This window comes from Mesoplodon densirostris, chromosome 4 (genome assembly GCF_025265405.1).
Source record: "Mesoplodon densirostris isolate mMesDen1 chromosome 4, mMesDen1 primary haplotype, whole genome shotgun sequence".
Taxonomy (NCBI): Eukaryota; Metazoa; Chordata; class Mammalia; order Artiodactyla; family Ziphiidae; genus Mesoplodon; species Mesoplodon densirostris.
In genome coordinates, this window is record NC_082664.1 from 132963475 (window position 1) to 133035563 (window position 72089).

General features: G+C 42.5%; 1 pseudogene; it reads right to left on the reverse strand.

The window, feature by feature from the left end:
- Positions 1-2235: 2235 nt before the first annotated feature.
- LOC132488172 (dual specificity protein phosphatase 5-like) lies at positions 2236-55526 on the reverse strand (annotated as a pseudogene).
- Positions 55527-72089: the final 16563 nt, after the last annotated feature.

Sequence of the window (72089 nt, forward strand, 5' to 3'; positions counted from 1 at the left end):
GATCACCTTTGTCCTAATAGATATGAACTCATCTATGACTAGGAAAAATCTTAAAGTCCAGAGTTGGTCAGGTAATACAGGATCTCTCAGTCATTCACTTATTCACTTGTTGACTTATTAATGTATTCAGTAGGCAAGCCTACTATATGCTGGTGACTGAACTAATCACCGAGGATTGGAAGAAGAACAAGGCAACGCTGACCATGCAGAATAATAAGGGCTGTGATGGAGGCACAGGTGAGATGCTTGGGGGTGGGGTCCAGAGTAAACTATTCTCACCTAGGATAAAGCATCTGGAAAGGTTTGGGGAGAGGCAATCCTTACAGCAGGAATTTTTTTTTTTTTTGGTATTTTTTTTCCTGACATACAGGAGGAATACAGAATCACTGTAAAAAGTTAAAAAATACAGAAAAGTATAAAGGAGAAAATCTGAATCACCTGGAACTCCAACTAGAACAAACCACCGTTAACATTTTGGCAGGACGACTTGTTTGAGACTGAGCTCTTGTTTCCTTGGCAGTAAGCTCATCAGGAAAGAATGAGAGGCAGGTTTCCCTTCCCATCTTGAAGAGGGAGGGCTGAGTTTCAGGCAGTAAAAGTCAGGCTTCCCTTGCCTCATGGAAGAGTTAAGTGGATTTTGAGTTTTCCAAGTCCAGTTCAAGAATATGTAGGCCTGGATTGTCTAAAGGGAAGGGTTCTGGAGTAAAGGAAGAAGCAAGTAGCCTAACCCTGGCTCAGCTGGGTTCAGAGGCTGAGCATGGCGGTGCCCAGGGCCTGGGGACAGTACCCAGCCTCCACGCAGTGCCTGGAGTGTCCTGACCTGGGAAGCCCGGGTGTTTGCAGGGAATTAAAACCTCGTCCGCCGCAGTGCTGGCTCCCGCAGGGAACGTCTTAGTGCTGGTATGGTGAATGGGGAATGAGGCTCTGCCCAGTGTTAAAATCTATTTCCAGTCTTGCTCTGACTCTATACCATTTCCTCCCCAGTCACCGGGACAGCACACATCCCACGACCAACTGCTAGAAGGGAACCTCTGTATGTTTACCTTCTGACTTTTCTCTTTGTCACATTTTATGATTTACAGTATCTATTCCAGATAAATCCTAAGTATTCCAGACAGTTCAGAGCTCCATAATTTAGACCTAACTTTGTGCTTTGAAGACCCTCAGTTAGTAGGGAAAACAGGTTCCTATTAGAGTCTTAAAGCAAGAGAAGGAAGATGAAGGATGCACTCCAGATAGCATATTCCAAGTTGCTAGGAAAACCAAGAAACCATAGAAAAGTATTTCAGAGCATAGATGAAACAAAGGAAGAGGTGGAATCAAAACTTTTCAGCTCTTCAGTGGGATAACTGCCAGTTCTGTTTTAATATGAGGTTTCAGCATCGTTCACATGTAGCTTCTAATACGAACAGATCCAGAGTAAGAGAATGCATGTCAGCCTTATTCCTAGCCTCTGTATCCTTTGTTTCTCCCCTTGGTTGAAGCCTCCAAATCTCCACATAGAAATTCAGGCCTGTCCTGTGCCTGGTTTCAGGCCTTTGCTGGCCAGAGCATGGAGTATTTAACCAGCTTTTTCTCCCGCTTGGCATGGCCCTGCTCAGTCCCGGGAAGCCCAGCTGTCCCAGGAACAGGCTACTTGCTTCTTCCTCTCACCCCAGAGCCCTCCCCTTGGAGAGAATCTGCCTCCAGTGGGCTCAAGGGGTTCCAATCAGCTTATATATTCATGTCCCTACAAACCCTGCAGGTTACTCTCCTGACTAGAAGGTGATCAGCTTATGCCCTGAAGCAACATAGACAGATACTGAGACAGCCAAAGTTAAAAAAATAAGGTGGAAATCGTGCTTCCTTCAAAATCAGTTGGCTTTGTAATTGCCTTTTCTCCTGGTCTAGCAACTGCCTTCTCCCACGTGGATGCCGATATTTATTGCCTTATGCTTGAAATGAAAAGGCAAATTTTGACATCCAAGGACTGGTTAGTCCTGAGAGGGCAGGGGATCTGGAAGAACAGTAGTTAGTCAGCACAGGCTGTGCTCTTGAAGCGGCTTGGCTTTCCTTTCCTCTGAGAACCTATCTTCAAGGTCAGTCTGAAGTTTGCAAGCCTGGTGGCCACTCTACCCCACTGGGGCAGCCTGACAGAGGGAGCAATTCAGTACCGCACAGCCATAAAATGTCCACGAGTTTAAAAAACAAAACCACAGTTGTTCTTGGGGCTGGGCTGGTTCCCCCATCCCAGTTTTAGCAGGATGTGTATGTGGCCATGGAACTCCTGGTGAGCTCTGAGGCTGTCCAGCGGGTGGTAGGGAACGTGCAGTAGGAACCCTGCACGTCAGGGCTCAGTGTCTGCAAATGGGCTTTACATGAAGAGCGGGATGCACCCTCCGGGCAGAAGGGATCCCGGGGCAGGGGGTGCGAGGCAGGATCTCAGGAAGCCAAAGCTAGTCAAGATCACTCTCCTCCTCCTCTGGATGTGATCAATGGCCTCCTTCAGGCGGAACTGCTTGTCTCCATGACATGAGCTATGCAGATGGCAGGCGAACGGGAGAGCCCAGCTTCACAGTGGACCAGGACCTTGCCTTCCTTTTCCCGGACCCAGTCAATGAAGCCTATTGCTCCTTGGAAGCAGGAGCGAATGTCAGCCGCGTGGCTGTCTCTCACAGGGATCCATTTGTAGTGCAGGTGGGCGGTGCAGGCCTGCGAGGTCCACCGCCAGACACTCAGCAGGGCCGTGATCACGTGCAGGGTGGTGGGGAACCGGCACTTGGATGCTTGGTGGGCACTTCCAAGGTGGAGGAACAGAGGGATTGCACCTGCGCCGCCGTGGTCCTAAGGCGGCCGGTAGCTGATGTTGAGCACTGGTTTCCCACACTGGCTGATGAGTGCGCTCTCGTTTCACTATCCTCTGGTGAAATGGGTTTTACAGCCACGCTGCACTCGGGAATATTCCGAGTGGAAAGCCTCCTACCCTCGCCTGTAAGAAGCACACCTGCCGGCGGGCAGGCAGGCAGCGGGGCGGGCAGGCAGGCAGGCAGGGGAGCAGGCAGGCAGGGGAGCAGCGAGGCTGGCGGGACGCGCACCGCGGTCCCCTCGGCACCCCCGCCGCGCGCGCGCCCTCTGCCGGGCAGCACGAGCGCGCCGCCGAGGGGAGATAGGCGTGGAGCGAGCCGCGCACGCTCGAGGGGGCCAAGGCGTGGGGTGGGGGCGGGCGTGCGCGTGGTCCCGCCCCCGCCCACGCCGCAAGCAGGTATCCAGGCCCGCTGCCCGCAGGCGAGGCTCCGGGCTACTCGCGGGTGGCGGCGCGGGCCGGCAGCTCCGCTCGCGTTTCCCGTCTCGGACGCTCGGCGTTCCGCCAGCCACTCGCTGCCTCGTGGAGTCGGGCCGAGGAGTTTTGAACGGGGTCTGAGGATAACTCAATGTGCAGCGTTACTGGAAACTAAATATAAAGACGTTTAACTGGAAGAGCCAGGTAAGATGGGTCATTTGACCCTTGAACCACGCTGGGGTTAGGGGCACTGACCTCCTGTGGAGTCGAAAATCCTCTCATGCTCAGTCTCTGCCTCAAAAACAAAGGAATTGGTAAACGACTCACCCAAGGGCTGGAAGCTCAAACAGTTTGGTTAGAATCAGGATTCAAGCCCTAGTTCTTTTGAGTCCGCATAATGTGATCTCTAATTGAACGCAGGCTTTTCCCACACTTAATTAACGTAAAGATTTGTATAATGAAAATACAGATGCTGTATTTGTTGGAAGAAAACTCCGTGTAAGTGGACCCGCACAGTTCAAACTGCATTTCAAAGCCATGTTACTCAAGGCTCACCTGTATTTTAGGATGGAACTCTGGCTTAGATATCAGAAGTTTTTGAGGGCTCCCTCTCAGAGGTGAGTTAAATCATCAATCAGTCATTTTCTATCCCCACCCTCAATAAGAATACAGGTTTGGAGTGTTTAGATCCGGGTCTGCTGCTGTAAGTCAGATGACTGCAATTAAGTGATAATAGTAAAAACTATAGGGAATATCAGTCTGCCTAGATTCAGGGGAGTTTTGCTCCCACAAGATCAGAAAACATGGAAAAGGCCCGGAAGCCCGCAGTCTGGGGTGTCTATTTTCTATGGATGTGTTAAACTAGTGTGGTGAGTCTTAGGTCTAGGCAGTGCTTCTCACATTTGTTCCTGTGGCCAAGTCCCTGTGAGTCACTTCTGGGGACATCACAAAATAATGACCCATTTTCCATGTATTAGATAAACCAGGAGTAGCTTTACGGATGGAAAATTTTATAATCACATACGTAGCATTTTCATGCCTCACAAATGTGTATGTAAAATATTTCTAGGAAATGACATGTACAGTGGTGGTCCTTCTGGCCCTATTCTCTCCTCCTGTCCTGCAGGCTGCCCTTGCTGAGGCCAGGGAAGAGAAGGAGGCCTTTTACAATGAAACTCCCCTGTGAGCTTCATAACATATAAGGAGGTTTGCTAGTGGGTGTGAACCCTTTGCTGGGCGTATCTTTTTTTTTTTTTTTTTGGCTGCGTTGGGTCTTGGTTGCTGTGTGAGGGCTTTCTCTAGTTGCGGCGAGTGGGGGCTACTCTTTGTTGCGGTGCGCGGGCTTCTCGTTGCAGTGGCTTCTCTTGTTGCGGAGCTCGGGCTCTAGGTGCGCAGGCTTCAGTAGTTGTGGCTCGTGGGCTCTAGAGCGCAGGCTCAGTAGTTGTGGCGCGCGGGCTTAGTTGCTCTGCGGCACGTGGGATCTTCCCGGACCAGGACTCGAACCCATGTCCTCTGCATTGACAGGCGGATTCGTAACCACTGTGCCACCAGGCAAGTGCCTAGAGTTTGATTGTCTTTTAACTGTCTTCTCCATTCTCACGACTTGACCATGGAGCAGAGCTGAATCTCAAAGGACAGGCATGGAGGGGTTTCAGCATGAAGGAGCAAAAGGAAAGGCAGAGCAAAAGAAGGCACTAGGGGCAGGGTGGAGAGAAGGGAGAGGGAGCGCCTTTTTCAGGCTTCGCCCACAGGGCCAGGGACTAAAGACCCATTTGTATGGGCTGAGCCCTGGAGTCAGACTGAGCAGATTAGAGAAGAAATCTCCAAATCTCTCCCACCAGAAAGGCTTTCTGTGAGTTAGATTGTATCGCTTGAACCTGGAGTAGATACCTGTTTGAATGTTTTTTGGGAACTGATATTGATGCTTGATGGGTTAAGAGTAAGACTTTGTCATTCTCTCCTCCACAATGAAGGACTCAGTGTAGAGATTGTATACATTCTGAGTTTTTCTGTTGAAATCTATTTACTACCAGGACATTTGTTTAGTCAATCAATCTACACTGGCTAGCTCGTTAAAGCAACAGTCTCTTGAGCTTACTCTATGTTAAGCACTGTGTTATGTGTTTGACATAGATTATGATGTTTAATTCCTCCACTGTGCCTGGAAGTGGGTATCATGAGCCCATTTGACAGATGAGAGAGCTGAGGCTCGGCAAGGTTGACTTTCCCAAAATCACGTGGCCAGTAAGAAGCGGAACCCAAATCTCTTACTCTCTTTCTCAATACATCAGGCAAATGCTAACAGCCATAAAAGGAGAAATCGACAGTAACACATTCATAGTAGGGGACTTTAACACCCCACTTTCACCAATGGACAGATCATCCAAAATGAAAATAAATAAGGAAACACAAGCTTTAAATGCTACATTAAACAGGATGGACTTAATTGATATTTACTCTCTTTCTCCAGTGTGGTTAGTAACTAGCTCATCCACTGCTTCTGCAGCAGAATTTTAATAAAAACGGAAGAAAAATCTATTCTTTGATTTTTGTGTGTGTGTGTGTGTGAATTGGGAAAAGACTATCAACATTTTTAAAGTAAACTTTTCATTTTAGAATATTTTGAGATTTGCAGAATTACTGTGAAGACAGTAAGTGTACCTGTATTCCCACACCCAGCGTTCCCTTTTTAAAACATCTTATGATAGTATATGTTTGTTACGATGAATAAACCAACTTTGATACATTATTATTAACTAAAGTCCAGGGTTATTCAGATTTCCTCAGTTTTCCCCTTATGTCCTTTTTCTGTTCCATGATCCTGTCTAGGATATCGTGTTATATGTAGTAGTCATGTCTCCTCAGGCTCTTAGCTGTGGTAGTTCCTCAGACTTTCCTTGCTTTTGGTGACTTTGACAGTTTTGAGGATTGCTGGTGAGCTATTTTGTAGAATGTTCCTCAGTTGGAATTTGTCTGATGTTCTCATCATTAGATTGGGGTAGTATATTTTTGGAGGAAGACTACAGAAGTAAAATGCCATTTTCATCATCTTATATCAAAGGTCATCCTATCAGCGTGACATCACTTAAATGCTAATGTTGATCACCTGCCTCAGGTAGTGTTTGTCAGGTTCTTGCCCTGTCAAGTTACTCCTTCCCCCATTTCCATGCTTTCCTCTGTGGAAGGAAGTGACTTAAGAAGTGGGAAGTTACCAGCTCCTTGAGGCTAGAGTATCTGTATAAGTTATTTGGAATTCTGCACAGTGGATTTGTCTCTTTTCCCTGTTTCTTTTTTTTTTTTTTGGCGTTACGCGGGCCTCTCACTGTTGTGGCCTCTCCCGTTGCGGAGCACAGGCTCCGGACGCGCAGGCTCAGCGGCCATGGCTCACAGGTCCAGCCGCTCCGCGGCATGTGGGGTCCTCCCGGACCGGGGCACAAACCCGCGTCCCCTGCATCGGCAGGCGGACTCTCAACCACTGCACCACCAGGGAAGCCCCTCTATTTCTTTATTTAATCATTACTTTATATCAGTATGGCCTCATGGATATTTATTTCATGCTTTGGGTTATAATCCAATGCTACTTAATTTTCTTGCTCTAATTCTTCCAGCTTTGGCCACTGGGAGCTCTTTCAGCTGGCTCCTGTGTCCCTATGACACATCAACTTTTTTTTTTTTTTTTTTTGAGCACTCCCTTATTTTCTGGAGCTACAAGATGCTCCAAACTCACCTTGTATATTTCCTGCTCCAGTCCTCGAATCTGCCACTTCTCTAAGCAGCCCTGGTTCCTTTCATTGGAGAATGGTATTAGGAACCGAGATCTGGGCATTAGGTGTGCTCATTCCTATGGGGATGGCATTGCTTCTAGGTCCTCTCAGCTGAAAGAGCAAGGAAATATTTGTGTATATACTAATCTGTGTATATACACATATCTATAAATTTTTCTATATGTAACCATCTATATCTATATTAAGCTAAACATGAGTTCATACTGATATCTCCAACTCCAATCTACTACTGCATGGCTCGTTCTAGCCTTCTCCCCTCCTTTATCTGTAAATTCCCACTCCAACAGTGAGGAACTGCTTCCTGCCATCTGCCATCCATTTACTTAATTGTTCAGTTCCGGTATATGTGTACAGCAATATCAGAATTGTTAACCCATATCCCCAAGGAAAACAACTTTATCAGCTAGAGTACAGTGCTGCGTGCAGTTACTTTCTTCTTTGGTGTTTCAGATCCTCCTCATTTCCAGAGTTACTTAGGCTAGCACTATTCTCCCCCCCCGCCAGCCCCCTTTAATAAGGTTGTTTCACACATTTGTAATACAGTTGGGTTGTTTGTCATATTTTTTATTCCATTCTGGGATCTCCGAAATAACTTTTTTCTAGTTTGCATGTACTTTACAGTATCACACAGAATCACCACCCCCAAAACCCTCTGCACTTCACCTACTCAACCTCACCCCCTGCAAGTACTGGCAACCAGTGATCTGTTTACCACCTTTATAATTTTGCCTTTCCAGAATGTCATATAATTGGAACCATACAGTAGGCAGCTTTCCCAGACTGACTTCTTTCATTTAGCAATAAGCATGTAAGATGCATCCATATTTTTTAGTGACTTGATAGCTTGTTTCTTTTTATCAAATGGGCAATGCTTCATTGTCTGGAGGTAGCACAGTTTGTTTATCCATCCACCTATTACAGGACATGTTGGTTGCTTTCAGGTTTTGGCAGTTAGGAATACAGCTGTGCAGACTTTTGTGGGGACATTTGGGTAAATACTTAGTAATACAATTACTGAGGCAGGTGGTAAGACTATTTAATTTTTATTTTTTTTCCGGTACATGGGCCTCTCAGTGTTGTGGCCTCTCCCGTTGCGGAGCACAGGCTCCGGACGCGCAGGCTCAGCGGCCATGGCTCACGGGCCCAGCCGCTCTGCGGCATGGGCATGTGGGATCTTCCTGGACCAGGGCACGAACCTGTGTCCCCTGCATCGGCAGGCGGACTCCCAACCACTGTGCCACCAGGGAAGCCCAATTTTTATTTTTTTTTAACATCTTTATTGGAGTATAATTGCTTTACAATGGTGTTAGTTTCTGCTTTATAACAAAGTGAATCAGCTCTACATATACATATATCCCCATATCTCCTCCCTCTTGCATCTCCCTCCCACCCTCCCCATCCCACCCCTCTAGGTGGTCACAAAGCACCCAGCTGATCTCCCTGTGCAATGCTGCTGCTTCCATTCTGATAGTCTTGTAGTGGTATCTCCTTGTTGTTTTCACTTGCAAATCCCTAATGACACGTGGTTTTGAGCACCTTTTCATCTGCTTCTTTGCCATCTGTATCTTCTTTTGTGAGGTGTCTGCTCAGATCTTTTGACCCCTTTTAGTTCTTTTTAAAAAATTGTTGACTTTAAGAGTTCTTTCATATTTTGGATATAGGCCCTTTACCAGGTATGTGTTCTGCAAATATTTTCTTCCAATCTGTGGCTTACCTTTTCATTTTCTTAACAGTATCTTTCGCAGAGCAGAAGTTTTAATTTTAATGAAGTCCAACCTATTTTTTTCTTTCATAGATTGAGCTGTTAGTATTGTATGTAAAAACTCATTGCCAAACCCAAGGTCATGTAGATTTTCTCCTATGTTTTCTTTTTAAAATATTTATTTATTTGGCTGTGCTGGGTCTTAGTTGCGGCATGGGGGATCTTTATTTATTTATTTATTTAAAGTCTTAATTGAATTTGTTACAGTGTTGCTTCTGCTTTATATTTTGTATTTTTGGCCAGGAGGGATGTGGGATCTTACTCCCCAACCAGGGATCAAACCCACACCCCCTGCATTAGAAGGCGAAGTCTTAACCACTGGACTGCCAGGGAAGTCCCACACGGGATCCTTAATTGCTGCATGCATGCATGATCTAATTCCCTGAGCAGGGATTGAACCCGGGCCCCCTGCACCACCAGGGAAGCCCCCTCCTATATTTTCTTTAAGAAGTTTTTATAGTTTTTCATTTTATATTGAGGCCTACAATCCATTCTGAGTTCACTTTTGTGTGAGGTGTAAGGTCTGTGTCTGGGTTCATCTCTTTAAATTTAGACATTCAGCACCATTTGTTAAAAAACCAACATTAATTTTTTTGTTTGTATATCTTTATTGAACTATAGTTGATTTACAATATTAGTTTCACATACACAGCATAGTGATTCAGTATTTTTACAGATTATGCTCCGTTTAAAGTTATTACAAAATAATGGATATATTTCATTGTATGATATATCCTTGTACTGTACGATATATCCTTGTTTCTTATTTAGTTTATAAATAGTTTATAAATATGTAACAGTTTGTATCTCTTTATCCCCTACCCCTATCCTGCCCCTTCCCCTTCTCTCTCCCCACTGGTAACTACTAGTTTGTTCTCTAAATCTGTGAGTCTGTTTATGTTTTGTTATATATATTCATTTGTTTCATTTTTTAGATTCCACATATAAGTGATAACATAGAGTATGTCTTTCTCTGTCTGACTTATTTCACTAAGCATAAGACCCTCTAGGTCTATCCACACTATTGCAAATGGCAGAATTTCATTGTTTTTATGGCTGAATAATATTCCATTGTATATATATGCCACATCTTCTTTCTCCATTCATCTCTTGGTGGACACTTGTGTTGCTTCCATATCTTGGTTATTGAATGCTGCTATGAGCATGGGGTACATGTATCTTTTTGAGTTAGTGTTTTCACTTTTTTCAAATGTATAGCCAGGAGTGGATTTGCTGGAGAATATGGTAGTTCTGTTTTTAGGTTTTTGAGTAACCTCTATACTGTTTTCTGTAGTGGCTACGCCAATTTACATTCCCACCAGCAGTGTTCAAGGGTTCCCTTTTCTCCACATCCTCTCCAACATTTATTATTTGTAGACATTTTGATGTTAGCCATTCTGACAGGTGTGAGGTGAGACCTCATTGTGGTTTTGATTTTCATTTCTCTAATAATTAGTGATGTTGAGCATCTTTTCACGTGCCTGTTAGCCATCTGTATGTCTTCTTTGAAAAAAGTCTATTCAGGTTTTCTGCCCATTTTAAAATTGGATTTTTTTGGTTACTGAGTTGTATGCGCTGTTTATACTGGGTTGGCCAAAAGGTTCATTCGGGTTTTTCCGTATTGGGTTGGCCAAAAAGTTGGTTCGGGATTTTCCGTAAGATCTTACTGAAAAACCCAAATGAACTTTTTGGCCAACTCAGTATTTTGGATATTCACCCATTATGGGTCATATGATTTGCTAATATCTTCTCCCAGTGAGTAGGTTGTTTTTTCATTTCGTTGATGGTTTCCTTTGCTGTGCAAAAGCTGAGTGAAGTAACTTTTGTATTACTGACATCTTTTAATTCAGCAGATAAACTTTAATCTCATAATAAGTACTTCCTTTTCAGACAGAAAAGATCATTCTAAATGGGTTTACCTTGTTTGGCATCTATTAAATGTTGATTTAACATTCTTAATTGCAATTATGCATTGGTTTGCTTGGTATCTTTTTAAAGTTCTTTGATTAAGGGTCAGCACAGCGTGGTCTTTCACATACCAAGGCCATTGAGTCCTATTAGAAGGGTAAATTGTATAGTGAAGTGTTTCACTGTGTGCAAATCTCAGCTGTGTTTTAGTTAAGTAAAAGCACATTGGCTTTGATCACCACTCAATCAATTACTTATAAGGTAAAAGGGATGGCTAAACAATGGGTGCATACTTAGAATTCCAAATGTAGCTCTGGGAGTAAAAGGGAAGAAGAAAATTGTTTCTTGATAATCACAAATAATAATGTTGCCTTTAAAATATTCTAAAATGGTTTCGTCATAGAGATGTTAATGGTTCACTAAGTCCTGGCCACGCAAAGTGTGGTCTTCAGACCAGAGCACCAGAATCATCTGGGAGCTTGTTAGGAATGCAGAATCAGGTCTTGCCCCAAACCTATTGAATCAGAATCTGCAGTTGAGCAAGATCCCCAAGATGATTTGTATGCACATTAAAACTTTTTATTGGCAAATCGTTTCTGTCTGGTTTGTGGAACTAGAGTGCTGTGGAAGTGAGCTTTGCGAGTTCTGGCCCAGTCACTGAGGTCTTATAACCTCCATGTATTATTTTCCTTTTGCCCATCATTCCTGCCAAATCAGATGTTATCTGCCGCCTACTAAAGAGAACTACAAAGACTTTGTTATTTCAGCAGCACAGGAGACGGAGTGCTGCGTGTGTATGTGTCAAAGATAATAAAGTCCCTTCAGAAGGGAATTTGTGGAGCAAGGCACTGTAGTTGGAGAGCCTTTATTTTGGCCTTGAAGATAGAAAATTGTTAAGACGGGAGGGAGTCTTTAACATACTTTTTTTTTTTTTTTTGCGGTATGCGGGCCTCTCACTGTTGTGGCCTCTCCCGTTGAGGAGCACAGGCTCCGGATGCGCAGGCTCAGCGGCCATGGCTCACGGGCCCAGTCGCTCCGCGGCATGTGGGATCCTCCCGGACCGGGGCACGAACCCGTGTCCCCTGCATCGGCAGGCGGACTCTCAACCACTGCGCCACCAGGGAAGCCCTTTAACATACTTTTAAAACAGAACTCACCTTTAAGAAAAAATATAGAATCATGTGGTACGTGTACACACACACACACACACACACACACACACACACACACACACACACACACACACACACACACACACACACACACACACACACTACACACCCTCCCTCCCTTTGTCCCAAGGCCTAGCATTCCCTCAGAGCATCAACACCTGTTTTCAGGCCTTTCTGTCCTCCATCATCACATTCCTCAGGGAAGGGGGAGCAGATTTTCACAACTGTGATGCCTGTTACAACATTAAATGTGACATTGTATGGAGTTAGCTACATATCCCATTTATTCTTAGACTGTGTGGAGAATCCTTTTTTTTTTTTTTTTTGCTTACCATGAATTAAAAATAAAGAAGAATGCCATCTTGTGGGCATCTCTTGTTACTACCACAACTGCATCAGATCTTGGTGGAAGTCCATCAACCCCAGAGAACCGTTCTGCTATGTACACATCTATATGTAATGTATCATCAGCTGGGGGCAACTGATCAAGGACCTCTCTTCAGTTCTTTTACTTACAATGAATCATTCTATGGGCTTTTGTTTTCATAAATGACTAATAACCTATAAAGTGAATCATGGAGGAGTACTAACGTTGGCATTTATGACAAAAAATGATGCATTATCAGTTCCCTTACATACTCTAATTCCATTTTGTATAAGAAGTTTGACGGATAAGCCCCACAGTACATGAGCCCACATGGAATAGGAATTCTGGAAACTTCTGGGGAGGATGTTTGTATTCAAGGTTGTATTGAGTTTGGTCGTGGTTTTCAATGGCTGCTAGTCTTGTTTTAAAGAATTTGGTTGTCATTTGCTTCTCATTGTGAGGAGAGAATGAGGACAGACCACTCAGTAGCAGGAGAGAAGTTTCAGTAGCAGCTCAGGAATCACTGAGCTAGAAGACTGTGGGCCACAGGCCTCCACAGGGAATTGGATGCCAGGATGCTCTTTGGCAAGACGGGGCCAAGGAGGATGGGTCATGCTAGTTAGTATAGCTGGGAGACTCCCTTCTAATCCTGGGTTTGCTGCTTTTTACCAGGAGACCTTGGGCAAATCCCTACACCTCATTGGGCTTTGTTTTTTTTAAATCTGTAAAGTGACAAATTTGCAAGTTATGATCTCCAGGCTCCTCTCAAGACCTAAAATTTGATGTATGAAAGAGAGGGTCTCATTTCTCAATCCTTAACACAGGTTTCCTGGTCAAAGGCAAGATTTATCATAAAGATCCTTATTTTCAGTGAGACTTCTAGGTAGAACATTCTGAAGCCATAGAAATGGTTTATATTTTACATAGTTAACAAATTATGGAAATACTTGAATGTCATCACCCCCTTCACTATTTTTTCTCTCATTTTGAATTCCTGCAGCTCCACTGGAGTGGGTATCACAAAACAGCTACACTTACTTCCACTCAAGGAATGAGGCAGCTGAGCCCCTGGTCCACTGGGGATATGTATTTTCCTTGTAGATGGGTGCAGTCAACATCACAGCATTTGAAGACATCTCAGGCCGTGTTGGGTGACATTATCCACCCGGCCTGTAGCTGCTATGTCCACCTCATACTGTCAGTATCTGCCAGGGGTGCTGATGCTAGGGAAAGAAACCATCCCTTCCATGGTCAGCTGAAGGACATTTGGGGATGGGTGCCATTTCATGTAGAAGAGATTCTCTGTTCCCAAATCACTAGGAACATTGTTTAATTGGTGCATGTGTGTGTTGAGAGATCTTGTACATTTAAGAATTCTCATACTTTCCTGTTCACGCGAGTGAATGCGTTGTAAGTTGTTTTTGGAGAAGAGGAGAAGATCCAAAACCCAACAGAATATTAGAAAGTTCACCCCCAACTTGCAGCTTTTTTTTTTTTTTTTTTTTTTTTGCGGTACGCGGGCCTCTCCCTGTTCTGGCCTCTCCCGTTGCGGAGCACAGGCTCCGGACGCGCAGGCACAGCGGCCGAGGCTCACGGGCCCAGCCGCTCCGCGGCATGTGGGATCTTCCCGGACCGGGGCACGAACCCGTGTCCCCTGCATCGGCAGGCGGACTCTCAACCACTGCGCCACCAGGGAAGCCCTTGCAGCTTATTTTTGTCAGAATTATGCTACTGTGGATTGTTGAACTTGTTCTTTAGAAAAATGCGGAACAGAAATTGTGTTGATGACGTTTGGCCACAAGAGGGCGGTCTAACAAAACACCGCAGCTCAAAAATCGACATCTGCTTCCTCCAACATTTACCTGCTACAATTTCTGCCTGGTCTTATGACATAAAGCTCAGTGTCACAAATATTGTTTCAAACTTCATGAAAAGAGATTATTTATTTTTAAAGAATGTTGGGAACCTGGGAAGTGAATCCTAAGCACAAGTTCAACTGCTTATAGCTGGAGGTGCTTTATAATTCCTCCATCAATTTCCAAAAAAAAGGCGGAGTTTAAAAACCTTTGCTTTCTTTAACAGACCAAACAATACAAACTTAAAACACTTTAGGGACATTTTCATTTCCAAAGTAGAGCTTTTATGGATTATCTTCCTAAGAATTCTAACTCTAGATATATGATGAAAAAACAAAGCAAAACAAACAACTCATTCTCTAAGCTAAATACAACTGTTAGAGAAAAATGCTGTGTTATCTCTTCCAGCATACAGATACTTGAAAAAGAAAGTGGGGGAAAGGCTATGTGATAATCTCTGAAGTAAATTAAAGCACCCGGACTGTGTTTCCCTAGAAGGATTATTATTCAGATAATACTTGAGGGGGTAATTGCCAAAAATGAATATCCTTTAAACAATCTTTACCGATAGTAAAATAATTAGAAAAATTTATGTGCATCTCTGCTATTATTAATGTGGCTTTGCTTAAAGGAGATTCAGTTGGTTATGCATGGATATTACAAGAATCTCCCTCCCCTGCTTCTCAGATGACATGTTTATACTCAGGCAGCACTTCTAAATGTTTAATAGAGACGAAGAGATTCCATTTAATTAGGCAGAATGACTTGTTTATGTGCAGGTTATATATTTACGAGTTCTAATGAAGAACGGAAAATATCTATTGAACAGCCTTTGAAGTTTCACTGGTTTAAGTATAATTGTAAACCCAGCTCAGTGGAAATAGCATCTCAGTCAATCAAATGGTTGGAGAGTCAAGCATACAGAGTTAAATCTGGGTAAAATAACTGCACAAATCGAGTGTCGATCAGTGTTCAAAGGATTTTTTTCCTCTCCCAAATCAAAGCTCTTCCATCTTACACTTGACTGAATATTGAAACTGGGTTATAGGAAAAAATGGTGAAGAAGTAACAAGATTTTTTTTCTTTCTTAAAAAATACCCCTACGATTTATATAAAACCTTTTGCCTTTTTCAATTTTTACTTCCTGTATTCTGTGCGGCCTATTTTACTTGCGAACTAGGTAAGATAAACATGTTACTGTCAAAAGCATTTTTTTCACATTCATAAATCCTTTCCGAAAATGAGAAGTTAATTTTTTCTTAATCTCTGACCTAAGGTAAAAATCCCAAATATTTGCGTGCCTCAGATGTGCCGCAAAAAGGCCACCTAAATTAATGAGGTTTCTTGAATTGGTGTATAGAAATGAATTACAAAGCTTAAGAAGTCGAAGAGATTTCTTATGATGTTTAAAGCAGTATTAATGATCGCATGGAATGAGATATCAAGCTTTGTGTTATTACTATAGGATTAGCTTTTAGTTCCTGAAAGCTGTTCTATTTATGGGTATATAGGATGGAATTAAACTTTGAAAAGGTTAATTTTTTTTTTAAAAAGTGTTCTGTAGAAGGTTTATTTCCTATCACCTTTTATTAAGTTCCTCTTTGAATTGTAGTTGCAATCTGCATTTGGAGTGGGTCCAGGAAGCTTGCATAATAATCTAATCCCTGGCAGAGCCTCTCTTAGGGGAGGGAGTCGGGTAAATGAAATGCTCCTTACAGGTTCCTGACAATATATTCATCTTGATATGATTGCAGCTGAAGGCTTGTAGCAAGGCGACTCCTAGGACTTGCGTTTGCTCTCTTTAGGGTATGTTATAATTTCAGTGTGGAAAACAAAACCCCAGCGTACAAAAGAAAGAAAAACATCCCTAATCGAAAAATAGTACCTGAAATATATATATATATATACATATATATACACACACACACACTGAGCATTTACTCCATCCCAAGTACTTTACTAAGATTTTTTAAAAAAATATTGGAGTATATTTGATTTACAATGTTATGTTAGTTTCGGGTGTACAACAAAGTGATTTAGTTATACATATACATATATTTATTCTTTTCTGGATTCTTGAAAAATATTTGTTGAGAGCAAGACATTTGTCTTGTTGCAGGGAGAATGGAGAGTAGAGAATAAAAGACTAAAGAAGATGGGAAAAGAAACCATTGCCCTTTGCTTTTAGCTCACGACCATAGTGAAGGCTCTCAAACATTTTAGCAGTTAATGGCACGTCCGTTTTCTTTCTTCTGTGTACTTGTCTAATTTATTTTCATAAGAAAACTCTGCTCTTCTTGTCTGGAGCCAGCATTATGTAGCTGAAATCTTGGATGCTGTGGGTTTAAGATCAAACAGGGCCTAATCAGGTGGAATTTGTTTTCTTATTGATCTTTTTATTGCTTGGGTCCCGCTGACAAGCTGCGAAACGATGGGGAGGAATTAGGGCTGCAGCTCTTCAGAGAAATGTGTCCTGGCTGGAGCCCCACCTGAACACGGGCGAGCAAAAGATGGCAGGCAGCTCCCGAGGAGGGGCTTAGGGCCTGCAGAGTGGAAGTGGGTTATGCCGGCAGCATAAACGTTAAAAGCGGAAGATGCTAGCTGATGTATTTGTGTTTATTGGCTATTCGGTTCTGGTAGGTTGGCTGATGCCCTTTAGAGTTGACCATCCTACCTAATTCAGGCCTAACTTAAGCAACAAAAGTCTCCCGATTTGGTGGGAGACACTGGGAAGGACAGGCTACCATCCCCATAAGAGAAAAGCAAAGGACGTGGGTACTTTTTAAGAAAAGTTCACTTAGGAGCCAGATACTTAGGAGTTGTTTAAAGGAAGCTAAAGGAAATGAAAGTGAGAAAAAGAATTTCGTGAACATGTTAAACTCCCTGCCAGTAAATGCGAAGAGGCAGGGGGAGAGTGCACTGTGACTAAAAAGAAATCGTTCTGGTTCACTCTTTCCAAAAACAGAGAATTGAAGGAGACAGCGGCTCATGGTCTTATTCGATAACTTGATTGAACTGGGGAGCATGACAGTCTGACTTCTCCGAGGGTGGAGAATACACGTTTCATGTCCCTGCAGAACAAGAACGACAGCATTTTCCTATTATTGGCAAAGAAGAAAATATGTCTGTAGATCCGACATCGTTGTAGACGACTGCTCCCGCCAGCACGGGCGCTGAGGATCACATTCTGCCTCCGCCCACCTTTTAGTGTCGCAGAAAAGCAAGAGGGAAAACAGAACAGAAGGGAGTAGCCATTACAAGTGAAATCTTATGGAGACTCTGGACTCCCTTTGCCCAGAGCTGACTTCTGAGGCTCTTTGGCAAGGTATTTACAGATGCAATCTCTCTCTCAGTCTCCTCCCTCATTCCACTCTTTGTTCCTTTGATGGGCGAATGAGCCATAGGTTCTTGTTAAATCTATTCCTTTTGGGAAGAGAAAATGATGTACATCCTTATGACTGGGAACTCCCAGGAGAGAGGTAGTTGGAGGAGAGTGTCCCCTTTTAGGGATGCTTTTTCCTTGGGCTGCGGCTGTCACCAGCTGCTGCAATGTCACCCCCTCTATTGCCCTCATTCCGAGTGTGGTTCTGTGGGGTGAAGGGAAGAAGATATTCAAAATAGTCCTAAGATGCACCTAGTGATGTTTGCGCATGGAGACCTCCCCTCACTATTGGAGATGGGAAGGAACTTAGCGGCCAGATACTCCACACTTTTCCTTTCACAGATGGGTAAACTGAAGCCCTTTGAAGCTTAGTGAATTGTTTAAGACAATGCAAGGAGTGAGTGGTAGAATAATTTCAGGCCTATTTCAGGTAGAATAATTTCAGGGCACTTTTGAGGAGGAAGCTGCTGGGGAGATGGGGATATCTTTTAGGGACCTGGAGGGGCCTTGAGATAAGAGAGTGTGCTCTTCGCTCCTCAAAGAGTAGTTCATGGACCAGCAGCATGGCATCACCTGGAGCTTGTTAGACCTCAGTCTCTACCCCAGACCTACTGACTTGGAATCTGCCTTGCAACAAGATCCCCAGGTGACTTCTATGCATAGCAGAGTTCCAGAAGCACTGAGGCCCCAAACCCAAACTTGGATGACCGGCAGCTTATGGCTGCCTAATTTCAGCAAATGTCATAACTATTGATACCTCTGAAAAAGATGCTCTTGTAAGCAACATTTTTAGCTAAGGTGGGTACATTAAAACTTAAAAATATGAAATGCAGAGAGTAAGAAGAGTGATGCTATCAAATGAGGGTGAAGACATGGGGAAATGGTGGCTTTTAATGGTACAACTTTTCTGGAGGGCAATTTGGTAATAGGTATCAACGTCTTAAAAATATGCTTACCTTTTTAAAATTTTTTATTTTTTATTGAAGTAGAGTTGATTTACAATGTTGTGTTAATTTCTGCTGTACAGCAGAGTGACGCAGTTATACATATATACATTCTTTTTCGTATTCTTTTCCACTATGGTTTTATCACAATATTGAATATAGTTCCCTGTGCTATACAGTAGGATCTTATTGTCCATCCATTCTATATATAATAGTCTGCATCTGCTAAGCCCAAACTCCCACTCCATTCCTCCCCCAGTCCCCTTCCCCCTTGGCAACCACAAGTCTGTTCTCTATGTCCGTGAGTCTGTTTTTGCTTCGTAGATAGGTTCATTTGTGTCATATTAAAAAATATGCTTCCCCTTTGGTCCAAGAATTAAACTCCCTAGGAAGTTATTCTGGAGAAATAATTTGGCTAGTTTGAAAGGACGTGTGAACAAGAATGTTATAATGTTTATTATAGCCCCCCCAAAAAAAAATTGGAAGTGGTCTATCCTCTACTATCAAACAGTAGAGCATAGTAAAAAAAAAAATTACGGAACCTATCGTGGAATTCTGTATAATCACTTAAAATGATAAGTTAGAGGAGCATTTCTACCCCAGAAATATGTTAATAGATGTTTGTCGAAAAGTGAAAAACCCAGGTTACCATACTCTGTATAAAATGATTTCATATCTTGTTCAGATACATATTTTACAACCCAGAACGCCATCCATCTAAATGTTAACAGTAGTTATTCCAGACAGTAAGATTATAGTTTATATTCTTCTTTTTGCTTATCTTTATTTCATGGTTCTTTTACAGTTGATGTGTATTAACTAGCTAACCAAAGGTGGTAATATAGCCATTTTGGAAGAGCATTTAAAAAAATTCACATCTTAAATATTTTACTTCCCAGGCCAAATTCCTAACAGGAAAAACATTTTGACATCTTTGTGTGACTTTTTCCACTATACTGACATTATATTAAAATTATCTATTAAACATCTTCCTCCTCCAAGACTGTGAAGGCCTTGATGACAAGGACTGAGTCTCTGGCATTTGTATATCTAGGGCCTAGCACGGAGTGTGGCGCATGGCATGTGGTAATAAGTGTTTTTTTTTGTTGTTGTTGTTGTTGTTGTTGTATGCGGGCCTCTCACTGTTGTGGCCTCCCCCGTTGCGGAGCGCAGGCTCCGGACGCGCAGGCTCAGCGGCCATGGCTCACGGGCCCAGCCGCTCCGCGGCATATGGGATCCTCCCAGACCGGGGCACGAACCCGTATCCCCTGCATCGGCAGGCGGACTCTCAACCACTTGCGCCACCAGGGAGGCCCGGTAATAAGTGTTTTAAATGGATGGATGAAAGGGTGTTGAATGACAGTCTAAAGACTTTTCCTTCTTGGGTGTCTTACGGGACTGAAGTACTTAGCATGCAGGAATTGATTGCGGTGCATATGGATAATGTGCGAGATGAGGTAACTGTGGAGGGCTAAGTTCTGTTTGACCTATTGGTTTAGCTGCCATCTCTACTTTGGTAATAAACTGCCCTGTGAGGTGTGGACCAGGGCTGAACGTGTCAGGAGGTCAGGCCATAGAGGTCTCTAAAGACTCAGAGGAAGTGTGCTTCCTGGGACCTACCCGCCATCTCCCATGGGGTGACAGCTCCCCTGGTGGCCGTAGAGGGATCCTAGGTGAGGACTGGTAGGTTCAAGTGCGAGTCCATGGGCAGTGGAAAGTGCACCTGTGGGTCCCAGTTTGTATTTTATTTTAGTTGTGACTTTGGATCTTGTCTCATTAGGAGACAGAGTTTGGAGAGGCTTGAATGGTTGCTGATGAGAACTCAGTTGGTTTCAGCATTATGCTAAGAAGTGTTTGCATACATTCCCCCGCCTAATCCCACTGCTTCCTTATGATGTGGGTACCCATTTTATAGAGCAGAAGACTGAAACTGAGAAAGGTTAAGCTACTTGCTCCAAATTAAAACATGAAGAGGTGGAGCTGGAATCCAGACAGGAGGGCCTGGACCCAGAGCCCAGGCCCTCCTGCCAAGCTATAAAGAAGTTAGGGGGATGCTCTCAGGGTTCCCCCCGACCTCTAGCACATTTCCCTGTGTCTGGTCCAGTGGAGAAGTCCCTGGGCCTTCCTGAATTTCCCCAGTTCTCCTTGTGAAAGAGATCCTATTTAAGAATGGGCCTCTATGTTCCGTGGTCACGTATTTTTTTCTTGCTCTTGGCTCTAAGTGAAGTCACCAGAAAATGCATTTTATAGTTAAAGAAGTTAATGGAATAAAAATTATTTTAAATCAAGTAATTTATATTATTTAGAAATAGTCATAAGGTTCAAGAAAGTGGTTTGCATACTTAAAGGTGAACCTTAACTTTAACTATGAATTAATTTTAATTGATAAAGTTCTGAGAAAATTCATGGAAGATTCACTGACTGTATCTGAACATAGGCTTGTTTCTTGGGATATCCCAGTTCCTGTATTTGGAAATGTTAACAGTATTAAAAAAAATAAGTTCTGATCTACACAGTTGGGGCAATGTTACTGATGTTGAATGGTATAGTCATGAAATATGAATATTTGTTTACAAATCTTTTTGGCTGGTTTACATTTGGAATTTGCATAGTAATACAAAAGGATTTGGAAACATCTGGGGAAGGGTCATGATTTGGTCTAAATTATATATCCAAGAGGTTTCAAAATCATAAAATGATAAAACTACTCTGGGCTTTTCTTAGTTCCCATCCCCCATGGGTTATATCTTAATTGTACAGTTTTTGACTTATATTTTACTTGTGTGATTATTTTTTTGGTGTTTGTCTCTGCTGCTAGCCTGAGAGCTTCATGAGAGCCACATCTGTTTTGCTTTTCATTGCATATACTTAGCACATAGTAGCACATCATGTAACAGTTACAGCAGCAGCAACAATGAATAAGAAGGAGAACTAATACTTGTTGAGCCCTTGCTGTGTGTCAGGTGTTGTTCTAAGTGCTTGGTACTAACTCATGTAATGGAACTTCGGACAAACAGTGGTTAAGTGATTTTTATATAAACGAAAAGTAAATTTTGAGTTTAGTGTTGGGGAGGTTTTGGAGACTTTATTACAGTGAGAACTGGAAGATATTGGACTCAGAGTGATTCAGAGGGACTTCCCTGGTGGCGCAGTGGTTGAGAATCCTCCTGCCAATGGCAGGGGACACGGGTTTGAGCCCTGGTCCAGGAAGATCCCACATGCCGCGCGGAACAACTAAGCCTGTGCGCCACAACTACTGAGCCTGAGCTCTAGAGCCTGCGAGCCACAACTACTGAAGCCTGTGCGCCTAGAGCCCGTGCTCCGCAACAAGAGAAGCCACCACAATGAGAAGCCCGCACACCGCAACAAAGAATAGCCCCCTCTTGCCACAACTTGAGAAAGCCTGCACGCAGCAGTGAAGACCCAACACAGCCAAAAAAAAAAAAAAAAAAAAAAAAAAAAAAAAATTGATTCAGAAAAGTGTAGATTTTCTTTCTTATATCTGACAAATATTTAATTTTTCATGTTTTCACATTCTTTTTTATTTGTTGGCTTCCAGAGCAGATTTTTAAGAAACAAGAGTAAAGGCTAGACACTAATTAAAGAAATAGGATGGCAGTACCATTGACATTTAATTTTAATGGCTACGTCTTTGACTGGCAGCTCTGAACTCCGATGGTGGGAGAAGATTGTCTTTCTAGAAAGTTTCGGGCTGATGTCTTTGTTGCTGCTGCAGTAACCTCCACTTAATTTATTGTCTTTAGGGCAAAAATTGATGAGAAGATAACCTTTGTAAGGTTTTTATGTTTTGTTGGCTATAAAAGATAAAATATGGAGTAAAAGGAAGTAAAATAGTATTTTGTTAGGTTGGAGGATGGATTTATGCTTTAACTAACTGATAGAATAATCAGAGGGTCATGAAGATCAGAGTCTCTGCCTCCTATCTCTTCTCTTTTTATGTGTGCATTCAACAAGCTTCTCTTTGTGGCTGTCGGGCCCATAGGAGCTCACCCAAACACCAGGCCCCTTTGTCCCAGGGCATTAACTCAGCTGTTTAGATCAAGAGTATCACGGAGGCTTCTGTTGCAGACATTAAGCAATTGGGATAAGTCTAAATGAATCAGGTACTTGACATGTGCAGATGGGATGTTTGTTCACTAGGGACTCCGGGCTGCATTGTGTCTTGAATGAACAGACAAAAACAAAGTGTGTGAGTTAAATTGAATTTTGTGGGAAACACACAGAGAGATCTGGATCTTCAGGAATTGCTGGTGATTGTTTGTGGTGTGTGGGAGGAAGATGCTGGGAAGGCCTGACCCCCGACCAATTCCCCCAACACACCCTCCCCAGCCAAAAAAAAAAAAAGATTGGAAAGATAATAAACATATTTCCAAGTGATAAAGTGATTAAACTTGATCATCTAGGCCAGTGGTTCTGAAACTTTAGCCCATGCATCAGAATCAGCTGCAGGACTTATTAAAACCCAGATTGCTGGGCCCACACCCAGAGCTTGATTCAGTAAGTCTAGGGTGGGGCCTGAGAATTTGCATCTCTAATAAGGTCCCAGGTGATGCTGATACTGCTGGGCTGGGAACCACGCTTTAAGAACCACTGCTTCAAGCACTTAGCTGTCCATGGCGTGGCCAGATGGATGTGCCTCAGGGCACATAAGTGTCCAGGAAGACAACTCTCCTCAGAAGGGTATGGCTGGGTGAGTCTACAGGGGTGTGTGTGTTTCATGTACAAGCGAGCCAGGACCTGTCCTGAGGATAAGTAACCACTTTAATCTTTAGAGCTTTCAATCTGTCGTTGGGCTAAGGAATAAAACAGCCATGAATATCTTTCCTTGAGTGTCCTGTTTTTTATGTAGGATTTGCTTCCCAAGTAATATACTTGCTTGGAGCCCCCTGAGGGTGCTGGTCTGTTTTATTGCCGTGTCCTGGATGCTAAGCATGGTGTCGGGTACCAGGCCTGCCACGTGATTTGCAGGACTTAGTGCAAAATGAAAATGCAGGGCTCCTTGTTCAAAAATGAAGAAATTGGGACTTCCCTGGTGGTCCAGTGGTTAAGACTCTGTGTTCCCAGTGCAGGGGGCCCGGGTTTGATGCCAGGTCAGGGAACTAAGTCCCACATGCCACAGCTAGAAGATCCTGCATGCCGCAGTGAAGACCCGGCACAGCCAAATAAAAATAAAATAAATATTTTTTTTAACAAATTTAATCAGTTATACATATACATATGTTTCCATATCCCCTCCCTTTTGCGTCTCCCTCCCACCCTCCCTATCCCACCCCTCCAGGCGGTCACAAAGCACCGAGCTGATCTCCCTGTGCTATGCGGCTGCTTCCCACTAGCTATCTACCTTACGTTTGGTAGTGTATATATGTCCATGCCGCTCTTTCACTTTGTCACAGCTTACCCTTCCCCCTCCCCATATCCTCAAGTCCATTCTCTAGTATGTCTGTGTCTTTATTCCTGTCTTACCCCTATGTTCTTCATGACATTTTTTTTTCTTAAATTCCATATATATGTGTTAGCATACAGTATTTGTCTTTCTCTTTCTGATTTACTTCACTCTGTATGACAGACTCTAGGTCTATCCACGTCTCTGCAGATTGCACAATTTCGTTCCTTTTTATGGCTAATGCTCCATTGTATAGATGTACCACATCTTCTTTATCCATTCTTCTGTTGTTGGACATTTAGGTTGCTTCCAGCAGTGGATATTTTTTTTTTAGAAGGAATCTTTTAATTTTATTTATTTTTTATTTCTTTGGCCACCACGTGGCATATGGGATCTTAGTTCCTCGACCAGGGATTGAACCCGCGCTCCCTGCATTGGAAGCACGGCATCTTAACCACTGGACCGCCAGGGAAGTCCCCAGCAGTGGATATTTTAAAGTAGGCTTTTTTGCGGGGGGTGTGGAGTGGATAATGCTGTGGGTTTTTTTTTTTTTTTTTTTGTAAAGAAGATAGAATTTATTAAAGGGAAGGGTTGCTGCCAGAACGGCGGGCTGACTTTCTGATAGGGAGAGTTGACCCCGAGCATGGATTACTGGTCTGTTTTTATAGCCAGGGAACGAAGGAACTTGCGAGTCATCTGCTCATTGGGTGGGTAGGGTATGCATACTTCCAGTGTGCAGAGTTGGGGAAGAACAGGATGAATACCCTTCCTTATATGGGACGGGAAGGGAGCAGGGCAGGCTGCTTGGGAGGGTTCAAAGATGTAATGGCTGCTGCGTGACGGAGTGATGAGTCCGGTAACTCTCTGTTCTGGCGACGTTGGCCCTTTGTGTTTATGTTGTTCTTTGTCCTTGGAGCACCACATTTTCCCTCTCTTTAAATAAGCAAAGAAAACAACAATCCTCCTTTACCATTGCACAGGTCCCACCTTGGTTAGCTCTTAGTAAGTCTAAAGCTCTCCTATTCTGTAAAACCTCTCCTGCTAGAGAATTTGTTTGTTCTTGTGGAGTGTTAATTGGAGCTGCTAGGTTGGCAGGCTGTTGTGTGAGTTCAAGAGAGAGCTGTTGGCAGTGAAAACAGAGTTTAAAAGTCTGGCTAAGCCTGTTCCTATCCCAGTGATAATCCTTTGGCCTTATTGGATACCCTGCTCATGTCTGTCTATCTACCTAACTCCCTCTCAGGCGTTCAGGAACCTTTTCGTAAGGAGAAGGGACGACGATCTTTCTCTGGCTGCTTGCTGCTGGGTGGGGGCATTGTAGGGCCCTCGGTTCCCGGTGCCTGCTCTCTGTCAGGATATACCTGGGTGGGGAGGCGGGCTCCATGGACCATGATGGCGGCTTGTTTAAGTGTTGTCCAGGTGTTGACTGGCCGCTACTCTTGTTGCATTACCATTTGGAGGTTTATTTGCTGTATTCTAGAAGAGACAGACTTAACAAGGAGGTTAAAAATACATGGCCCGAAGATCAGAAGTAGGAAGGCTGCTCTAGGACCTAGAAAAGGGGTTAGGCAAGAGAACCAGGACCAGATATTAGTCTTGAAATCCCACCAGTTGAATCCCCCTGAGGCTCCCTTCATATAAAACCTGTTAGCTCTTTCAATAATATTCCAAAGGTTAGTTTGAATTTTCTTTTCTTTTCTTTCTTTCTTTATTTTTTTTGCGTTACGCGGGGCTCTCACTGTTGTGGCCTCTCCCGTTGTGGAGCACAGGCTCCGGACGCACAGGCTCAGCGGCCATGGCTCACGGGCCCAGCCGCTCTGCGGCATCTTCCTGGACCGGGACACGAACCCGTGTCCCCTGCATCGGCAGGCAGACTCTCAACCACTGCGCCACCAGGGAAGCCCCATGAATTTTAATGCCATGTTTAAAAAAAAAAAAATTAAACCTTGTAGGTGGCCATGTGTTCTGACATCGTGAGGAAATGAACGTGTGTGTGTCTGTAAGCAAGTGCGTAAAGCAGTCATGAACTTCATCCTTAGACTCTCCCTTCCTCCCTGCCCAGTCCCTCAACCTTCCTGCGTTTTGGATGAATTGAATCCATGGTTTTATGAGGTTCAGGAGAAATCATTTTGCTTAGATGCACTCCCTACAGCTTCTCATCCTCATGGTTTCTATTGGTTCCCAGTACTGAGAATAAATGCAAATGTTTATTTTCCAAGAACTTGGTATGTTTTTCTACACCCAAAACTATTTTTGGGCAGCTAAAATGTTAAGATAAATGTCAAGGAATGACATGAGATAGACACGTCTAATTCCTGCTGCTTTGTCCTCATGGTAATGGGGGATGGAGGCTCTGTGTCTTTGAGCCTTAGGTGTCATTTCAGCACCTGCTTGCTTGTCCCTTCAGATCTTCCTGTCCCCATGCAACAGCCGGTGCTGCAGCCCTCCTTCCTCTCCACTCATCCTCCCGCCAGAAAACAACCTGCAGGTCTAGGCAACCATTCAGAGCCCTTGAAATAGGGATGGGGTGCTTTAGATTTTCACAGAGTAATTTTTTTGGAGGATGGGGTTGAGTGAATGAATAATAGGGGCATTGCTAATACTAAGTTGAGATTGCCCATCAAAACTTGACTCAAGGATTACTCACTCCAAGTGCCTAAGGAATTGTCTACATTCTTGCATCCGTTAAAGACACATGAAGTCAAAACCATAATTTGGTCTCTATAATTTGACAACTTCATGGAAAAAACCACATTGTTGGTACCCAGGGAGAACCCCACTTCCATTTTGGTACTGATGAGACTTGTGCCATCTCTGCTGTGATTTGCTTCTCCACCCTCTGGTTGACCCAGGCGATCAAGGATGACATCAGTACCTAAAACCAGAGCCATTGTAAGAACTTCACTATTGCTATGGGGTTCTGTCTCTCCCCTCACTGTATATAAAGAGACAAACCAGCCCTGCTTTCTCCTTTCATTTTCCTCTTCTCCACTCTGGGTGTAGGCAGTGACCTTCCACACAACTCCGATGCTAACGGTCGTTAGGTGCTCACGTGTACTCCTCATCCCTCTCCTTTGACTTCCCCTCAAAGGAGGAAGCCCCTTCCCCACTAATACCCCTGGCCTTCCCTCTGACTTCCTTAACTTTCTTCTGAATTCCTGATCCAAACCAGATTCTTGAGACTCACCCTAGACCCATATGTCTTCCTCATCTCAACATCCAGCGTGCACTAAATGTTGTTGATGGCACCTCAAGTCTCTCTAGACTCCCTCCCTTCCTCGTTCCCACATTCCCTGCCCTGGTTTAAGCTGTTACATCCTGGTGAGGATGGCAGTAGACTCCTGTGTGCCTTCCCTCTCTAGTCCTGCCCTGGACTGTCAGTCCTGTGCCAGGCTCCTAGAGTGAGCTGAGAATTGCTATGATGGATAAATTTCACTGCCTTTCAGAATTGAGTTGAAACTCCACTTTTAGCAAAGAATAACATGTTTTTAAGAATGTTCCCTTGCATACCTCTCCAGCTATACCCACTGGCCTCTCAGCAGCAGCTGGGACACATTACTTAATTTCCCCCCAAGGTGGCATATTCGCTTAACTTTCTGGCCTCTTCCTGAGCTCTCTCCCTAGGCTGTTTTAATATGCTCTGTCTGGATAACTATTCTCAGCTCAAAGGTCACCTCTTCCTCCCTGACTGAAGTCCTCCCTGACTGCTCAGGCAGACTTGACTCCTCCCTCCTTTTGACTTCATATAAAAACATCAAAGCACTGGTGGCACTACATTATACCTAGTTTTTAACAGGTGCTGTGAGACAAGGAGCTCATCAGACCATTAGGATTATTACAGTATTTTTTAACTTTCATCATAGCATATTTTAAACATGTTTTTATGAACTGTAGCATTCAAGGAGTGTTGTAAATGTATACCTGCAGTGTAAAGAACATCTACCACATAATCAGACACCCATGTGGCTGTCACCCTGGACAGTCTCCAGAAACCCCCTGTGCATCCCTCTCTGGTCTCAGTCTGCCTCTGCCTGCCACCCCCAGTAAGTAACTAGTATCCTGAATTTTTTTTAAATTTATTTATTCTTTTTTTTTTTTTTTGGCTGTGTTGGGTCTTCATTGCTGTGCATGGGCTTTCTCTAGTTGAGGCAAGCAGTGGCTACTCTTCATGTGGTGCACGGGCTTCTCACTGTCTTGGCCTCTCTTGTTGCAGAGCACGGGCTCTAGAGCACAGGCTCAGTAGTTATGGCGCAGGGGCTCAGCCACTCCGCAGCATGTGGGATCTTCCCAGGCCAGGGATTGAACCCGTGTCCCCTGCACTGGCAGGCGGATTCTTAACCACTGCGCCACCAGGGAAGCCCCTAGTATCCTGAATTTGATGTTAATTAATAACTTGCTTTTCTTTGTAGTTAAAAAAAAAACAAACGCCACCTAAGCATGTATTTCTAGGCAATATATTATTTAATTGGTTCTCTTTTGGAACTTTATATAAATGGAATTGTTCAGTTTGTATCCATTTGTGACTTGCTTCTTTGATTATTATGCTTATGAGATCTATTCTGTTGATAAGTGTTGTCATGGTTCATTCATTTCGTCACGGCTGCATAAGTTCCATTTTATGAATACATTATATTTTATTTACTGAATCTATTATTGATGACTTGTTCATAATTTCAAAACCCAGAAAGAAGGCTCCTATGAACTTTCTTGCCCCTATCTTCTGGCACACATGCAGCTTTGGCAATAGGATATATGCAGCTGGCAGCAGGACATCTGGGTGGAATATACATGCAGTTGAACCTTTACTGGGTATTTCCAAACATTCGCCAAAGTGTACTAGGGACTGTATCTTTTTAATCTTGGTATCCCTGGTACTGAAGACAGTGAATGGCCAAATACAGTTGCTCAATATACCATTGACTGAAAGTAGAGCAGTAAAGTAGGTGTTCGGTCACAGCCCTTTTCTATGAATAGCTCTGAGAAATAAAGTCAAAGCAAGCACCTTTTCCACCCCGCCCTCAGCCTACAATGTGGGCCTGTTGGCTTGGTATAGAATGGTGTATTTTAATAATAATAGAGATAGGAGTGATATAATTGTAATGTCTTACACAGCTTTAAAAAGGATTATTTAAAGGCCCATTTGGAATTATGGCTGTAGCATGCTGAACCTTCAGAGCAAAATTGGTCTCAACTACCCTTTTAAAATAATTTTACTCCATATTGCTGAGGGGCTAGATCTTGGGAGCTAACCTGCCTTAAAATGTGGGTTTTTCTTCAGTGCTTCTTCTGCAGCTTAGGGTATGAAGATCCTTGACAGAGGAGAGACTAATGCTTCTAGAATGGGTGTGAAAGACCACAAATTTACAGTGCTACACAGAGAAAGACATAGATGGGATTTCTGTGTAACAAAATACTGCTTAGCCCTGTTAAAATGCAGGTCATAAATTTGGATAAAGCATGAATTTAACTGTGTTCCTTGAAATAATACCTCTCTATAAAACAATATTTTAGGGACCCTTTCTCTTATCCAAGCGTTCTTTAAAAATTGGTTATTTTTTTTAAAAAACCTTCTAATTTAAAAATAATTTTGGATTTACAGAAGAGTCACAAAGACAGTGCAGGGCATACTTGTACACCTTTACTCAGCTTCTGCTGATGTTATCATCTTATATAACCATGGTATGCTTACCAAAACTAAGAAATTAACATTGGTGCAATACGGTGCTACTGGCTAAATTACAGACTTTATTCTTTTTTTTAAATTAATTTTTATTGGAGTATAGTTGCTTTACAATGTTGTGTTAGTTTCTACTGTACAGCAAAATGAATCAGCTATACATATACATATATCCCCTCTTTTTTGGATTTCCTTCTCATTTAGGTCACCACAGAGAAGTGAGTAGAGTTCCCTGTGCTATACAGTAGGTTCTCATTAGTTATCTATTTTATACATAGTATCAATAGTATATATATGTCAATCCCAATCTCCCAATTCCCCCCTCCCCGCTTTCCCCCCCACCTTGGTATCCATACGTTTGTTCTCTATGTCTGTGTCTCTCTTTTCTTCTTTGCAAATAAAATCATCTATACCATTTTTCTAGATTCCACAGATATGCGTTAATATACAATATTTGTTTTTCTCTTTCTGACTTACTTCACTTTGAATGACAGTCTCTAGGTCCATTGACATCTCTACAAATGACCCAATTTTGTTCCTTTTTATGGCTGAGTAATATTCCATTGTATATATGTACCACATCTTCTTTATCCACTCCTCTGTTGATGGACATTTAGGTTGCTTCCATGTCCTGGCTATTGTAAATAGTGCTGCAGTGGACACTGGGGTGCATGTGTCTTTTTTTTGCGGTACGCGGGCCTCTCACTGTTGTTGCCTCTCCCGTTGCGGAGCACAGGCTCTGGACGCGCAGGCTCAGCGGCCATGGCTCACGGGCCCAGCCACTCCGTGGCATGTGGGATCTTCCTAGACCGGGGCACGAACCCATGTCCCCTGCATCGGCAGGCGGACTCTCAACCACTGCGCCACCAGGGAAGCCCCTCTTAGGATTCTTGCCTACATTTCTTGGAAAAATATTATGTGAGTTTCAGAAAGTTATTCTTCTTTTTAAAATACGTTGGGTTATCTATTTCTTATACTATTCTCTGTCTAAACTAGAGGTTCCTAACATGAGGGGTCTGAATTCTTTACAGTCTGGGTTCTTATTTGCTAGTGACAGAAACTCACTCTGCTTCTTTTAAACCAAAAGGATCTATTAAAAGGATATTGGATAGGAACTGAGAATAGATTTGGAGCTGGCTATGCAGCCAGACACTGTCCTTCTACTGAGGCTGCAGAATGGATCAATTGAAAGCACAGTGCTGCCGACACTCCAGCCAGATGGATCCTGGGCCATCCCTCGTTCTTTGGGTCATTAGCTTCCAATTCTGGGTCTTGGTTATGAGTATCTTATTAGCAAAGCTTTTACTACTCATGCACCATAGCTGTGCAGGAAGCTGGGAAAGTGACTGTCTCCTTCTGTGGTGGAGTGAGCTTTGACTAACCAGGTGTGAAGCTCCCCAAGCAGAGTAAGGAGGTTCAGATACTGGCAGGCAAAATTAATGACACATATTCACTACAGACCCTCATCTGTAAATTTCATCTGATTCTCAAATAAGTCAGTCATTTTTTAAAAAGAAACACTCCTTTAAATGCTCTATGATAAACATGTATTACATCATAGTAATGTAAGAAAACCATTAAAAGCTTATTTCCCTAAACCATGAGTTGACGTTATTTATAGTCTTTTCTTCTTTTGAGTATAGTGTGAATATCTTTGTGGCTTCTCTGGTATTTGTTTCAGTTTTTCTTTTTAGAAAAACTATATCTTTTCCTTTAAAAAGTTGGTATCCTAAATTTATTTTTCCTTCCTTTTCATTTAGAAATGCGCTTTGGGTTAAAAATCGTGATTGAATATAAACATTTACCCTTGCTCCCTCCTGACACCCCTCTGAAATGGCAATAAGACATAGGCTCAGAATAACAGAGAGAGTGGGAGTGGAGAGGTTAACAATAACATTTTGGAAACTAGAAAGCAGGAGGATGAGTAGTTAATTGACTTAGCAGATCTGACAACTCTGAAGCCTAAGTCAACGGTGGGGAAAACATTTACTCAACATTCCACAAACATTTATGGAGTATCTACTGTACGCTAGGCCCTCTTCTTGGTCCTTTGGACCAAGGTCACTGTTCCTGTGGAGTTACCATCCTGACAGGAAAAGCCAAAAAGTCAACCAGATTTGTACCTCAAAACTTCCAGTGGGCTCAGGAGTTGGGGATACCAGATATCTCTGGAAGTGGCAGTTAATGTAGGGCTGAAACATGAGAATTGATCAAAAGTCTATTTGAGGGCCTCCCTGGTGGCGCAAGTGGTTGAGAGTCCGCCTGCCGACGCAGGGGATACGGGTTTGTGCCCCGGTCTGGGAGGATCCCATATGCCGCGGAGCGGCTGGGCCCGTGAGCCATGGCCGCTGAGCCTGTGCGTCCGGAGCCTGCGCGTCCGGAGCCTGTGCTCCGCAACGGGGGAGGCCACAACAGTGAGAGGCCCGCATACCGCAAAAAAACAAAAACAAACAAACAAACAAAAAAAAGTCTATTTGAGCGCCTCCCTGGTGGCGCAGTGGTTAAGAGTCCGCCTGCCGATGCAGGGGATACGGGTTCGTGCCCCGGTCTGGGAGGATCCCACATGCCGCGGAGCGGCTGGGCCCGTGAGCCATGGCCACTGGGCCTGCGCATCCGGAGCCTGTGCTCCGCAACGGGAGAGGCCACAACAGTGAGAGGCCCGCATACCGCAAAAAGAAAAAAAAAAAAAAAAAAAGTCTATTTGAGAAGCAATAAGAGCAATGCTGTCCAGTAGAACTTCCTGCAGTGTTGGACTATTCTCCATCACTGTCCAGTACAACAGCCACTAGTCACATGTAGTTATTGAGCACTTGAAATGTGGCTAATGCAAGTGAGGAACTGAACTTTAAATTTTATTTGATCTACATTAGTTTAAATTTACATAGCTTCTGTGGCTAGTAGTTGCTGTATTGGACAGCATAGAGTTAAATCATCTGTTCCCTCCCCAACCTGGAGCAGCTGGATGATTGCCCCTCTCCCAATGCAACAGAAAGTTTTGAAGTTTATTCTTTGAACTAAGGGACATAAAGCATTTAAGAGGGTGGGGATACCATACGGAAAAGAGGAGGGTGACCTGAATTTGAGAACTTGGTTTTCTTCTCCTGTTTGACTCCTGATAAGCTGGCAGCCAGCTTCTACTTCCAGGCATGAGATTAGGAATTTAGTATCTGAACAATCTGACTAGTCTACGAGAAAAGATCTAAAAATCGTGTTTTAGTGCTGTAATCTTAAATGTGAGCAGATAGTAAGGGATCACCAGGCATCTCTCTAAGGATGGCTTCTCTCTAAAATGAAAGACACTTAAGCCAAAAAACAAATTTGAGGAGATTTCAGGAAGAAGTAGAAGGAAGAATCAGTTAAGAGATGATTTTGTGTTAATAAGGCAAGAATAGAATGCTATAATAAATGAAAAATCAGAAGGATAAAAGCTAAAAAGGTCTTGGAAAAAATTATGATACAAATCAGAAGCTGAGTATAAGATTTGGAAAATAAGATTGTGGAAATCTTCTAGGAACCAGAATAAGAAGGCAAGGAAATATAAAATAGTAGAAAAAGAGGCAAGAAAATTAGATCAGATGAGAAACTTTAACATCTGAATAATAGAAATTCCTGAATTTGAAAATTGAGTGAATGAAAATGAGGAAATTATCAGATAAATAATTCCAAAACTGGAGATTGCAGCATGAAAAGAACCATCAAGTGTCCAGCAAAATGGATGAAAATAGGTTCCTACTAAGGTACATCCTGACAATATTTCTGAACACTGGGGTCAAAATGGTCCTAAAAGCTTCCAAAGAGCAGGGGGAAGATTATAGACAAAGAATCGGAAATCCAAATCACTTTAGACTTTGCATGTGCTCTCCAACCTAGAATTCTGTACCCAGCTAAAATATCAATGAAGTGTACCAGTTGACTAAATATATTTTTTAGACATGCGAGGCCACAAATATTTTACCTTCCCTGCAGCTTTTTCTCATAAAGCAACTGGAAGAAGTGGTTTGTCAAAACAAAGAAGTAAACAAATGATGAAGATATAGATTGTGAGAAGAAGGAATTTAACACAAGTGAGAAGTGATGAAAATTTTCAGGATGATGGTGGAGGGAGATTCCTGGATGAATCTGTGCAACACAGCAAGAGAGCAACCAGAAGATTGGAGGTCAGAAGGTCCAGGAAGAGAGAATGCCAAAAATAGAATTGGTAGTGTTTGAATGTATTGAAAGGAAAGTTGGGTAATCAGAGGAGAGTCTGAAGATAAAGTAGTGAGAATTCCTAAAAAACTAAGCAAACCAGGGCTTCCCTGGGTGCAGTGGTTAAGAATCTGCCTGCCAACGCCGGGGACATGGGTTTGAGCCCTGGTCCAGCAAGATCCCACATGCCGTGGAGCAACTAAGTCCATGTGCCACAACTACTGAGCCTGTGCTCTAGAGCCCGCGAGCCACAACTACTGAGCCCACACACCACAACTGCTGAAGCCCACATGCCTAGAGCTTATGCTCTGAAACAAGAGAAGCCACTACAATGAGAAGCCCATGCACCGCAACGAAGAGTAGCCCCTGCTTGCTGTAACTAGAGAAGGCCCGCATGCAGCAATGTAGACCCAATGCAGCCAAAAATAAAATAAAAAAAAGAAATTATAAATAAATAAATAAATAAATAAATATATACACACACATATATATATAAACTAAGCAAACCAGAAAGCTAAGCAAAACAAACAACCTAAGATAAGTATTAACTCTAGGGAAAATAAAAAGTTGTACAAGAAAGAAGAAAAATTCTAATAGATTTCATGGTTCAGTCGTAGAATAGCATTCACATAATCATCATAATGTAAAAGTGAATAATGAGCAGACTAAAAATATGATAAAAATAGGTTGAGGGCATAGAGAATTGGGAAGTACACCCATGTAGGGGGGTGTGTGTGTGTGGGGGGGAGTTGGGGCAGAAAGAAAGTGAAATACCTATTATTATTATTATTTTTTGGCCGTGCCACACAGCTTGCGGGATCTTAGTTCCCTTACCAGGGGTTGAACCCACACCCTCGGCAGGGAAAGCACAGAGTCCTAACCACTGGACTGCCAGGGAATTCCTTGAAATACCTATTTTCAATAGGGGAAATTGATAGGTAATCCTTAAAACTAAAAATGCAAAAGGAAAAAGCTTACACTTGCTATCAGAAATATGGAGGTAAATGCCCAAATAAACAGTAAAGGTGCTGTACTGGGGTGGAGGGAAGGTTGAAGGAGAACAATTATTTTCCATGATAACTACCCCTTGTAGAACTACGTGCCTTTTAAAACTCTTTGCACATAAAATTTCAATTAAGATAAAAACAAACAACAACAACCAAACATTAGAAATGAAGTGTCATTAGGTGGGATGGCAAACTTTGTCAGTTTCTCAGAAGTTGTTTGGGGAAAGATTAAAAATACTATCAGGAGTCAGATGCTTGTCTTTACTTTCCAAGGTTGTAGAAGTAAACTTATTTGCAGCAACAAACATCTGACATAAAATAATAACAACATGGTCTTGCATAACTTTTTTTTTCTCCCTAGAGTAACATAGATATGTTGAGTTGGCCCAGCCCTTTTCCTACCTTCTCCTGGTAACAGCACTCCTTATCTTTGGGAAGTGGCTGTATTTCCACTTCAGCCAGTACTGGTGGGTGCCTGCTGGTCCTCTCTCCTGGGCCACAGAGGTGGGCATGTGAGAGAGAGCTGAGCTCATTTAGTCTCCCTCTGGTCACGTGACTGGCCTAGGCATGGCATTATGACTCACTTTAGGCCAACCAGGATCCTTCCCTTTTCTAACTGGAACTGATGGAGAAGAACAGCACTTTTTTTTCAGTCTTGTCCATGTGGCTAGAGGGATATAAGCCTGGGTTGCCTGTGGCCATACTGTCTCCAATGTGTAGGGTCAATTGTGCAGAGAAATTGAAGCAAGTATGCAGGCAGACACAGAGATGGGGGGCAGAGGGAAGAGGAAAGGAGGGGAGGGAGACTGTGTCCCTGTATCCAGCTGACCCTGAGTCTAGCTCCATCCGTGCCCTTTTTATAGTTTGAACTCAAAAGCCAACAAATCTGTACCCCCTTGTTAAGAATAGAGTTGGAATTTTGTCACTTGCATCCAGAGGATCTGGACTAGACTAGCAGCTAGCGTGTTTTATATCCTTAGGCAATAAGTTTTCCACATTAAAGAAGAGAGCATACAGACATGTCCATTACTCTCTGTTTAATTTTTTTTTAATTGGGATTATACCACTGAAGGGAAAATCCTCTCAGATGGGATGAAAAAGGAATCAACACACAGGGCTGGCCTGTGCCAACCACAGCAACAAGTGTCTTTCACTTTTGCAATTTGTACAGAGATTCGATTCAATTCAAAATGAAAAGTTAAACTTTTTTAGCAAATTTCTTTAATTAATTTATTTTTGGCCGTGTTGGGTCTTTGTTGCTGCACGCGGGCTTTCTCTAGTTGCGGTGAGCGGGTTTCTCATTGCGGTGGCTTCTCATTGTGGAACACGGGCTCTAGGTGTGCGGGCTTCAGTAGTTGTGCCTCGCGGGCTCAGTAGTTGTTGCTCATGGGCTCTAGAGTGCAGGCTCAGTAGTTGTGGCACACGGGCTTAGTTGCTCCCTGGCATGTGGGATCTTCCCAGACCAGGGCTCGAGCCTGTGTCCCCTGCGTTGGCAGGCAGATTCTTAACCACTGCGCCACCAGGGAAGCCCCCAGTGAAACATTTTATATTCAGTCAAGACATTTACTAAGGAGTTAAAAACCATGTTTAAGGGTCTAACAGTGATCTTCTGGACACTGTTAGGTTTGGTACTTTGGAGAAATCAGAATAAGTATAAAGCATGGTCCATGCTCTCATGTCGCTTAAAATCAGTTCACAAAAGATGATGTAGACGTGTGAAATATTTACATACAATATTATAACATAAGGTCTGTAGGCACTTACCCAAAGGAAGGAACCATTCTCTCTTTTTTTTAACTGAACATAATGAAACATTTATTTGATAATGCAGAATCATCATCAAAAACAGTCTGACTGCTGTGCTAAGCTCTTAAACAGAGATGTTTTCGGGGGTTACCAAGTTTGGCAGACTTGTATCTCCCTATTCCAAATGGCCCAAGACTATTACCATGTTTAAATGGAAGCTTGCATCTTCCTATAATTTTATTTTTATTTTTATTTTTTTAATTATTTTTTAACATCTTCATTGGAGTATAATTGCTTTACAATAGTGTGTTAGTTTCTGCTGTATAACAAAGTGAATCAGCTATATGTACACATATATCCCCATATCTCCTCCCTCTTGCATCTCCCTCCACCCTCCCTATCCCACCCCTCTAGGTGGTCACAAAGCATTGAGCTGATCTCCCTGTTCTATGCGGCTGCTTCCCACTAGCTATCTATTTTACATTTGCTAGTATATGTAAGTCCATGCCACTCTCTCACTTCATCCCAGCTTACCCTTCCCCGTCCCCGTGTCCTCAGGTCCATTCTCTAAGTCTGTGTCTTTATTCCTGTCCTGCCCCTAGGTTCTTCAGAATCTTTTTTTTTTTTTTTAGATTCCATATATATGTGTTAGCATACGGCATTTGTTTTTCTCTTTCTGATTTACTTCACTCTGTATGACAGATTCTAGGTCCATTCACCTCACTACAAATAACTCAATTTCATTTCTTTTTATGGCTGAGTAATATTCCATTGTATATATGTGCCACATCTTCTTTATTCATTCATCTGTGGATGGACACTTAGGTTGCTTCCACATCCTGGCTATTGTAAATAGAGCTGCAGTGAACATTGCAGTACATGACTCTTTGAATTATGGTTTTCTCAGGGTATATGCCCAGTAGTGGGATTGCCGGGTCGTATGGTAGTTCTATTTGTAGTTTTTTAAGGAACCTCCATACTGTTCTCCATAGTGGCTGTATCAATTTACATTCCCACCAACAGTGTAAGGGGGTTCCCTTTTCTCCACACCCTCTCCAGCATTTATTGTTTGTAGATTTTTTGATGATGGCCATTCTGACTGGTGTGAGGTGATACCTCATTGTAGTTTTGATTTGCATTTCTCTAATGATTAGTGATATTGAGCATTCTTTCATGGGTTTGTTGGCAATCTGTATATCTTCTTTGGAGAAATGTCTATTTAGGTCTTCTGCCCATTTTTGGACTGGGTTGTTTGTTTTATCTGATATTGAGCTGCATGAGCTGCTTGTAAATTTTGGAGGTGAATCCTTTGTCAGTTGCTTCATTTGCAAATATTTTCTCCCATTCTGAGGGTTGTCTTTTGGTCTTGTTTATGGTTTCCTTTGCTGTGCAAAAGCTTTTAAGTTTCATTAGGTCCCATTTGTTTATTTTTGTTTTTATTTCTATTTCTCTGGGAGGTGGGTCAAAAAGGATCTTGCTGTGATTTATGTCATAGAGTGTTCTGCCTATGTTTTCCTCTAGGAGTTTCATAGTGTCTGGCCTTACATTTAGGTCTTTAATCCATTTTGAGTTTATTTTTGTGTGTGGTGTTAGGGAGTGCTCTAATTTCATTCTTTTACATGTAGCGTTCCAGTTTTCCCAGCACCACTTATTGAAGAGGCTGTCTTTTCTCCATTGTATGTTCTTGCCTCCTTTATCAAAGATAAGGTGACCATATGTGCATGGGTTTGTCTCTGGGCTTTCAATCCTGTTCCATTGATCTATCTTTCTGTTTTTGTGCCAGTACCATACTGTCTTGATTACTGTAGCTTTGTAGTATAGTCTGAAGTCCAGGCGCCTCATTCCTCCAGCTCTGTTTTTCTTTCTCAAGATTGCTTTGGCTATTCGGTGTCTTTTGTGTTTCCATACAAATTGTGAAATTTTTTGTTCTAGTTCTGTGAAAAATGCCATTGGTAGTTTGATAGGAATTGCATTGAATCTGTAGATTGCTTTATGTAGTATAGTCATTTTCACAATGTTGATTCTTCCAATCCAAGAACATGGTATATTTCTACATCTGTTTGTATCATCTTTAATTTCTTTCATCAGTGTCTTATAGTTTTCTGCATACAAGTCTTTTGTCTCCTTAGGGAGGTTTATTCCTAGGTATCTTATTCTTTTTGTTGCAATGGTAAATGGGAGTGTTTCCTTAATTTCTCTTTCAGATTTTCATCATTAGTGTATAGGAATGCAAGAGATTTCTGTGCATTAATTTTGTATCCTGCTACTCTACCAAATTCATTGATTAGCTCTAGTAGTTTTCTGGTAGCATCTTTAGGATTCTCTATGTATAGTATCATGTCATCTGCAAAAAGTGACAGCTTTACTTCTTCTTTTCCGATTTGGATTCCTTTTATTTCTTTTTCTTTTCTGATTGCTGAGGAGCCATCCTCTTGATGCACCTTCTGGCCAGTTGAGCGTAGAACTTGCTTGTAAGTGTCTCCCCTTTGTAGACGGATGTTTTTTTTCTCTCTTTCCTTGAACCCAGGCCTGGGGCAAAGGGCCTTGGCTAACGAAAGAGAATAGAGCAGCAAGGCTGCTTTTCTGGGTTGGGTTGTAAATAAACACCCCTGGTACAAACGTGGAGGCCGAAGAACTCCAGTGCTTTGTTAGGAAGGAAGTGAAAAGCTCAGCTGTTCTGTGGGCCAGAAATGCTGAGCCTGCAGGATCCTCAGCAGAAGAAAAGAAACTGCTTTGCAATGGCTCAATGCCTCCAGGGTTGCCCTGCTCTCATCAGATGCTTTCCCTGTTCCTACAGGCAGCCATCGCCCAGAGGAGGAGGGGATGGCAAGGTGCCAGCCGTAAATAATGAATAGCACCCTCATTTACATTCTTTTTTAGTGGCGCCTGTTTGCACACAGCATTGCAGGGACCTGGAGCCGGAGGAAATAGGGCTTGAAGCCTGCTTGGGTGACCTCCCTCCAGTGTGCCTAGCTCAGGAAAAGGCAGGCTCTTCCTGTCAGACCATCTGGCTCTCTTGAATGTGCTTATTAGTAACAGTGGAGGTGGGTCTGTTAGCTTAGGACAGCATCTCAGAGACAGATGCTGAGTTTATGTGTAAAATATGGCTTCCAGCCAAAGCCCTAATCATGATCGCCTCTGAAGTGGTTCCAGTCGTCTGGATGAGGCGCTCCAGCTCTTATGTTGTTTGTACAACCTGGTAGTTAGAGGTGTTGTGTACAAGATATTTGTAGTCATAATTTCTCCAAACAGGTTAAGGCAAACATTATGAGAATCAGCATATTAATGTGCTGTGTTTCAAATTAGAATTATAAACACACTTTCCTCATTGGAGGCCTAATCTGCTAGGAAGAATCCAGATGTTTAATGATGAAACTATTATTTAGGAGGACCTATCAAAGTAAAACAAATTGTTGTTTAAGTGGAGGGAAAAGGCTGCTTTGTGCAGGGGAATTAGGAAAAACTGCTTTGAGAGAGGCCTTGCTTGTGTTGAATTTCCACGCACCTCTTCTTGCTGCTCGAGAGCAAGGGTTTCTTCTAGAAACATCATTTAGCAAATGGGAGTATTGCCGTCCTAGGAGAAAACTACAGGCCAGGACAGTGCCTTTCCCAGTGACGAGGTGGTAGCTGGTGTACTGAAGCAGTATTTGGGGAAAAATTTGGTCTCAGCAGCTTTTTCATGTTAACTTTTGCTATCAACTCCCCTTCCTCTCTCTGTTTCTGAGGTGAGAGGCAGGAAGCAGCGTTTGATGGCCATTGACATCTGTGTCCTCCGCTTGTCTCCTGAGCTGCTTCGTGTAGAGCTGGCTCCCCCATTCCTCTCGTTCGGGTGTAGTCATTCCGTCAGCCCCTTACTATTTTTAAGGGGGCGCAACCCCACTCTTTGCATCTGTCTGTGAATGTATCTTTCTCTCCTCTTCTCTTTTCTTCCTCCTTCCCCTCCATACTGCTCTCCGCTTTCTCATTTTCCCTTCCTTCCCTTCTCTCTCCCTTCCTTGTAGGAAGCACATCTTAGAGAATAGATCCAGTTGCTCCTAATTTAGGCAAAGAGCACATGAAAGCAGGAAAAAGCACGAAGATGGGCCTTGGAGGTTGTTTTCTAAAATTGAATGCCATCACATGTTTTGTCCTAAATATCTAAAATACTCCTGCTACTATTTTGAAGAGTTCCAATTTATTCACTTTCCCATAGTTTTCTTTGCTGCTGGCAGGTTTTTGGACTGTCCAAGCCCTTCCAGAGTACACAAGGCTGTTTCCTAGCAAATTAACAGAAGTCATTTTGGCAGGCACACAATTTTAGTCATTAAAACCATGAGAGGAATAGCAGCTTGAAGTGGTTAGAAACCACAGGGGTGTTTGGAGGCTTCTTTTCTGCTGGATTCTAGAATCTGGCAGCTGCCAAGTCCTGAAAGGATCCAGAGACTCAGCATGTCACCTGAAATTTCTCCACAAAACTGGGAGGGTGCACGTGGCCCCAAGGACTCATTCACCCCATCGCTTTTGCCACTGCAGGAGACCAGAAACAGATCATCCCGTAGAGATGAGACTTTGTTCTGTTACTGAAGACGTCTTGATTTATATTAATGCCACCTCATTTTCCTTGAAATAAATTTCGATTTCTCCTTCTAGTCTGTTTCCTGTTGCTCTGTTTCATTCAAAAGCATCTATTAGGCCTTCCTTGTTTATATCTTTTTTATTTTAGCAAGTCCTAAAAGGGACTTGTAGGACCTAACTCAGCTTCCCATCTGCTACTTAAATTCTCTCAACAGCATCCACTCACCTAGAGTTTTTCCAGCACATAATTGATCATATGCAGTGACAGGATGGACACCTGATGCCTTTCAGTGCAGCCTATTTCACCTCTGGCGACTCTAATTATTAGAATATTATTCTGTGTGTTGGTTTTAAATCTGTTTCTTGGTAACTGCCACTGATTAATATCAAGATTGTTGCGACAATTAAATGAGCTAATGAATACAGTGTACCTAGTGTAGTATCTGACACAGAGAAAGAACACAATAAAAGGTAACTGCTTTTTTTTTTTTTTTTTTTTTTTTTGGCTGCGCTGGGTCTTCATTGCTGTGCACGGGCTTTCTCTAGTTGCAGCGAGCGTGGGTTACTTTTCATTGCGGTGCACGGGCTTCTCATTGAGGTGGCTTCTCTTGTTGCGGAGCACGGGCTCTAGGCATGCGGGTTCAGTAGTTGTGGCTCACAGGCTCTAGAGCGCAGGCTCAGTAGTTGCGGTGCACGGGCTTAGTTACTCTGCGGCGTGTGGGATCTGCTCGAACCCATGTCCCCTGCATTGGCAGGTGGATTCTTAACCACTGCGCCACCAGGGAAGTCCCCAAAAGAGAACTGCTTTTATCATTGCTATTACTGGTTCTTGTTCTGCTCCTTGGAGTTGTATAACATGAACCAACACAAACTAGTTCTCCACGTGGGTGCCCTTTGCATTATTGAAAACAACTATTGTCTCTCCTTGATCCCTAGTCTTCCTTTCAATATTTTAAGCTAAATATTCCCATTAACTTGGACCATTCTTCACATGACAGGGCTTGGATTTCTTCACTATTGTGGTCACTTGCCTTGAACAAATTATAGCTTGTTCTAGGCATAGCTTCTAGAAGTGAAAGTAATATTCATGTCAGGGGTGGATGCGGGATGCGTTCTGATTTATGTATAGTAGCTGTTAACGAGGCCCAAGTCACATTATCTTCTCTGGAAGTCATATCAAATTGATGATTCGTACTGGATTTATTGTTGACCAAGTCTCTTTAAGTTTTTCTTTTTTAATAGGATAAACCTATTCGCCTATAACTTTTTTCAACCAAAGACACTTATATTTATCATAGATGACTACTGTCTTGTTGAGTACCTGCAGCTTATTATTCTAGCTCTCAAAGACCTCTTTTGGCTCCATCTACATTACATTTTGCTGTTGGACCCACATAAATAGCTTTCTTTGTTTTCTTGGTTTCTTTGTTTATTGATTTGTTTGTTTTTTTGAGGAAATTCTGGGTTTCTGCAAAATGATGTCTTAGTCAGTTTGGGCTGCTGCTCTAACAAAAAATACCATAGATGAGATGGCTTATGAACTACAGAAATGTATTCCTCACAGTTCTGGAGGCTGGAGGAAAAGGGTGCCAGCATGATTGGTTTCTGGTGAGGCCCTCTTCCGGGTTGCAGGCTGCTGATTTGTCATTGGGTCCTTACATGGCAGAGAGCAGAGAAGGGAAGCAAGCTCTTCTAACACTTAAAAAGGCACTAATTCCATTCTTGAGGGCTTCACCCTCATGACCTCATCTAATCCTAATCACCTCCCAGAGGCCCCATCTCCTAATACCATCACATGGGAAGGTGGAGTTACAACTTAGGAATTTTTGGAGGACTCACACATTCAGTCCATAATAGATAAGGAGACTGATGGGGGGGTTCGTTGGAAAGGAGAACAAAGAGTGTGGGTGAGCACAGTAGTTCAAAGTAGCAGAGTTACTCTGAATTCAGTTAGAGTGAACAGGAACAGAGAAATAGGTAAACACAATAGAATGAGTGACCAGAGGCACGGATTTGGAGACATCATGAAAAATTGAAAATAACCTAGCTATTCTGGTGGAATGCAGTCACTAGCTCTGAATTCAATTGACCAAGCATTTGAGCAGCTATGAAAAAACTTGACACTCTCCCTGGAGGGGCTGTTATTAGGATCAAATGAGATCATTATGAAAGAGGTTAGCATGAGGCTAGAAACCTAGTGGAGAATCAATAAAAATGTGTCTAGTAGACATTCATCCTCCCTGGGTACTTCTAAATCTTGACTTTGCCCTTCATCTTTTTCTGTTCAGTGATTTTTCTCCTAGGTGATTGCATCCAATCCATTATCTCTCTTCACTTCTTACATTTTCCATCTCCAGCCTTTCATTTTGTGAACAAACCCATGTTTGTGGTCTCCTTACTCTTCATGATTTTATAGCCTTTGATCATTCCCCCTTTCATTCTCCATCTTCCCAGGCTAAAGGGCCCTTAGATTTTTTTTTTTTTTAGTAAATTTATTTATTTATTTTTGGTTATGTTGGGTCTTCATTGCTGCACGTGGGCTTTCTCTAGTTGCGGCGAGCTGGGGCTACTCTTCCTTGCAGCGCGCAGGCATCTCATTGCGGTGGCTTCTTGTTGCGGAGCACGGGCTCTAGGTGTTTGGGCTTCAGTAGTTGTGGCCCACAGGCTCTAGATCTCAGCCTCAGTAGTTGTGGCACATAGGCTTAGATGCTCCGTAGCATGTGGGATCTTCCTGGACCAGGGCTCGAACCCATGTCCCCTGCATGGGCAAGCGGATTCTTAACCACTGTGCCACCAGGGAAGTCCCAGAGCCCTTAGATTTTTAGCTTACCAACTTCTCTATCTCTTCACCCCAGGTGCCCCTCTCAGGACTTTCCTAGCTCTCAGCCTCACTTGCAGAATGCCTTCTTGGGCTTGTCTCCCAAATCCCCGTGCTCATTTTCCCTGGCCTCCCTGTAATCTGTTTAGTTTCTTCACCTGTAAAGTGGGGCATGAAGCCAGTACTACCACAAGAGGAAGTGATGAGATACAAGTGAGTGGATGAATATAAATTGCCTAAAGCAGAGGATGGCATGGAGGGTCACTCAGAGATGTCATGGTAAAACCGTCGTGTTCTTAATTAAATCTCCTTTTGTAATTTGACTTGGAAGCCATCAGTGTGAAATATGCAGGCCTCCCTTAAAAAGTCACACTGTAGATTTCTGAATGAGGAACACAATTTTTCTAACCAGTAACAACTCATTTTAGCCTCATGGTAACATGCTTTTGTCACTTGTGTGGAGAATTGTGACAAGGAAAGCCCTGATGAAGTCACTCACTCTGTCCTACTCCCACCTAAACCACACCCTAGGTGGTGGATAGCTCTTAGAATCTGGACTTAGGGATTCCATGAGCCTGATAGGAGCACACCTCTGAAAAATGTTGACCTCTGTGTCACCTGTGAACTTCTCTACCATTAACAAGAGTGATGATGATGTTGATGATACTATTTTAGAGCTACCTACTATGTGCCAGGTACTGTGCTAGGTCCTGGGGTCAAAAGAATAAACAAGATAGTCATAGATGAGTGACCATCTACAAAGCGCTCCTACCCCAGTACCTGGCACATGGTAGGAAAAAAAAAGTGATGCTCAGAGTGTTTAAGTGATCTCCAAGGAGGTCTTTCAGATTCTTGAAAAAATAATAACTTCATATGAGGCTCAAAATACATCTGCTCCATCAAATTCAGCTCCTTGGCGAGTGATGTGACTCTGAGATTAAGTTGCATTTGGGGCCCCTTCAGTTCTCACAAGCTTATTACATGAGCCCGACTTTGGGTTACTTCCTCTTTAGTTCCTTCGTACTTGTCCTTGGTGCCCCACACTGTTGCATGGAGCACATCTTTAGACCAGAGCTGGCAGAGTGTGTTATAGAAAAGAGATGGCTGGGGCTTCCCTGGTGGCGCAGTGGTTGAGAGTCCGCCTGCCGATGCAGGGGACGCGGGTTCATGCCCCGGTCCGGGAAGAACCCACATGCCGCGGAGCAGCTGGGCCCGTGAGCCATGGCCGCTGAACCTTTGCGTCCGGAGCCTGTGCTCCGCAACGGGAGAGGCCACAGCAGTGAGAGGCCCGCGTACCGAAAAAAAAAAAAAAAGAGACGGCTGAGGCAGTAGGGCGTTCAGTCTGTCTGGAGGACTTTTCTAGGTGCAAGTGTCAGCCGGAGCTCAGGAAGACAGTGCGTTTCTCCCTCACCTTCTCCCTCTTCTTTCCTCTCAGTTACTGACAGCAAATGGTTCTTAATTGTTAAACAAGTAAGCTGTTCTTGAATTGCTTTGAAAATAGGGGTGACATTGACAAACCAGGCTAGAGTTCTCTGTTGTTGGTTGGAACACGGCAGTACTACTGCTGTAGCCAGGCTCTGTGTGCGTGTGTGTGTTGTGTGTGAAGTACAGTATGTTTGTTAAATGCTCTTGATTAGCTTAACTCATGCTTGCCCAGGTCTTTGTGGCTTTAATTTCAGGGGTTTTTTTTTTTTTTTTTTTTTGTGGTACGCGGGCCTCTCACTGCTGTGGCCTCTCCCGTTGCAGAGCACAGGCTCCGGAAACGCAGGCTCAGTGGCCATGGATCACGGGCCCAGCCGCTCCGCGGCATGTGGGATCTTCCCGGCAGGGGCACGAACCCGTGTCCCCTGCATCGGCAGGCGGACTTTCAACCACTGCGCCACCAGGGAAGCCCTAATTTCAGTTTTAAATGACATTGGTGGTGGATACATAAGGTACTTTGCTCCTTCTGCCTCTTAGGGTCCATTTGTTAAATTACCCATCTCACTGCACCTGACAGCCTCTGGGTCCTAAGGAAGTTAATGCTCCCATTGAAAGTGAGCAACTTTATTCCTGAGCTTTCCACATTAGAAGGATCATCCTCAATGTTTTTGAATTACTTACGGAGGTGAAAAATATCTTTATTTTCTTTTTGATGACACTTCTGGGTAATGTGAGGAATTATAGCATAATACCTTAGCCTGGAAAGGATTTTACTCCAAAATATAATCAAGTCAGATTCTCAGCTGTTGCCTGTTAAGTGCCAGTTTGACATTCGAAATGATCTGAATTTAGTGATTTGGAGAACCCCACAATCAGCAGCTATAACTTTCATCCACTTGAAACCCATTTGGCCATGACTGATGAAGGGGCTCATTGTGTTTGGGAGGATTGAATCAGAGCAATTGGGAATGAAAACATAAGACCTAATGGTGGAGTACTTCTGTGCAACTTCAAGGTCCAGATCTATGTTCACTTTAAACACTCGTACTGTTGTGCCTTTTTTCTTGGGAAAGTTAGGGTGGAATAAAAATAAACTAACATTGAGAACTGTAGAAGTAAGACTTCTAAATATTCTTTTGGTTTTAGGAGGCCACATTGTGTTCTGGCCAACCATAGGGCACTGGAGTTAAGTCCTAACTCTGCCCTCTATGGCAGTGTGACCTTGGGCAAGTTGCTCAACCTTTCTTGGCCTTGGTCTCCTCAGTTTTGCAACGAAGCTAGAAATAATGAGTTTCTCAGAAGGCTGGGATGACAATTAAGAGGACTTCCCTCTATAATGGGTTTAACCTGTAGAAAGCACTGGTAGGGGCTCACTCTTAGGAAACCCTAGTTGGGAGGTGGTTTACCATGAAGCTTATGAAATATAATTTTCAGGACTCCTCACTTGCACATAGCCATTTTAAATAAACATTTTCTTTTGTACCTAATTTTGTATTCATTATTGTCGTGTTATCTTAAACAGGACCTCCCAAATTACATGCTTCCATAAAGCCTTGATTCTCCTTTGTCAAGCCCTCTTCATAAGTTGGTTCCATTATTCCTCTTACTTGGGCGCAGACTTCAGAATTCATCAATTTAAAAAATGCTTTTAATGACTGCTAAAAATAAGACACTGTTTTTAAAGCATCTGCATGATATATGTTATGATAGAGCTCTCTCTAACAGGAATTATCTAGAGGGAGAAGGATTAATTTATCTCCACACATATATTAAACAGTGGATTTATTTCTGCCGAGGAAAGCAAGAGTGTAGAAGCTTCCTTGATGAGATTTAATAATTTGTAGACTGATCCACTGATGAATGTCACCTGGTGTTAGAACAATAAACTCACTGCAATAAGATACATAGTCTTTCTGTATGCCTCTGATCTGAACCCTAGTTCCATGAACGCTTTATTGTATTTGGTTAAGTTGGTGAGTTTATTTTTTGAAGTCTTGGTTGTCTGTTTTATTGGACCTAGAAAAACTATGTGTCTTCTTTAAGGAAAAGAGAGGTATGGGCCCTTCTAACAGACCCGGAGGGAAAAACGTTCAGAAAGAGGTGTCCAGCGGTCATGGGTAGAACTATGAAAGATACATGACCTACAGGCAGAGTATGACAGTTTCTTCCCAAAGTATGCAGACTTTTTCTTAAAGGGAGGAAAGAGTTCAGTTAATGAGGCATCCACGGAGAGAAGCTTTTTTTTGTAAGTTACAGCTCATGCCAAAGGGTGCATTCTGATAAGGAGACACACACCACACACTCACACTCACACTCACCTCACAGGCTGAGAGAGGTGGAGTGAGTGGAGGCTGAGGGAGATGGGCACCAAGAAAGGCTGACCAGTTTGAATGGAGATGAGAACAAAGAGTGCTTCCTCTCGGATGAAAGCAACCAAAGCTGAGGCTCATTCTGAAAGCAAAGGAAAAGAAAACAAAGATTTCAGAGGCTAATTTTGCTAAGCTGAAAAGCAGTTAAAAGTGTAGTTCCTGGGGACTTCCCTGGCGGTCCAGTAGTTAAGACTCCGCGCTGCCAACGCAGGGAGCAGGGGCTCAATCCCTGGCTGGGGAACTAAATTGCCGCAGGCCACACGGCATGACCGGAAAAAAAAAAAAAAAAGAAAAAGAAAGTGTAGTTCTGCTTCTGAATATCATCAGAAATGGTTTGGAAGAGCTCAGGGAGAGGCCAGGGGGACAGAACCACCAGGGCGACCTGCCCCTGTTGGTGGCCCAGGTGGCTGAGTCAGCTTGCCCTGGCAGGGGCCTAGAGTGGGCTGGACTAAGCTTGAGAGAGAGTTGATGTGGACCAGTCAAGGCCAACAGAGCCATGAGCCTGTGTAGAAGGAAGGCATCTTCACAAGAACTGGTTACATTGACTGAAAATTCACTAAGTGTTCTAATGCTTTGTGGTTTCTTCTCTTGAGTGACTCCTATTCATTTCATTTATTAGTTACTTAGTGTAACTGGTGTTTTAACCCATAGTATACATTTTATTGGTAACAGTAAATACCATGACACATAGTTTTTTTTTTAGTGGTGCATACAGTTCACATGTGTCCTGTAGTGACAAGGTTTCCTGCTGACGTTACATGTAGAATTCCTTGGTAATAGTGACGTCTGAGCAACGAAGAGGTCAAATTCTCGGCTGGGAGAAAAAACTGATTATTTTACTGAGAGTGCAGGTGATGGTGAATGTATGCTTCCACTCGTAACAGCCATGTACCTGGCTTTTTGCTGGCCATGGTATAAAATCATTTAAGATTTGACCCATTTTCAATTCTGTACTTATTTACTGAGTGCATCCAGTCATGGGCTGGGGCGGCTTTTACAGCCCCCAAGAACTGATGCTGCATCTCTTCCCAACACAGCTTTCAGTGACATCATCTTGGTTGCTTGAAGTTCGCCCTGATGGGGGTATTTACATCATGGAAACTGGCCATTGCTCCACATCAGTTTCCTCCATCCCTGGAGAGCTGGCCAGCAGACACATATTCCATGTGCAGGACACTGTGCTAGGCACTGTGGGGGAATTAAAATGTGAAAATGTGAGTGAGATACATCCCAGTCCCTAAGGATCTTATAATTTGGTAGAAGGAATTAATGATGATGATGTTGAAAATAAGTGATCACTTAATATATATACTCTTCTAGAGCTTCATAGATATTAGTCCATTTAATCATTACAGAAGGGGGGAGGTTTGAGGAAATTAATTAATTGCATCGATTTACTGTGGAAAGCAGTGTTTTATCCTAAATGCCTCTGTTTGCAATGTCAAAATTGCCCCTCTTTTCAGGTCCCCACCCCTTCCCCAGGTCTATTCTAGCATTTTGTGAACAAGCTCTTGTTTATGCTTTCTCGGTTCCTAATGACCTTAAAGCCTTTGGTCATTCTCCCTTTCATTCTCCGTCTTCTCAGACTGAAGGGCCTTAAGGCCTTGAGCTCACCAGGCTCCCTGTCCTCTTCCTCGCCCCATTCACCCGTCTCAGGACTTACCCTGTGTCTCCGCTTTTGTTGGGAGTGATAGGTGACACTGTATCCCCCTGCTCATTTTGAGGTCGAAGTTTTGAGGTGCAAACACAACATCCATATCTTTGTTTTTTCATAAAGCATCTTAAATGTGTCCCTTGAAAAGGAAGGACAGGAGATATTAATGATCATCACATCTTTGGAGCGAAGGATTTCAGAAGAAGCCTTTATAAACACTTCACAGTTTTGTAGTGTCTAAGTCATATAACAGCACAGAGGGCTTGGGGAGATGATTTTCACCGAAGCTGTTCAGTTGAGAAAGGTCGATATAGCCAGTGCTTGTCGAGGCTTGTAGTTTGAACGGTGGCTGAGCAGGCCACCAGGAGGAGTTCTTGGCATGTGTAAATCTGCATTCTTCCTCGACTGTTTGCTGTAGGTTCAGACAAAACCAGGATTGGAGTTGGGATTCCTGCTTCAAGCCTTCTTTATTATTTGCTAGACCACGACATTTACAAGTAGGATATTCTTATTCATCTGAGGTGGAAATGTACTATAGCTTCTGGGAATGGATCAAGACTCTAGCTAAGGAAACTTATTTTAAAACCTGAACTTGATCTGCCAACTTTCTTGGCCAAAAGGAAAACCAGCAAGCGGGTGTTTGGTTTAAAATGGGAAAGGAAGAGCCAGCCTTTGCTTTGGAGTATGTAGTGATAGCTAATTCTTTTCTTTCTTCAAACTTCCTCCTTCAGTTAATGTAAATACGTTAATGTGATATGATTTCCCTAATAGACAACACTGATAGGAACAGGGGTGGGACCGAACCTTAATGGTTTCTGTAACATGTTTAATTTCTGATGTTGCTGTTAAATGTTCAGGAAAATTAGTCACATTTAGAACCATCTGTTTCCAAAAGTGGTTAAAGTGTGAATAGCCTTCTAACTAACCATTTTATTGCTCATGATAATAGTTGTGGCATGAAATTATTCTTTTGATTCCCTTTGTTTTCTGCTATGAATACTCACACATTTTGCTTCTAGGGAACTGGGATTAAAAATGTAAAAGGACACCCTTCAGGTGTCTTGGCCATCACAGATGTAAAAAGGAATCTAAATTCTTACTTTCCTTTCGATTCCAATATACCTTATCTTTGATTTAGATACAGTTATGGATTGGAAGCCATAGTTAAGAAGTATATGAAATCTTCAGTAGTAACAAGCACTGTGTGATCAATGGATGGTTGAAGAAATGATTTTGGAGGATGCTAATATGTGGTGCCTTACACATTTTATTTCTTGTGTTGTTTCTCTTGGGGGAATGGGAAGAGGTAGGGTATGGTGGACAGAGTCCCTTAAATGTATGCATGCCTTTCACAAGAAGGAAAAAACAACTTTAAAGCTGGCAACCAAAGAATTTGGCCAGCGTAACCTTCAATTCTTTTTTTCCTTCTGAATGGTTGTTTCCATAGAATGGGCATGAAACTTATATATGACAGTCCAAACCTTTTACTGAGCAAGTCAAAGTTCTGGCAAGCCTAACTGGAATATTTGTTAGGGTATTTAAAATATTCACATAGTGGGTTTCTTTAGGAAAGAAAACGTCTCCCATTCTGGGTTGTGGGTGGCGCTTTATTTTTTTTATTTTTTTATTTTTTTAGATAAATTTTTTTTATTAGTTTCTGCTTTATAACAAAGTGAATCAGTCATACATATACATCTGTTCCCACATCCCTTCCCTCATGCATCTCCCTCCCTCCCACCCTCCCCATCCCACCCCCCCAGGCGGTCACAAAGCACCGAGCTGATCTCCCTGTGCTCTGCGGCTGCTTCCCACTATCTATCTACCTTACGTTTGGTAGTGTATATATGGGGAGGGGGAAGGGTAAGCTGTGACAAAGAGAAAGAGAGGCATGGACATATACACGCTTTATTTTTGAGTGGTCATTAGAATGGCCACAGTTGCCTAACTTTGGATTACTCCTTGACATGTTGTTATGTAAAAATGAAATCCAAATTCTTTTTCTGTCCTGAATGGGTATGGATGTTCAAATCTGCTCTGATGGTGAAGCAGATATCTCTGTGCTGTAGCACTCACACAGGGGAGGAAGATTGACCTGCTTTACCTGCTGCCTGTCTGCTTGGGAATACTGTTTCTACTTGACAACATAAGAAAAGTTTTTCTTTGGGCCGCACCGCGTGCGTGCGGCATGCGGGATCTTAGTTCCCTGACCAGGGATCAAACCCTTGCCCTCTGCAGTGGAAGCGTGGAGTCCTAACCACTGGACTGCCAGGGAATTCCCAGAAAAGTTTAAAACAATGAAAAACCCTTTTTTGGGACAAAGAAGTTTAAGAGAAAAAAAGGAGGGAGAGTTTTTGAAACCCCAAATCTATTTTTTATTTCAGCTATATTGAAAGTTTTGTTTTTCTACAAATTAAGAAGGAACATAACCCAAAGGTGAAGTGAATTAAAAAAAAAAACAACTGTGTTACACGGTGATCGTAACTTCCAGATGCATAAAGGAACAGAATGTTAAACTGTAAAACATTTCACTGTACAGTGACAGTAAAATAGCTCTCGCTTTATGTCACCAGGAGTGGCAGCAGCTGGGATTACTCACTTGAGGTTGGACGTTACCTGGAGCTTTGGATGCTCAATTAATGGCCTAATCCTTCCGAGGGCGAACAATTCCTTCCTCACTGTCTGTGGCTCTTGGTATGGGAGAAACTGGCTATTTTCTGAAATACTTCTTGTGTCTTTTGAATAGGGGTGAGAATAGCTAAAATTGAGGGCTTTTAAAATTAAGAATTTGAGCTAACTGGTGGTGAAGTTCTCCCTTCCAGTATCTAGCTAGGCAGGCACCTAGGTTGGTCCCTACCAAATGATTTGTGAAATGGGTTGCTGACAGCTTGTTCAATAATCCTCCATGACAGTAATTTGTAAATGGCATTTTGCTCCTCTTAGGGCAGTGGAATCGATGGCTTGCTTGCAAAATTTTTAAATGGTAGCTTGTTATGGTATGTTTTACAGAACAAATAGGGACTGGAACACCTTAATGAGGCCACTATAAAAATGAAATGGCTGTACTTACACCAGGTGGAATCCTCTATGAAAGTTCCGCAGAGAGAATTTTTGATGGCTCTAGTTGAGTGTAGGGCAGAGCCATGTCACCAGCTGCATGTGGAATCTGTAATACAAAGGGCAAGAGCTGTTCAAAGAGAATTAATGCGATTAGCTTCACCTACATTCTGTCGGCATTCTCTCAATTACCTCCTGACCCTCTCCCTTTCCACCTTTCTCCTGTTCATAGCCAAATCAGCCCTTGTACACAAATAGTCCTTTACTCATGCCTTATGCAGGAGGGCTTTTGCTTTGGAATTTTTAACAATTTTTTTTTCTAGCTAAAAAGTGAATATGGATGTGAGAAAAGGAGGAGGAGATCAGGGACTGAATGTCTTTCTTCCCTGGAATATCTACTTTATACAAGGAGAACTTACAGTGTAGGAGAGCAGGGGACAGTATTATATATTCTTTGCTACTTTTCTCTCCCGGGCAAGGCCTCTGCTGCCGGTGACTAGCGGTTTATAGATAATTTGACTAGAAATAGCTGACAGTACGGACACGAGTGATAATGATGAACAATTAGTAAAAAAGTGGTTAAAAGAATTTATTTTCCCATCGGGAAACAGTTGCACAAAAAAGAACTTTGACATTATCTTGTGTTATTAAAACAGGTTATCAATCTTGTATTAGTTTCTGGAATACAGCAAAGTGATTCATATATATATATATATATATATATATATATATATTCTTTTTCAGATTCTTTTCCATTATAGGTTATTATAAGATATTGAGTAGAGTTCCCTGTGCTATACAGTAGGTCCTTGTTAGTTATCTATTTTGTATATAGTAGTGTGTATATGTTCATCCCAAACTCCTAATTTATCCCTTCCCTACCCCGTTTCCCATTTGGTAATTATAAGTTAAAAAAAAATTTTATTTTATATTGGACTATAGTTGATTTACAATGTTATATTAGTTTCAGGTGTACAGCAAAGTGATTCAGTTATATATATATATATATATATATATATTCTTTTTCAAATTCTTTTCCCATTTAGGTTAGTACATAATACTGAGTAGAGTTCCCTGTGCTAAACAGTAGGTCCTTGTTGGTTATCTATTTTAAATATAGTATATGTCAATCCCAAACTCCCAATTTATCCCTCCGCCCACCTTTTCCCTTTGGTAACCATAAGTTTGTTGTCTGTGTCTGTGAGTTTGTTTCTGTTTTGTAAACAAGTTCATTTGTATCTTTTTTTTTTTAGATTCTGCATATAAGTGATATGATTGTCTTTCTCTGTCTGACTTACTTCGCTTAGTATGATAATCTCTAGGTCCATCCATGTTGCTGCAAATGGCATTATTTCATTCTTTTTTATGGCTGAGTAATATTCCATTGTATATATGCCATGTCTTCTTTATCCATTCATCTGTCAATGGATAGTTAGGTTGCTTCCATGTCTTGGCTATTATAAATAGTGCTACTATGAACATTGGGGTGCATGTATCTTTTCAGGTTTTCTCCAGATATATGCCCAGAAGTGGGATTGCAGGATCATATGGCAACTCTATTTTTAGTTTTTTGAGGAACCTCCATACTGTTCTCCATAGTGGCTGTGCCAATTTACATTCCCACCGACAGTGTAGGAGGGTCAGGTTATGAATCTTGCTGGGTGTCTGTCATTTATTTTTTTCATTCATTTATTCACTCCTTCTATATATGTTTACTCTGTACCTACTATGGGCCATCTCTGCATGAGGCACTGGAGATGGACTTCAGTCAGATGTGGAGCTTACAAACATTGAAGATGACATAATGAACTACAATGGTGATGAAAGTTTGAGGGAGAGGTACAGTGGGCTGTGTGAACATTAGTCAAGGGGTGACTTGTGGATAAGGATGGTCAGATTACAGTCTGGAAGCTGCCTTAAGTCTTGGTTAGTACTTATAAAAATACATAGATGAACAGGTAACTATGAAATAGCATTTCTAAGAAGATATTTGTAGAAAAATGTAGCTGTATGTCCAGAGAATCCAGGGTTAGTGTATGGGAGTACTTGTAGAATAGAACAGGTAACTAAGAGAAAAAATAATTGGCCACCCATTTTATTTAAAGTGGGAGCCATCTCCCTGGAAAATGGATTCAGGTTTGTTTTACTGATTGAGCCCTGGGAAATGGTGGTCCTTGTGCTCTGGATGACATTTTCCAGGGTGCTTTATAAGTATTCTGGATAGCAAACACCTTTAGCAGAATTTCCCCATGAGTTTACTTTTGCAATTCATTTATTTGAACAAGTTTATTTGACAGGCTTTCCATATTTCCCCATTATATTTTATCTTGTTGATTTTAGCATATTTAGTTTTCTCTGAATTCTCATCCTGACATCCACAAACTTGCCTCTTCTGTCTTGATGTCATCTGGAAATGGGTTGAAGACGCCTTGTCTGCCTTCATCTTGTCTGATAAAACTGCTAAACATGACAGGGCCAGATGCGAAGCTGGGTGCTCGCGCCAGAGGTTTCCCTTCAGGCTCACATCGCTCCGTTAGTAAGGTGTTCAACCAGATTTGAATTCCCAGCACTGTGCCGCCAGCAGCGCTGTGTAATGTGGGGGACAGTTCACTGGCAAGAGTCTGGGGGCACCGGCCGGGGATACCAGGGTTCTCAACTGTCGTGGAGTGGCAGCCCAGCCCCCTGAAATGAGAAGCAGAAATGCATGTTGGAGCTGAAAAGCATTTTCTCCATCCCAGAAACTGCAAAGTGAAGGAGTAACAGACTGTGGAAGCCAGAACTTTCCCAAGCTTCACATGTGTCCAATACCATTTTTACTGGCCATCTCTACCAGGTGTCCTATAGGGACCTCAGAGCAAGTCACAAATTGAACTCATCCTTCCCCATCCCCCAGAACTGTCAACCTCTGCCTTTGTTTCCCATTGATAGTTTTCTCTCCCACCTGATCCATCTTCCACATTGCGTTCAGAGTGATCTTTCTAAAAAACCTAACATTGTCCCTTCCTTGGTTCAAAATTTGTTCCTGGCTACCTCTGTATATGCAGGATAAAATCTGAATGCCTTCCTGTGAATGACTGTCCGTGATCTGACCTCACCCAAGCTACCAGCTTCGTCTTTGGCTCATGCTTTATTAATTTACATTACACGGAATGTCTTTGTTTTCCTGTACATGTTATGTTTCCCATTCCCTTACCTTTGCATATGTTATTCCCTCTGGTCAGAGCCCCATCTCCCTGAGAACCTCCTTCTTGCAAACTGCAATCCTCAATTCCAGGACCACATTCTCTGTGAAGCCTGGAGAGACTTTATAGAGAAGTCTTCCGAGAGTGTCTGGCTGGTTCATGGGTCCACCCCAGTGCTCAGATAAAACCATCGATACTACCATTTTCATGCTGCTCATGGGTGTCGTAATTGTGTTTTTCTCTTGAAGGCAGGGTCCATGTCACTCTGTCTTTGAACCTCCAGCACCTCATAGAATGTGTAGCTCTTGGAAGGTGCTTATGGAACGAAAGACAGCTAAGACTAGAGCTGGGCACCTCTGGAAATGAAAGATGAGCAGGGACTGTTTGTGGGGTTGGATCCCGAGATAAAGACAGAAGGACAGTTTTCCCCTTTGTAAATGTTCCTGCTGCACCTCAGTCCTGGCTCCGCCTAATCCATCCTGTGGCAGAGGCTGCTGGTGGTGCAGCTATATCCATCTTTTCTTCTTCCTTTAATAATAGAACTGTAGAGTTTAGCTAGGTGTGTGGTTTCCAAGACAGAGAGTACATTTGTCACATTCCCTTACAAGATGTGGTCATGCAGTAAAGTTCTCACCAGTAAGATAAGAGAAGGAGAAACGTGTGGCAATTTCATGTTATGCTGTTAAATAGAATGAAGTATAGTCTCCTTGACATTTTCTCACTCTCCCATTGGCTCTTCTGTAGATGTGATGGAGGCTGTCGGAGCAAACATCTCTCTTGTTATGGAAACCCTGGGTTGAAGGTGGCTGAACTGGGCCACTAGTCCTGGATGACTAGCTCCTAGACTGTGATCGTAGAAGAGAAACTTCTGTCTTGTCTAATCCATTGTAGTTTTGGATCTCTGTAGAGACTGGGCCAAAATATTAAGTACCTTTTAAATAAATTGTGTTCATGAATGACTCTTAGTTATTTAGCAGAACATGCCTGGACATGTACCTTTACATGTTCATTTAGTCACATTGGTTTAAAATTTTTGAAAAATTTCAAACATACACAGTTGTAATAATCTTTTAGTGATATGTGCTTCATATTTTTCTTTTCTGTTTTTTTAAAGTAATAAGAAGTTATATTTAGAGTTAGTACTCACCTCTGATCCCAATACTCTTTTTTTTTTTTTTTTTTCTTTTTGCGGTATGCGGGCCTCTCACTGTTGTGGCCTCTCCCGTTGCGGAGCACAGGCTCAGCGGCCATGGCTCACGGGCCCAGCCGCTCCGCGGCATATGGGATCCTCCCAGACCGGGACACGAACCCGTATCCCCTGCATCGGCAGGCGGACTCTCAACCACTGCGCCACCAGGGAGGCCCCCCAATACTCTTTTTTTCTTCAGAAGCCACTTCTATTCTCATTTTATATTTATAATTCTCATGCATACTACTATACTTTCAACTACATTTTATGTGCCTTTAAACATATGTAGCATTTTTATATGTTAAAAAAGCATACTTTTTTCTGATTAGGTTTTTGTGATTTGTGTATGTTGATTTATATATGGTTGGTTCATATCTTAACTACTATGTAATATTTCACTGAATGAATATAATTCACTTTAGTGATCCTCTTATTGACGAATTTTGAGGTTTTGTCTAATTTTTAACTATTGTGAACATTTGCTGCAAGAACACCCAGTATATGTCTTTTGTGGTCACATGCAGCAGAAATAATGGGGCAGAACCAATATTTGAAGAGCTACTAAGGGTTTCCAAAAATGAGAAAAGGTATTAAATCAGCTAAAGTTCAAGAGGCTTATGAACCCCAGAGTTGATGGACTTGTCCATCATTTTGAACATTTGCAGGTATCTTGACAATGGAAAGAGAGCTCTGGAAGGTTTTGCACTGACAATTAAAGCTCTGGGTCTAAAAGTGATACACGGTAATTCCTGTCACAACTGTTGGTCAGAACTAGTTACATGACGCCACCCAACCACAAGGGACCAGGAAGTATAATCCTAGTCTAGGGTGCGCCCAGAAGGAGAGACCAGTTAGGATATTTGACCGTCAACATGACATTACCCTAAACTTAAACCATACCTCTATTAAAATAACCAAATCCAAAAGCAAACAGTTTAATTTCTACTTGACAATCTTGTCAGGATTGATAATAAGAGCAAATAAGTGGCATTTCTTAAGGGCCCACTATAATCCCAGCTCTGGGCTTTATTTTCCTTATTTAATTAAATATTCTCAGTAGCTTTAGGAGGAAGTGGTATTATTATTCCCATCTTACAAATGAGGAAACTGAGGAAGGATGAATAATTAGGTCATAGAGCTAGGGGGCTGGAGAGCCTGGGTGTAGACTCCAGAGCCAGCCTGGGACTCTTCCCCCTACACAGACCACCTATGTGAGTCCTCCAAGCCTCTGGTCTCAGGCCTCCTTGTCTAAGAGAACCAGAGGTGAAGGCCTCTCTCTGCCTGTCCTCACAGTTTAAAGCCACTAGTGCTCTCCGGAACAGAGTTTAGCAACCTTATGCTCTCACAGTAAGTGTTCAAAGCACCTCAGCATTCTAGTCAGGAGATAAAACAGCTGTTTCCTCCAAATGGCTTATACTGAAATGTAAATGAACAAGGACATTATTAAAAAAAAAAAAAAAAGCAGAAAAAGAGGAAAATAGATTTAAGCTCCTGCCTTTTAAAATTTTTATCATTTCCCATCCAAGCTTACTGTTTTTGTTTAATCTTGCCATTCCTTTTCTTCTTCCTTGTGTGCTCTTTTTCTTAGGGATATGCAAACTTTATTAGTCAGCTCCTCTTTCAAGCTCTGTATGCTTTTGTGTTTGAGAATTGGGAATCAGGTGCTTTTACTGTTAGCCTCCGGGTGGATCTGAGCAGGAGGACGCTTTATGAATAATCGAGGTTGACATCTGCAGCGTCGTTCCTTCATTATAAATATTGTTAAAGGAGCTGTGACCACCATGGGCTCCCACTGAACAAGTGTGCACGGGGAAGGCAGACACAGCCTTTGATTTTAGCTCTTTTCTGCTTATCACTTCACTGATGACCCTGGCGTTGACAGGTCTCTTAGATTTGGCTGCCTTTTTTTCTTTTCCCAGAAAGTTTCTTGTCAATTAGCATAAGTGTTTGGTCTGCAGGAAGCTGGGTTCATCTTGCCAACTCCAAAGGCTAAGAACCACAGTTAATATTAGTGCTTGAGCGTTGCCTTTGCCTGAATCCCTAATGAATGCTGAGCTGCTTTGTGACTTTAATCATGTTAAGTTCCATTCGGATTAGGTATAGCATGATGATGTTTTTCAGGGAGGAAACAAATTATAGTGCTCAAGGTCTTTGGCCCTTCTCCCCACCTCCTGAGAAAGCTCAGGCGCCACAAATGACTGAAAAGATACCAGTATTCCATTCATATCTCTGCCAAATGCCTCCTCCCACCTGTACCCCACTAATCCCTGGTCACATTATTAGCAAACGATACTTTAGATTATTCTTGTTATCTTGACACTGTTTCCATTTTCAAAATGGAGGAGATAGCAAACTTGAATTTCCATCATGTGAGTAAAACTGCAAATTTCCTGTCTACCCCCCTCCCCTGCTCCATTGCCTTCTATCCCCCCACCTCCCAGTAGATGCCCCAAAGTATTACAGAACCTGCTCTCTTACCTGCTAAGAAATGCTATGGACTTCATCTCATTTAATTGTCTCAATAGCCCTGTGAGGAAGGTGATATTGCTGTTCCAGTTTCCTTGAAAGATACAGAAACCCAGGCCTAGGGAGTGAGAGGACTTGCCAAGGTCACAGTGAGTCACCGAATCTGAGATAAGATGCTGGGCCTATAATTTAAATTGTCGACTCTCCAGCCTAGTCCAGGTTTATTAGCAATATTGGCCATGCATTCATTCTGCCAACATCATTGAGCATTTGTTTATGTCAAGCACTGGGATTACAAACATAACTAAAACAGTAGCTCAAATCCTGGTGAGGAAGGAAGCCCTGTTAACTGGTGGTGATGATACTGAGTCACTAACATAGTAAGATACTCAACAGTGCAGTGGTTGAAATGGGGAACTTCGGGGGTCACAGAGGAGAGCTGTGGACCGTGCTCTCAGGGGCTCAGGGAAGCCTTCTTGGAGGAAGTGTTGTGTGGGGATGAGTGTTAAGATAAAAAGGTAAGTCTCATTGAAAAGGAGCTGAGAGTCTGCTTTCAGGCAGAGGAAGGGGAAAGAAATTCCTTCCTTTTCTAGGCCCTTTTAAAAACGCTTCAAATGGGCTTCCCTGATGGCGCAGTGGTTGAACATCCGCCTGCCGATGCAGGGGACACGGGTTCGTGCCCCGGTCCGGGAAGATCCCACATGCCGCGGAGCAGCTTGGCCCGTGAGTCATGGCCGCTGAGCCTGCGCGTCCAGAGGCTGTGCTCCGCAACGGGAGAGGCCCCAACAGTGAGAGGCCCGCATACCGCAAAAAAACAAAACAAAACAAAACAAAACAAAAACGCTTCAAATACTTTGGAGTAATCCTGCCAAAATTTTGATGTGTGTATATACATGTGTGTGCTTGCAGTTCAAAAAGTCACATTCCCAAATGTAGAAATGCATTTTTGATTTGCCAGATATGGGCATAGGGAAGACAGGAGTAGTTGCAGGCTTTGGAAGGAAATATGGGTATTTGGTTTTGGGTATGTTGAATTTGAGATGTTTGTAGGACGTTCAAGTGAAGATACCCAGGCATTTGGCTGAGGGGTGGCGATCTGGAATTTAAGAGAGAAACCAGGGCCGGAGATGTAAATTTGGAATCATAAACTGATCCAAGAAGGCAGTGAAATTGGCATGCAAGCAGACAGATGAGAAGAAAGCCATATCTTGAGCCCTGAAAAATATCAATGTTGAGAGGACAAGTAGAGAGAAGATGCCCTCAAAGGAGGTTAAGGAGGTGGGAGGAAAATAAGGGGAGTGTCGTGAAACCCTAGGGAACAGAACATTGGGAGAGAGAGCACAATACAGTCTAATGTTGCTGTCAAGCACATAATTGTCAATGACACATGGCCATTGGATTTGGAATCCGGGAAGCACTGTCAGCCTTGTTGAGAGCAATTTCAGTGGCGTGTGGGTCAGTCTCTAGGCTGCAGGAGTGGAGAAGTGAACAGAGGATTGGAGTAGAGATCACCTTTTATGAGGTGGCCTTTGATTTTTCTATCAGTTTCTCTGAAGAACAAGAGAGATGTAGGGAAGTATTTGTAGAGGGACACAGTGTTGATGGAGGAGATTTTAAGGTGGAAGAGGGCATTGGGATGCTCATTGGATGTGTCTAACAGACAGAGAGGGGGCAACCAGCTGAGCACCTCTCCAAGGGGAGGGGGGAGAGGTGGTGGAGTCCCAGGCCGAGGTGGAAGGGATGGAAGGGTTAGCCTAAGCAAGAGGAGGAATCTTCTTCCCTGTTGACAGGGAGGTCTGAAGAACGGCTCAGGATTAGGATGGGTAGTAGGAGTCAAGACCCCAGGATAATTTGCTGCATGCTGTGTGTCAGGCACTGTGCCATTCACGTATGTAAATAAACTGGTGTAATCCCAATATTACAGATGGGGAAAGGGAGGCTTAAGAAGTCCAGTAAGTTTCCCAAGGCCACAGCTGGTGGTGCAGAGCTGGGATTGGAAGACAGGCAGCGTCACTGCAGAGCATGTGCCCCGACCACACGCCCAGCTGCATCAGGCTGATTCTTAGGCAAGAATCAGGAAGCTCCAGGAAACGTTGGCAAGAGGTCTGTCTCGGGTCTCCCTTGTTGCCCTGGTTAGTCCTCTCCCTAGGCTGGCTGTCTCTTTCTACTTCATGAATATTAATTCCCTTTGGTCCTTGGAGGTCAAGTAATTGTGTGAATTTTGAGGGTGTGAATATCTGACACCTCTTTATCCATTATCTGCATCAGTTCATGGCCTCTGATGTAGCCTGTGTAGTTGTCAAGTGTTTTTCAAACTATTAAGTTTTCAAATGATTTTTGATTTTTAGGGGAGCTGTGCCTTTTCTATAAGAATTTAAACTGTTTTGTTTATCTTTGTTAGAAACTCTTAATAGAACTATACTTCGTGTCGCTGGGATGATCACCTTATAGTTAGTCCTTGCCCCACAATTCCCATTCCCATGTCACATTTGTATTATAATTGTATTGGCACCAAGAACCCAACTATGATTGATATGGGGCTAGTGAGAAAAGATCAGAGGCTTAAGATAAAAATAATATATCTATACTAAGTGAAGGGTAAATAACCTCAGTGAAGAAATATTTAGTGCTAGGTACTATGAAAGAAAACAAAAGATACAGGAAGAATCTAGAAATCAACTGCACTTTCAGGGAGATGATATTCTCTTTGACAAAATTAGACTAACATAAAACAATTGGTAAGTTTTTAGGGTTTAAGTGGATGGGGTTTCACTAGGGTTCTCTGATAAAAGAAAGAAAAATGTGGCTTGCGCTCAAGGTCAAATGATACATCCTATTCCATTCAAAACCCCCTACCTACCTTATCACTAAATTGAGCATTGAAACCACTATGTTCCATTGAGCCTGTGGGAGTAGAGTGGGAGGTGACTGGCTCTGTAGTCCTAGCTATACTCCTTTCTCAGAGGAGGTAAAGAGAGGAGGGCCATACCTGAGAGCCAGGTGAGTGGGAGAAGGGAGTAAAGAGAATGTCTTTATTCCTGTCCTTGAGGACATGGGGAGGGGAAGGGTAAGCTGGGACAAAGTGAGAGAGTGGCATGGACATATATACACTACCAAATGTAAAATAGATAGCTAGTGGGAAGCAGCCACATAGCAAAGGGAGATCAGCTCCATGCTCTGTGACCACCTAGAGGGGTGGGATAGGGAGGGCGGGAGGGAGGGAGACACAAGAGGGAAGAGATATGGGGATATATGTATATGTATAGCTGATTCACTTCGTTATGCAGCAGAAACTAACACACCATTGTAAAGCAATTATACTCCAATAAAGATGTTAAAAAAAAAAAAAAAGAATGTCAGTTGGGCTGCTAAGGACAGCCACCCTGTCTTGTCCTGTCAGTGGCCTGACAAATGTCTGAATCTGACCAAAGCAGTAACTCCTCCTCCCTTGGAGGGAGCAGGGCTGGTAAATAAGGCAGAGGAGGGTCTGGTGGGGGGAAAAGGGGTTGCAAGGTACGCACCTCCTGCATGATTGATGAGGCACCAACATGTAGGTATTGTCGTTATAGGATCCAGGGCATTTAGAGTCACTGCCAGTGTGGGAGTCTTGATAGCACAGATTGTATCGCTCAGCTTTTCAAGAACAGAACTCAGTTCATTTTCCCAGAGGGGATTAGGCTGAGGAATCAATTCACTTGCACAAAGCCCCCAGGAGACCGATGTGCAAACTGGAGTGATGATGTATTAATTGGCAGTGGGAGAGTGTGGCTGGCATCAGCTCCCCACACCAGGCACACTCGCCTTTCTATGTATATGCTTGGGCTGTTATATTACAGGTGAGAAGGTTACTCATTGAGTCCCAGGTTTGAGGAGAGGAACTGAATATTCTTGAGTGATAACTTGATGAATTGCCCATCTCCAATCCAAGGACGTCTGTCATAGAAGCCAACATTATCTACAATTAGAGTAGCAGTCTTGTGGACAATAATGTTACTGTAAACTAGAGGCTTTTGTTATTATATTTCTTCAAGACAGTGCTTGTGGTAAGTTTGGATCATCTGATGATAGTTACTATTTGGACTGATGTATTGCAGAGAACGTTTTGGGATGGCACCTTTGTCTTATGTCACGAGTCATCTTTAACTGTGGGTAATATACAAGGATGATTTCCACAGATGGCCATTGCAATAATGTTATGTTGACTCTTATTTCAGTAAGAAACTGAAAATTTCAGTTTCTTTGAGCAATCTCTTCTTTTCTGGGCCCATAATTCTGGATGTACCCTATATTTGGAGCTTAGCAGTTCAATGTTCCGAGCAAGGTTTAGAGCAGACTAGAGGAAAGACAATGAATTAACATTATCGAGTACTGTGTTAAGAAATTGAGAGCTACAGATACACCAGAAATACAGCTACACGTGGAACAACTCCTACAGAACACCTACTGAACGCTGGCAGAAGACCCCAGACCTCCCAAAAGGCAAGAAACTCCCCACATACCTGGATAGGGCAAAGCAGAGAGATTCCCGCACAGAGGAGCGGTGCCGAGCGGCACTCACCAGCCCGAGAGGCTTGTCTGCTCCCCCGCCGGGGCGGGCGGCGCTGGAGCTGAGGCTCGGGCTTCGGTCAGAGCGCAGGGAGAGGACTGGGGCTGGCGGCGAGAACTCAGCCTAAAGGGGGCTAATGTGCCACAGCTAGCCGGGAGGGAGTCCGGGAAAACTCTGGAGCTGCCTAAGAGGCAGGAGACTTTTTCTTCCCTCTTGGTTTCCTGGTGCGCGAGGAGAGGGGATTAAGAGCGCTGCGTAAAGGAGCTCCAGAGAAGGGCGCGAGTCGCGGCTGAAAGCGCGGAGCCCAGAGACGGGCGTGGGACGCTGGGGCTGCTGCTGCCGCCGCCAAGAAGCCTGTGTGCGAGCGCAGGTCACTGTCCACACCGCCCTTCTGGGAGCCTGTGCAGCCTGCCACTGCCGGGGTCCCGGGATCCAGGGGCGGCTTCCCTGGGAGAACGCACGGCACGCCTCGGGCTGGTGCAACATCACGCCGACCTCTGCCGCTGCAGGCTCGCCCCGCACTCCGTGCCCCTCCCTCTCGCCCGGCCTGAGTGAGCCAGAGTCCCCGAAGAGGCTGCTCCTTTAACCCTGTCCTGTCTGAGCGAAGAACAGACGCCCTCCGGCGACCTACGCAGAGGCGGGGCCAAATCCAAAGCTGAGACCCAGGAGCTGTGAGAACAAAGAAGAGAAAGGGAAACCTCTCCCAGCAGCCTCAGAAGCAGCGGATTAAAGCTCCACAATCAACTTCATGTACCCTGAATCTGTGGAATACATGAATAGACAACATATCATCCCAAATTGAGGAGCCAGGAGTCAGTGCTGTGCCTCTGAGGTGGGAGAGCCAACTTCAGGACACTGGTCCACAAGAGACCTCCCAGCTCCACATAATATCAAACGGCGAAAATCTTCCAGAGATCTCCATCTCAACACCAGCACCCAGCTTCACTCAACGACCAGCAAGCTACAGTGCTGGACACCCTATGCAAAACAACTAGCAAGACAGGAACACAACGCCACCCATTAGCAGAGAGGCTGCCTCAAATCATAAAAAGTCCGCAAACACCCCAAAACACACCACCAGACGTGGACCTGCCCACCAGAAAGACAAGATCCAGCCTCATCCACCAGAACACAGGCAGTAGTCCCCTCCACCAAGAAGCCTACACAACCCACTAAACCAACCTTAGCCACTGGGGACAGACACCAAAAACAACGGGAACTACGAACCTGCAGCCTGCAAAAAGGAGACCCCAAACACAGTAACATAAGCAAAATGAGAAGACAGAAAAACACACAGCAGGAGAAGGAGCAAGATAAAAACCCACCAGACCTAACAAATGAAGAGGTAATAGGCAGTCTATCTGAAAAAGAATTCAGAATAATGATGGTAAAGATGATCCAAAATCTTGGAAATAGAATAGACAAAATGCAAGAAACAGTTAACAAGGACCTAGAAGAACTAAAGACGAATCAAGCATCGATTAAAAACACAATAAATGAAATAAAAAATACTCTAGATGGGATCAATAGCAGAATAACTGAGGCAGAAGAACGGATAAGTGAGGTGGAAGATAAAATAGTGGAAATAACTGCTGCAGAGCAAAATAAAGAAAAAAGAATGAAAAGAACAGAGGACAGTCTCAGAGACCTCTGGGACAACATTAAACGCACCAACATTCGAATTATAGGGGTTCCAGAAGAAGAAGAGAAAAAGAAAGGGACTGAGAAAATATTTGAAGAGATTATAGTTGAAAACTTCCCTAATATGGGAAAGGAAATAGTTAATCAAGTCCAGGAGGCACAGAGAGTCCCATACAGAATAAATCCAAGGAGAAATACACCAAGACACATATTAATCAAACTGTCAAAAATTAAACACAAAGAAATCATATTAAAAGCAGCAAGGCAAAAACAACAAATAACACACAAGGGAATCCCCATCAGGATAACAGCTGATCTCTCAGCAGAAACTCTACAAGCCAGAAGGGAGTGGCAGGACATACTTAAAGTGATGAAGGAGAAAAACCTGCAACCAAGATTACTCTACCCAGCAAGGATCTCATTCAGATTTGATGGAGAAATTAAAACCTTTACAGACAAGCAAAAGCTGAGAGAGTTCAGCACCACCAAACCAGCTTTACAACAAATGCTAAAGGAACTTCTCTAGGCAAGAAACACAACAGAAGGAAAAGAACTACAATAACGAACCCAAAACAATTAAGAAAATGGGAATAGGAACATACATATCAATAATTACCTTAAATGTAAATGGACTAAATGCTCCCACCAAAAGACACAGACTGGCTGAATGGATACAAAAACAAGACCCATATATATGCTGTCTACAAGAGACCCACTTCAGACCTAGAGACACATACAGACTGAAAGTAAGGGGATGGAAAAAGATATTCCATGCAAATGGAAACCAAAAGAAAGCTGGTGTAGCAATTCTCATATCAGACAAAATAGACTTTAAAATAAAGACTACTAGAAGAGACAAAGAAGGACACTACATAATGATCAAGGGATCAATCCAAGAAGAAGATATAACAATTGTAAATATTTATGCACCAAACATAGGAGCACCTCAATACATAAGGGAAATATTAACAGCCATAAAAGGAGAAATCGACAGTAACACAATCATAGTAGGGGACTTTAACACCCCAGTTTCACCAATGGACAGGTCATCCAAAATGAAAATAAATAAGGAAACACAAGCTTTAAATGATACATTAAACAAGATGGACTTAATTGATATTTATAGGACATTCCATCCAAAAACAACAGAATACACATTTTTCTCAAGTGCTCATGGAACATTCTCCAGGATAGATCATATCTTGGGTCACAAATCAAGCCTTGGTAAATTTAAGAAAATTGAAATTGTATCAAGTATCTTTTCCGACCACAATGCTATGAGACTAGATATCAATTACAGGAAAAGAGCTGTAAAACATACAAACACATGGAGGCTAAACAATACACTACTTAATAACGAAGTGATCACTGAAGAAATCAAAGAGGAAATTAAAAAATACCTAGAAACAAATGACAATGGAGACACGACGACCCAAAACCTATGGGATGCAGCAAAAGCAGTTCTAAGAGGGAAGTTTATGGCAATACAATCCCACCTTAAGAAACAGGAAATATCTCGAATAAACAACCTAACCTTGCACCTAAAGCAATTAGAGAAAGAAGAACAAAAACATCCCAAAGTTAGCAGAAGGAAAGAAATCATAAAAATCAGATCAGAAATAAATGAAAAAGAAATGAAGGAAACGATAGCAAAGATCAATAAAACTAAAAGCTGGTTCTTTGAGAAGATAAACAAAATTGATAAACCATTAGCCAGACTCATCAAGAAAAAAAGGGAGAAGACTCAAATCAATAGAATTAGAAATGAAAAAGGAGAAGTAACAACTGACACTGCAGAAATACAAAAGATCATGAGAGATTACTATAAGCAACTCTATGCCAATAAAATGGACAACCTGGAAGAAATGGACAAATTCTTAGAAATGCACAACCTGCCAAGACTGAATCAGGAAGAAATAGAAAATATGAACAGACCAATCACAAGCACTGAAATTGAAACTGTGATTAAAAATCTTCCAACAAACAAAAGCCCAGGACCAGATGGCTTCACAGGCGAATTCTATCAAGCATTTAGAGAAGAGCTAACACCTATCCTTCTCAAACTCTTCCAAAATATAGCAGAGGGAGGAACACTCCCAAACTCATTCTATGAGGCCACCATCACCTTGATACCAAAACCAGACAAGGATGTCACAAAGAAAGAAAACTACAGGCCAATATCACTGATGAACATAGATGCAAAAATCCTCAACAAAATACTAGCAAACAGAATCCAACAGCACATTAAAAGGATCATACACCATGATCAAGTGGGGTTTATTCCAGGAATGCAAGGATTCTTCAATATACGCAAATCAATCAATGTGATACACCATATTAACAAACTGAAGGAGAAAAACCATATGATCATCTCAATAGATGCAGAGAAAGCTTTTGACAAAATTCAACACCCATTTATGATAAAAACCCTGCAGAAAGTAGGCATAGAGGGAACTTTCCTCAACATAATAAAGGCCATATATGACAAACCCACAGCCAGCATCGTCCTCAATGGTGAAAAACTGAAACCATTTCCACTAAGATCAGGAACAAGAGAAGGTTGCCCACTCTCACCACTCTTATTCAACATAGTTTTGGAAGTTTTAGCCACAGCAATCAGAGAAGAAAAGGAAATAAAAGGAATCCAAATGGGAAAAGAAGAAGTAAAGCTGTCACTGTTTGCAGATGACATGATACTATACATAGAGAATCCTAAAGATGCTACCAGAAAACTACTAGAGCTAATCAATGAATTTGGTAAAGTTGCAGGATACAAAATTAATGCACAGAAATCTCTGGCATTCCTATATACTAATGATGAAAAATCTGAAAGTGAAATCAAGGAAACACTCCCATTTACCATTGCAACAAAAAGAATAAAATATCTAGGAATAAACCTACCTAAGGAGACAAAAGACCTGTATGCAGAAAATTATAAGACACTGATGAAAGAAATTAAAGATGATACAAATAGATGGAGCGATGTACCATGTTCTTGGATTGGAAGAATCAACATTGTGAAAATGACTCTACTACCCAAAGCAATCTACAGATTCAATGCAATACCTATCAAACTACCAATGGCATTTTTCACAGAACTAGAACAAAAAATTTCACAATTTGTATGGAAACACAAAAGACCCCGAATAGCCAAAGCAATCTTGAGAACGAAAAACGGAGCTGGAGGAATCAGGCTCCCTGACTTCAGACTATACTACAAAGCTACAGTAATCAAGACAGTATGGTACTGGCACAAAAACAGAAAGATAGATCAATGGAACAGGATAGAAAGCCCAGAGATAAACCCACGCACATATGGTCACCTTATCTTTGATAAAGGAGGCAGGAATGTACAGTGGAGAAAGGACAGTCTCTTCAATAAGTGGTGCTGGGAAAACTGGACAGGGACATGTAAAAGTATGAGATTAGATCACTCCCTAACACCATACACAAAAATTAGCTCAAAATGGATTAAAGACCTAAATGTAAGGCCAGACACTATCAAACTCCTAGAGGAAAACATAGGCAGAACACTCTATGACATAAATCACAGCAAGATCCTTTTTGACCCACCTCCTAGAGAAATGGAAATAAAGACAAAAATAAACACATGGGACCTAATGAAACTTCAAAGCTTTTGCACAGCAAAGGAAACCATAAACAAGACGAAAAGACAACCCTCAGAATGGGAGAAAATATTTGCAAATGAAGCAACTGACAAAGGATTAATCTCCAAAATTTATAAGCAGCTCATGCAGCTCAATAGCAAAAAAACAAACAACCCAATCCCAAAATGGGCAGAAGACCTAAATAGACATTTCTCCACAGAAGATATACAGACTGCCAACAAACACATGAAAGGATGCTCAACATCACTAATCATTAGAGAAATGCAAATCAAAACTACAATGAGATATCATCTCACACCAGTCAGAATGGCCATTATCAAGAAATCTAGAAACAATAAATGCTGGAGAGGGTGTGGAAAAAAGGGAACACTCTTGCACTGCTGGTGGGAATGTGAATTGGTACAGCCACTATGGAGAACGGTATGGAGGTTCCTTAAAAAACTACAAATAGAACTACCATATGACCCAGCAATCCCACTACTGGGCATATACCCTGAGAAAACCATAATTCAAAAAGAGACATGTACCAAAATGTTCATAGCAGCCCTATTTACAATAGCCCGGAGATGGAAACAACCTAAGTGTCCATCATCGGATGAATGGATAAAGAAGATGTGGCACATATATACAATGGAATATTACTCAGCCATAAAAAGAAATGAAATTGAGCTATTTGTAATGAGGTGGATGGACCTAGAGTCTGTCATACAGAGTGAAGTAAGTCAGAAAGAGAAAGACAAATACTGTATGCTGACACATATATATGGAATTTAAGAAAAAAATGTCATCAAGAACATAGGGGTAAGACAGGAATAAAGACACAGACCTACTAGAGCATGGACTTGAGGATATGGGGAGGGGGAAGGGTAAGCTGTGACAAAGTGAAGGAGCGGCATGGGCATATATACACTACCAAACGTAAGGTAGATGGCTAGTGGGAAGCAGCCGCATAGCACAGGGAGATCAGCTCGGTTCTTTGTGACCGCCTGGAGGGGTGGGATAGGGAGGGTGGGAGGGAGACGCAAAAGAGAGGGGATATGGGAACATATGTATATGTATAACTGATTAAATTTGTAAAATAAAAAAAAAAAAGAAAAGATCTAAAACAAACAAAAAAAATTGTATCAAAAACAATAAAACACTTAAGAATACATTTAAAAAAAAAAAAAAAAAAGAAATTGAGAGCTGCCTGGTTAGGTAGAAGAACTCCCATGTTAAGCCTTAGGAAGTTGAGCTCAGGAGGGGTTAAGAACTCTGTCCAAGGACACATGATGGCTGGAAGTAGAGGACCTTGGAGTCTAGGTTAGTCCTGCACCCAAAGGACGCACTTTAGGAATTCAAAAAAATTTTTTTTTTTACTTTAAATTTATTTTATTTTATTTTTTTAACATCTTTATTGGAGTACAGTTGCTTTACAATGGTGTGTTAGTTTCACAGAGTGAATCAGCTATACATATACATATATCCCCACATCTCCTCCCCCTTGCATCTCCCTCCCACCCTCCCTATCCCACCCTTCTAGGTGGTCACAAAACATCAAGCTGATCTCCCCATGCTATGCGGCTGTTTCCCACTAGCTATCTATTTTACATTTGTTAGTATACATAAGTCCATGCCACTCTCTCACTTCATCCCAGCTTACCCTTCCCCCTCCCTGTGTCCTCAAGTCCATTCCTTACGTCTGCGTCTTTATTCCTCTCCTGCCCCTACGTTCTTCATAACCATTTTTTTTTTAGATTCCATATATACATGTGTTAGCATACGGTATTTATTTTTCTCTTTCTGACTTACTTCACTCTGTATGACAGACTCTACGTCCATCCACCTCACTACAAATAACTCAATTTCATTTCTTTTTATGGCTGAGTAATAGGGACTTCAAAATTTATCTCTGCCAGTTGAAGGGTTTCATATAAGAGGTAAGACTTTAGCTGAGTCCTGAAGGGCAGGTAGCAGTAGGAAGAGGAGAAAATTTTCATTTAATGAACAAGTCTGTATTGTCCTAGCTAACCTACCTCTTGGTTTTTCATTCAGTTCTGGCTGCTACACTTTTCAAAGACTGTAGATAAACTGGAGTGTATTTAAAGCAATGGTTCTGATCGTTTAATCCACCATGGATCATGTGGTTTATGAGATTCACAGGAGGAAAATACTCACCTGGGTATTTTTAGTTTCTTCCAAGTCTGTGGCACAAAATAACGTATAAAGTAAGTTATCCTTAGTTCTGAGTGTAGTTGCTATAGAAATTTACCTTTTCTTTTCCCTCCCCTCCCCTCCCCTCCCCTCCCCTTTTCTTTTCTTTTCTTTTCTTTTCTCTTCTATAATTTAACATCTGGTATCTGTCTATCTATCTAGCTGCACCGGGTCTTAGTTGTGGCATATGGGATCTTTAGTTGTGCATGTGGCATGCAGGATCTTTTAGTTGCAGCATGCAGACTCTTAGTTGCGGCATGTGGGATCTAGTCCCCTGACGAGGGATCGAACCTGGGCCCCCTGCATTGGGAGTGTGAAGTCTTAACCACTGGCCCACCAGGGAAGTCCCAGCAATTTACCCTTTCTTTTCTTAGTGATCACAAGAATGATTGTGTTACAAAATCCTGGTTGAAATCCACTGATACAGAGATTAGAAACCAGGGTGGTGATAGAACCAAAATCATGTTCTATGAAGAATGATTCAAGGAAGCAAGCATCTTTGGAAGAGAGTGTTGAAGACATGGTAGGGGATTTCACATATTTGGAGGACTGTCAAACGAAGGGATTAGGTTTATCCAATGAGACTTAAAGGGCTATAACTGGGATCAAGGATTAAAGCTACAGAACAGAAGAGTTGACTCAGAATAAGGAAAACATTTTTAAGGTGGTATAAGAAGACAGAATGATCTCTGTCCCAAGGTAGGGAGCTCCCCATTGCTGGGGCTTTGGGGGCAGGGTTTGGACAACGCCTTGTTACAGATGTTGCTAAAGAGATCCAAGCTCTGGGGGGGGCAGGACCAGATGTGCTTTAAAACTCATTTCAACTCTGGAATTCTAAAACCAGTAATTTTATTTTATTTTTTTGCCTATAACAATGCATTTTATTTTTTTTAATTTTATGTAGAGTAATACAATATG